Source organism: Danio rerio, chromosome 3 (genome assembly GCF_049306965.1).
Source record: "Danio rerio strain Tuebingen ecotype United States chromosome 3, GRCz12tu, whole genome shotgun sequence".
NCBI classification, from domain to species: Eukaryota; Metazoa; Chordata; class Actinopteri; order Cypriniformes; family Danionidae; genus Danio; species Danio rerio.
In genome coordinates this window covers 62,148,599-62,220,687 of record NC_133178.1, presented here as the reverse complement: position 1 = coordinate 62,220,687, position 72,089 = coordinate 62,148,599, and the positions used below count along the sequence as shown (strand labels likewise).

Genomic DNA, 72,089 nt, shown 5'->3' with positions numbered 1-72,089 from the left:
ATGTAAGATGCGTCGCGGACGCCGCCCTGACTGCTCTGCCACTCTGGTTTATACTTCTGCATCAAGCGCACGTGTATACTATGGCACGGTCTACGCGTGGACGCATTAGCCTGGTTTATACTTGTCCATCAAGTGATCGGCATGACCCACGGCGCAAGCCTTGCGCGTAGCCCTCCATTAATACTTCTGTGTGCGGTTTCTGTTGCTCTGCAATACACTTCCAAAACGCTAGCTGGCAGTAGGTGTTTATGTTCCACTGTTTTGAGTTTCTTCGCTGGTGTTTTGTTTGTTCTAAACGCTTCCTGAATGTACATTTGGCTTAAACTTACACATTTTGAGGCCGGAATCGGCGGACGTGCAACAACTTTATTCATAATAACAGTCTCCATCCGGAGCTCCTTCACGAGAGTCGACACTTGTAAACACCCGCTGCATCACTCTCACGCAGCTCTCACCTCTGCCCATACTCGTTAGCGCTACGCAGCCATCCAAATACAGAGTTGTGCTACATGTACGCGTTACATTTTTTGAGAGGTGCGTGTCAACGACGGCCACAGCAAGGGGCTATGCGTCCACGTAGGCTGCGCCGTAGCATATGCATGCTCTTGACGCTGAAGTATAAATCAGCCTATAGCCCTCACCGTCGCTGACGTACAACTGTCAAAAATTGTAACTATACGTCGCAACGACGCATAGCGCAAGCTCTGTGATTGGTCGGCTTGGTAGTGGTGACGAGTGTGGGCGGGACCGAGAATCGCACGAGCCCGATGGAGCAATTGTTTTACATGTGTGGAGTCCCGTGAAGGAGCTCTGGATGGAAAGTTTTCTTTTGTTTTTACCTCATGGTTAAAGTTGTTGCAGGTCCGCCGGATCCTGCCTCAAAATGAGCGAGTTTGAACCACTTGTACATTAAGGAAGTGTTCAGAAAGAACAAAACACCAGCGAAGAAACTCGACACAGACAGTGGCGTAGTGGACGGGCCTGCAGGGCACGCACCGCGGGGAAGGCCCCGCGTCGTCACGATTTTCAATAATTGAAATTTCGGCCACCGCAATAATCAAACTCTTGGGAACAACTGTGGTCGGAACCAAAGTTCACAGGTCTGTATTCTCTGAACACCTCTCAAGCGATGGAATACTTCATTCTGATTGCTTGCCGCCAAACCGCGTCATAGCTCATACCATAAAGTTGACTTGATTTCAACTCTCCTCAATGCCCACACCGGAGTTTCTCGCCGCCGGTTCTCATTGAAAATGAATGACTTCTGGCTACTTTGACGCTCTCGCCGCTTTCGGTTTGTGATCACTCCTCAGTTTGTGAAGGCTTCAGCGCGTTTTCGCTCCACCTGCCTCCCTTCCCCGATCCTCAATTTGTTATCACTTCCCCGCTAAAAGAAAAAATCTATGTACAGTGACAATTGACAATGCTACACTTTTAAGGCAAACAAAAACCTTAGTTGTGTTGGAATATCAAGCCAATTCCATGCATGTTCAATAAGAAAAGGTCTGGAGAGGTTTTTCTTGAATACCAAAAATATTAGTAATTTATTAGATACAAATGAATAATTTGATGACAGAGCTCTTAGTTACGATACCCCAATGCAATACAATATTACATTCAGGAGGTTCGCAACTCGCATACATTTCCTGACTCCAGCATATATACACCACTGATCTTAACAGGTGGAGTTTTGGTTTAACGTCACTTATCAGTCATTCTGCAGTCCTTTGGCTCTTTGTAACCCCTAGACATACTTCCTCTTTCTGCAACCCTTCTCTGGATACCAGAACTAAACAATTACATGCAAAATACTTTAATATATTTCACAACTTCTACAAAGATCATGTACACTTGTGACATGCCCAAACAGAAATCTGGAACAAATGCTAAATTTATTCTTATTCTGCTTTTTCCTCTGGTCAGCAGTTTTTCTAAAAGTATGCAGCACAGTAAAAAAGAGGAAGTGTGTCTGGTCAAGATGTGTTATAATACAATAGAAAAGATTGATTAATCTGTCGTTAGTCTAAACATTTTTCTAATAAATAAAAACACAAAAGTAATAAAAATAAATTCCTTTTCTCCAACAGTTTTCAGTTCCATCTACATTCTATATGCATGTCTGTGGTTGTATATAGTATGTCTGCCTTTTTTCAGGTAAGGAGATGATGATTTTACCATTTTCTGAAGCAATCAACCTTACTCATGATTCCAAGGATCTATTTCAGGCCCAAGGAGAGTGGGAACTCGTCTTAATAAATTATTTTAAGACTGATGCCCCGATTCTGGATGAAGTTCAAGATCTGCTGGTATATGAGGTAAGGAGCACATTGCTAAGGAGTCCAAGCTAGAATTAAATGTATAAGTACGGGGTGGGCCATTTATATGAATACACCTTAATAAAATTGGAATGGTTGGTGATATATACGTCTTGTTTGTGGCACATTAGTAAATGTAAAGGGGCAAATTTTTCAAGATGGGTGGTGACAAAATGGTGTCCATTTTGAAGCTGGCCATCTTGGATCCAACTTTTGTTTTTCCAATAGGAAGAGGGTCATTTGACCCTGGACAACAGAAATAATGTAAAAGCCACATCATGATACCTTTTAACTTTTTGTTGATTGTGGCCTGGTAAACTTCCACCCCCTACTCTTCCAGCTATAACAACTCCAGTAGGCACTGATTTGGTTTACTTTACTAATCTTTTTTCTGTTTGTACATGTCAGATCACCATCAAGAGGAGACCTTTACTGTACGTCATCAACATTATGCTACCAGTGTTTTCCTTCCTTGTGCTGGACGTGACCTCCTACTTCATGGACGCAGACGGAGCAGACAAGCTGAGCTTTAAAGTGACTTTACTGCTGGCTATTTCTGTGCTACTGCTGATTCTTAATGACATACTGCCCTCTACAGCCGAAAAGCTTCCTCTGATCGGTGAGTGTAACTCCAGTATGTTCATAACATACTAAAGGAATTAGGCACTACCTCCATATTAGAGAATGTACAGACTACCATACAGGTAATAATCAAAATTTAACGAAATATGCATCTGATCATCATGATTATGGACAGCTAATTTGCTTTTTTATTTTTATTTCTGTGGGTTACTGTTGCCCGCTAAATATAGTTTCAGTTATCTAATTACTGATTATGTTCTACTTTGCCTCTATGGTTATACTCTCAGCGGCCATTTTATTAGGTATACCTTCCCTAGTAGCAAAGAATTCTGGCCCAGATTTGGCATAAAGCTGGCACAGCCGGCATTCATCCGGCACTGGCATACAGCATGTGGGCCAAACATGGCCCAGGTTTGGCAGAGGTGGCACCGTCTTTAAGGCGGCACACAAGCTTTGGGCCAGATGAAAAACGTTGTATTTGGCCCAGATTTAAAAATTTGATAAGTGGGCCATGTGAGTTTGGCCAGTCTTGACCCACATTTAAAATACACTAAAATCATTTTTGAGTAAAGAAAAAAAATTCTACCAATCAGGTCACTTTGAGAAAAAGCGTGCCCATAGCGTGCCTAAAGCGCATCACTCCATGGGTTTATCAGTTTCATTGCAATCGTGACACACCAACCCATCTGGCCCAGTTATGAGTTACTAACTTGGCTGAAACTTGGCCCAGATATGGTCCGTGTTTGGCCCTCGTCTGGAAGCCAGATTTGGTCCAGTCATGTACCGTAATTCACTGCGGCATGTGGGCCAAGCAAAACCTGATTGTGTGGGCCAGAGCTGGGCCAGAGAAATTTTGCTATGTGGGTACTAGTACCGAGTTTTGCCTTCAGAACTGCCTTAATCCTTCGTGGCATAGATTTAAAAAGGTACTGGTAATATTCCTCAGAGATTTTGCTCCATATTGACGTGACGGCACTCTCTCCCACCTGCAGTCTAAAAGCAGATCACTCCTCTGCGTACTGACGGCAAATGATTTGGCACGGGCAGTGTGAGGTATTTTCATTGTACAGTCAAACCGATCTGCTTCTCCTTTATTTAAACTATTTGATTTGACCGTTTATGCTTTTCCTGTTCACAATCACAGATATTTTAGTGACAGGATTTATTGACAGTTTCGGAACGTGTCTGAGTGTATTACATCTGGGAGATTACTGCGAATTCACTACACATCTATAATGATATACTGTGTTCAAACAGCAATAAATGAGTTCAATTGACATGCATACATAAAGCGCAGTGCAAATATAAATACCCTTTTATTAACCATAGAATGTTAAACAAACAGAAACAGTAGCTCCTGATGATGTCAGTAATATGCAAATTGACGTATGACGTAATCTAGCGCCTTTTCATTGAAAATAGTTGGCAACACCGGATGTATAGTTCCAATTTTTTCAGAGGTGCGCATCGGTGACTGCAGCGACGAGGGCTATGCGACCATGCGCAAACTGCGGCGGAAGTATAAATCAGCCTTAAGCCGAAGTAAAATGAATGAATGAATATGCAGACTCTTATTTAGTAAAGTTTTATTTTTTATTTTTAGTCAAAAGATCTAATCGTGAGATATAAAATTTAGTTTATATTTAGAAGTTTTCAGAAGTCACCACTGCGGTAAAAAGGGGTGGCTTTACTTGGTCTCTTTGATTCTTTACTAATCATGTTAATTTCTCTCTGTTTGCTAAAGTTCCAATGCAATCTCACAGCAATTCGTAATTTTTTGATTTAGCGGCTAAGTCGTATAAATTCGTACAATCTAATTCGTACAATTTAGTACGATTTTCTCATCATCACCCAGTGACGGTTGGGGTTAGATTGGGTGCCACACCTCCTTTTTAAAATTGAACATTTTCGTAAGACTGAACTCTTACGAATTTGTACGAATTAGCCTTTAAATAGACAAAACATAAAATACGTTTCCTCGTGAGATCAGGCTGGAAGTTCAGTGTTATGACCAGGCAGACTAAAAGCAAAGTGATCGTTGCAACGTCTTTTAGCAGTTTTGATCAACGGATTTTGTCAGTGGTTTTAATCTTGTATTATGATGATAACGTTGTGTTGGTTTCACTGGTTTGAACTGTATTCGGATGTTTTCACAGGGATTTACTGCAGTGTGATTTTCAGTCTCATTGGGATCAGTATACTGGAGACCATCTTTGTGAATTACCTGAAGGCTAAAGGAGCTGAAATTAGATCAGCTGCATTTGTGCAAAGAACAGTTGCTGTTATTGATCAAGATGGTAAGAACAAATCCTGCATATCCAGAAGGGTCCCCACTTGAGAATTACAGTTGACGTCAAAATTATTAGCCCTCCTTTTTGACTTTTTTTTTGTCTTTTACAAAAATTTCCCAACAGATTTTTTTTACTGTATTTTCTATAATATTTTATTTTTGTCTCTTGGAGAATTATTTGTTTTATCTTGGGTAAAATAAAATCAGTTTTTATTTATTTAAACCTATTTTAAGGTCAATATCATTACCCTTTTATGCAATTTTTTTTCCAATCTCTACAAAACAAACCACTGTTATACAATAGCCCATTTCACACAGCCATACCTGTAAATATCCGGAACATTTCAGGAATTACTTTACTGATTAATTTTTTTTTTTTAAAAAGCGCTGTTTACGCAGGCAAGAATGTTCTGGAATTATTCCGGGAAAGATCATTCACACATCTATTTCAAAATACCAGTAAACTCTGACATCATTAAGCAGAAATGAGCTCTGCACTTGTATTTGTAAACACAGAAGTGCTTTTCACTTTTATTTAAAGCTTAATCATGAATGCAGCTGCCCAGAGAAAACCAAAAGGCAGAAGCGCGAACCGCAGCTAAATGTCTACACATTTCACTACATTACAAATTCCGTGGATAAGTATTGTAAACAACTTCAATGAAAACATATGGAGGAATACTTTCACATGTCGAGATGTTCATTTGTGCTTCACATGCACACGCGTCAAGCGACTGAAGCAGAGCTTGAAGGTAAACAAACAGCGGCTTATCGTGAGCATCTTATCGATAATTATTTACACAGTAGGCTTTAAGAAGAAACATAGAAACGTTATCTGACTAACATCGAGCAGCTAAATGTGTCTGGAAAAATATTCAAAGGCTTTAATTTACATAAACAGCGCAGATGTAAATGCGTCTGAGTGTTCTGATTGGCTTGAGTAGACATCTCTTGTCAGCACATTCTAATCATGAACGCACTCTTTCCGGCAATTTTACTTCTGTGTTTACACAGAGCAGCATTCTAGCAAATTACCGGTAATGTTACAACTTCTCTTACCAGGAAAATTGCCATCGCGAATTTAAGGGTATTTTCAAAAAGGGCCTGTTTTACACATAAAGATCTTTCCAGTAAATTCATGGTAATTTTCAGGAAAGGTCTGTACTGTGTTAAAGAGGCTATTGACCTGCCTAATTAACCTATTTAAGCCTTTAAATATCACTTTAAGCTGAATACTAGTGTCTTAAAAAATATATAATCAAATATTATGTACTGTCATCATGGCAAAGATAAAAGAAATCAGTAATTAAAAATATAATGTTCAGAAATAGGTTGGAAAAACAATCTTCTCTCCATTAAACAGAAATTGGAGAAAAATATATAACGGGACTGATAATTCAGGAGGGCTGATCATTCTGACTTGATCTGTACATGATTTAGGCTACAAAAACATTAAGTGTGTCCTGTTTCATTTGTTTTCTGTTCTACTTTAGATGGTGTCAGAGAAGTGCAGATTCCTCCAGACCAGAATGAGATTAAGATTTCACTTTGCTGGATGCGAGTGGCAGAAATGACGGACACCATCTTCTTCATCCTCTACATAGTCACCATTATTGTGTTTCTGTCTGTGCTTGCGTCAATTTGGGTAAATTAACTTGTGATGTGTGATGATAATCTGTGCTTACAACACTAGCTAGGTCAGTCTAACAAATCATACGGTTACTAACACACAAGTAATTCATTGAGTTTATTTATTCATTATAGTTTGGTAAATTCATGGTATTGTAAATGGTTAGCAGAGCAGAGCAGTTAATTGTTTAATCGAGGTTATTTTTTTATTTCTTCAAATGAATTGTTCCTCTGAAGTGCGTGCACTATTCTCTCCATATCTCTATAACACACACAAACACACACACAAACACACACACACATCTGTGTAAATCTACAGAAATTAAAATATTATTGTTTCTTACATTTATATAGCGATATATATATATATATATATATATATATATATATATATATATATATATATATATATATATATATATATATATATATATATATATATATATATATATATATATATGTGTATATATATATATATATATATATATATATATATATATATATATATACATGCATGCATACATGCATACATACATGCATACATACACATATATATATATATATATATATACCTGTCAAAAGTTTCCCTCAAAAAATGTATAAAGCGCTTCGAGTATCCAGAAAATCACTATATAAATGTAAGAAACAATAATATTTTAATTTCTGTAGATTTACACAGATATATATATATATATATATATATATATATATATATATATATATATATATATATATATATATATACATACATATATATATATATATATATATATATATATATATATATATATATATTTATACACACACACACACACACATATATATATGTGTATATAGCATAAGCCTTTTTTCGGCTTGTATTTAACTAAAATATGTTCATGTACGCTTCCCTCATGGAATGCACTTTTAAATGGCAGTGGGGACACCCCCCGAGGGAACAAGGGAAGGGAAAACTGCAAATACACATGTAAAAGTGAAATAATGGTTTCTCTTTTTTTTTCTTCACTCCATTTTATTTAAAAGCATTTTGTTTTCAATAGTCTACAGAACAAACCATCATTATAGAATAACTTGCCTAATTACCCTAACCTGCCTAGTTAACCTAATTAACCTAGTTAAGCCTTTAGATGCCACTTTAAGCTGTATAGACGTGTGTTGGAAAATATCTAGTCAAATATTATTTACTGTGGTAAAAATGAGAATTAGAAATGAGTTATTAAAACTATTATGTTTAGAAATTTGTTGAAAATTTTTTTAAAGAGAAATTGGGGGAAAAATAAATAAACAGCTAATAATAATTCAGGGGGGCTAATAATTCTGAGTTCAACTGTACATGTACACTAGATGAGTGAACATATAAGGGAACTTTATCTACTTGTAATTGCTCATGTATGCATGTTTTATATAGAATGATGTGCGCATAATATAATGTATAAAAATGTTGCAGTAGGATTGGAGGAGGGGGGTGGGGGGGTCTGTTGACTCAAATAAAATGTGTTTAACGTTTGGAAATTTTTGTTTAATTGAGTACAATGTCAATAAAAAGATGTCAATAAAAAGATGTCAATAAAAAGTGGAATGAAAGGCAGCCCCATTTAGATGATCCACCAGAAGTGGACACTTGTGTAACTCGGAGGTATCTTTAACAAAGCATTTCTTTATACTGTACTGTTTCCTTATACTCTTTATAATGTACTGTTATTGTATTTTTAGATTGCTCATATTGGAATGCCTGGAAACAAGTCTGATCTTATAAAAAGTGGATAGATGGACAGTCACACAACACACCACAAGCTGTATTTCTTACAAGTTTACAGGATACTGTAGACAAGGGTGGACTTAGTTATTTAGGGGCCCTAAGAAACTCCAGGTAAGGGGCACTAGCATTTTTGAAAAATAAACTGCATGTTACATATATATATATAAATCATCAGGTTTACATAGGTATATAGAATCAGCATCTGTGTAAAAAAACATTCTGATTGGCTATTCAGTTATACAGTTATCAGTTATATAGTTATCAGTTATATAGTTAATATATCTACAGTTATAGTCAAAGTTATTAGCCTCTGTTTATTCTTTGCCCTAATTTCGGTTTAAGAGAGAGTAGATTTTTTTCATCAGATTTCTAAACATAATAGTTTTAATAACTCATTTCTTATAACTGATTTATTTTATCTTTGTCATGATGACAGTAAATAATATTTTACAAGATATTTTTCAAGACACTTCTATACAGCTTAAAGTGACATTTAAAGGCTTAACTAGGTTAATTAGGTTAACTAGGCAGGTTAGGGTAATTAGGCAAGTTATTCTATAACGATGGTTTGTTCTGTAGACTACCGAAAAAAAAAACTTAAAATGGTGTTTAAAAAAATAGTAACTGATTCTATTCTAGCTGAAATAAAACAAGTAAGACCTTCTCCAGAAGAAAAAATAATATCAGACATACTCTGATAAGTTCCCTGCTCAGTTAAACATAACTTAAATGAAATAAGGAAATATTTAAAACAGAAAAAATAATAAATAAATTGAGGGGGGCTAATAATTCTGACTTCAACTGTGTATATATATATATATATATATATATATATATATATATATATATATATATATATATATATATATATATAAACTATATAACTGATAACTATATAAATATATAACTGAACAGTCAATTAGAATGTTTTCTTACACAGATGCTGATTCTGTATACTGATGTAAACCTGATGAGACATACAAGGCCAGAGAGACATTCACCGATGGCTGACCATCAGTTTGGAGTCTGCCAACCTTAAATCTTATACAATTACGCCATAACAAAACTGACGTGAAAACTACAGACTAGTATAAACTTTGCTCAGAATATATATATATATATATATATATATATATATATATATATATATATATATATATATATATATATATATATATATATATATAGAGATTTAAAAAGAAATTCATCATGATCTTTCTAGATTAGACATGATTTATTAAATACAGTTACAGCGGTTACAGTGTATATCAACAGAAATTATTGCTTAAAGTTGGTCCAAACTAGCGTTAGCTAAAAGCGCAATATAAAATTGTATCTGAGCACAGAATAAAATATATACAGTTGAAACCAGAGGAAATTTACATGCATTGTATAAAAAGGCACATAATCATTTTTTTAAAAGTCAGATATTAATGTGACTAAACTTTTTTTAGCTAGGTTAGGATTACCAAATGTGTTTCTGTTATGCTTAATAGCAGAATAATGAGAGAGATATTTTGAGAAATTGTTATAACTTTTCTTGAAAGTCAAGTTTACATTCAATAAGATTATTCTGCCTCTGAAAAAGCTCAGATGATGGTGTCAAGGGTTTGGAAGTTTCTGATTGGCTAATTGACAACCTCTGAGTTAATTGGAGGCACAACTGTAGAATAGGATTTAAGGAAAACCGCAAGCACACTGCTTCCTTGTGTGACAACATGGGAAAATCAACAAGCCAGAATCAACAAAAAAGGCAGATTACAATTTGCTAAATTACACTGGGAAAAGACTAAATTTTGGAGACATGTCCTGTTATTCTGATTGAACTGTTTGGCCTTAATAACCAGTGTTACATTTGGAGAACAATGGGTAAAGCTTACAAGCCTAGGAACACCATCCCAACTGTGAAGTATGGGGGCGGCAGCATCATGTTGTGGGGCTGTTTTGCTGTAGGAGGGACTGGTCCACTTCACAACATAGATGGCATCATGAGGAAAGAACATTATGTAGAAATACTGAAGCCACATCTCAAGACATCAGCCAAGAAATTAAAACTCGGCCACAAATGGGTCTTCCAAACAGACCATGAACCTAAGCATACTGCCAAATTAGTTCAAATGTGCTTTAAGGACAACAGAGTGAATGTTTTGGAGTGGCCATCACAAAGCCCTGATCTCAATCCTATAGAAAATTTGTGGGCAGAGTTGAAAAAGCTTGTGCAAGCAGTACAGCCTACAAATCTGACTCAGTTACACTAATTCTGTCAAGAGTAATGGGCCAAAATTCCTTCAAACTATTGTGAAAAGCTTGTGGAAGGATTCCCAAAACATTTGACCAAAGTTATACAGTTTAAAAGCAAAGCTAAAAAAAATGTGGAAATGTGTGTCAACTTTTGACCGTCTAGAAATTAATAAAAATTCTCAAAAAAAATTCTGGCATTTAGCAAATGTAAATCATTTACTGTAGGTAATCCTAATGGACCTAAAATAGTAAACATTTAGTATGATTAACCATCAGACTTTTTTTTTTTAATGGTTATGTTTTGTGTATTTAAACTTCTGGTTTCAACTGTGAATCCCACTAACCAGTTCATGAAGACTATTTCAAGTATTTTTGGTTCTATCATCTGATCTGCAAATCTTTGGAGTGGTTTTGTCTATGTGTCAGTTGGTTGTTCTGCTAATTGGGTTCAGCTTTTCTTGTGTTTGGGGTTTGTACTGTTAAAGAGGTTGATTCCTGTCCGGACCCCGACCCCTGCTGCTGTCACCCCCGGCTGCTGGAGCACTTTGTCCAGAGTCGTCTTCTTGATGGCAGCGGGAGAGATCTTCTCTTGATCTGCCAAATACTGAAGCTCCCTGTCAAAAAAAAAGAGAAGAAAGAGAGTGAGCTTGAAATGAGACAAATCTGTTCAAAGATGGAAAACCTAGATCACGTATCAAGTAGGTTTAATTTAGGTTTTAGGGTCTCATACATCGGCCAGATCAATTAGATCTTGTAATCAGTGACAGTGGCGACTGTTCACTTGCTGTGGTAGGAACAAAACGGTGGAATGGTCTTCCTCTGTACATTCAAAAGGCATTGTATTTAGAAGTTATTAGGTCACAGTTGAAGACTGTTAAATTAAGTTAAATGTGACCCATTTCCAATTTTTTGCTCATGTGTGAGACAAATTGGATCTGTTCTATGACCGTGCAAACACAAAGTTATGTGTAATAAAATGAAATTACACAGGAAAAAAGGTATTGAACATATGAAGAAAGAGAGGTGTAGAAAGACAGTGAAAGCCCAGACAGCAGATGAAATCTCTCAGTAGTTCTTCAGCAACCCTCTGATCTTCCTCATTGTAAATGAATATTCGCTGCTTCAGTCTAACATCTACATTAGCAGGAAGAGGAAACCAGGGTGGACATTTCAGCAAGACGATGATCCAAAACACAGCCAAGGAAACTCTCAAATGCTTTCAGAGAAAGAAAATCATGCTGTAGAATGGCCCAGCCAATCACCTGACTTAAATCCAATTTAAAAAAAACTCACACCTTAGCAACTGATGTGACTTAATTCTCCACATGAGAGGCGTATTTAATCTGCCATCATAAAAAAGCCTATTATATAAAGTACTAAAGACATTTCAGTACTTTCTCCTAGTGTCATTTCATTGTTTTTAAACATTTTATTTTCCTTTTTTGTGTTTATGGTTGTATTGTTTGGGTTTTACCAAAATCTGGTTCAATTCTATGTCAACAGCTCCTTTGGAATTATTCTCAGGAAAAAAAAAAAAAAAACATGACGTGTTGAATACTTTCCCCCACTGTAAATGAAGAGATTGAAGATGAAGATAATTAAGTTTTTAAATGGTGTGTTTAGTGATTGAGTGATGAGAGTGTTATTGAAGAGACTTGATAACAAGAAGAAACACTAAGGGACAGAGGAAAAAAAACAACTACAACTTGTGAAATTAATTAAACTGAAACACACTTAATCAACCAACTCAAGATGTTTTTAATCATTATTAAACAACTAACGAAAATTTACCAGCTTCAATTATTAGAAATCCTGTTTGACGTTTAGACACGCATTTCATCCAGAAGTTCTGAGATTTAACAAGGGATTTGAATGTCTTGTTCATTCATTCATTTCCTTTCCGACTTAGTCCTTTATTAATCAGGGGTCACCACAGCAGAATGAACCGCCACCTTTTCCAGCATATGTTTTATGCAGCGGATGCCCTTCCAGCTGCAACCCATCACTGGGAAACACCAATTCACAAACACATACTACGGACAATTTAGCTTACCCAATTCATCTATAGCGCATGTCTTTGGACCGTGGGGGAAACAGAAGCACCCTGAGAAAACCCACAGCAACAAGAGGAGAACAGGCAAACTCCACACAGAAATGCCAATTGCCAAAGTGAGGTGACAGCGATATCCATCTTATATATATATGTCTTATTAATGGTTATTTTCAAGTTGAAAGGTTCTTGTTTTCATTAAAAAAAACAAGTAAATACAGGGAATATAACTGTAGTTATCAATTAGTGAAGAACCTAAAGGCATATTTCACCCAAAAATGAGGTTTTGCTCACTATTTACTCTCCCTCAGATGGTTTCAAAACATTAAGTATTTTGAAAAAAGCTGAAAACCACTAACCACTGACTTATTATGAAAAGTAATGGTTTGAGGTTTCCAGCTATCCTCCAAATATCTTTGTCTGCCCTCAACAGAAGAAAGAAGCTTAAACATGAGTAAATAATGACAAAATCTTTCCTTTTTTTGGTGAACTATCCCTTTATTTCCTATTTATCTCTTAATTCCTTCTGAATTAAGACGGCCAGATTAACACAACTAGCTGAAAAAGTCACTCCACCTGGTTCTAATGCACGAAGCCTCCACAGCATTGATCAGGAGGCTGCGGAAACCGCCACTTTCCATCACATGCAAAGCGTGGATTGTAGCACCTCCAGGCGAAGCCACGTTGTCCTTTAACTGTCCAGGGTGTTGCTCTGACTCAAGGAGCATTTTTGCCGCTCCCTTGCAAAAAAAAACAAAACAAAACATAATTTTATTGTAAATTTCAAGCGCAGATGATCAGATTTTCATTGTGAAAAAGGATTCAGATACTATGAGAGACTAACAAGCAGGGCCTGAGCTCCCAGTCGTACAGCCAGTCTTCTGGGCAATCCCATCTTCACCCCTCCATCAGCAAGAGCATCAACCGCTGTGAATGCCTAAGATTAGGATAAAAGTAGTCTTAAGCAAAACCCACTTTAAAAACACTACAGTCATTCATAGTAAATGATTCTTTACTGTATGGTACAGATAAAAAAAAAACATGATAGTAACTACTACAAATGACTACAGTATGGTGTAAATTTGGGAATCCACCAGGAGGTCAATGTATGATTGCTTGATTGTTGCTTACATAGGCTGGTCCACTGCCACTGAGGCCAGTGACGGCATCAATCAGGTCCTCTTCCACCTCGGTGCAGTAGCCCACACTGGCCATTAGCTGCTCCAGGAGCTTCCCGTCCTCCACCTCCGCATGGGTGCCTGTGGCGTAAACCGTGGCCCCCTCGCGGACCACCACCGGGGTGTTTGTCATGCAGCGAATGACTTTAGGTGCTGAACGGTACTGCAGCAGTTTCTGCAATATCAAAGGTCAGACATCATGAATATTTTCTATAATATAAAACAGAATAATATATTCTGTTTTTAGTAAGCCTTTTTCTGCAAGCATGAGGAAAAACGTGCCACTCTGATTTTAACAGGCAGAACATTTTATAATAAAAGACAGAAAGCAGCAGTCTGACCTTCTCGATGGAGCTGATGGTCACTCCTGCAGCACAGGAGACGATGAGGTGGCGGTCTTCAATGTCTGGGCCGATCTCGTCCAGGACAAAGGGAATGATATGAGGCTTGACCGCCAGGAAAAGGACGTCACTCTTGCTCACGGTCTCTTTATTACTGGTGGTGAAGAACGCTCCCATTTTCTGAGGTACAGAGAATATGTGTTTATAAAGATGCTTGAATCACTGCTTTCAGTTAACTGATGTCTCAAACACTCACTCTCAGGCCAATGACCGTCGGCAGGTCAGTGTCTGGAGAACTCGCTGTTATCCTGTGTGTGGCGATCACACCTGATGGACAGAGGAGACTAATGTAAACCCTGCATTACAGATTTCATGTTAAAGACGACCTGTTATGCAAAAATCATTTTCATAAAGGGTTTATACACCGTTGTGTGGCAACAGTGTGTGAACATAACCAGCCTCTAATGGTAAAAATTAAATAATTTTATTTTTTTATAATCACACTTGATAAAAACAGTCTGCAGAAACTTTGATTTACAGAAACTTAGATTTACAGAGGGGAAAAACCCAGCCATTAGTGACCATCTCTCCCTCGTCAGCCTTGAGTGGAAGCAGCTATCTGCCACTATGCATAGGCATAGGGTTTTTAGCTCCGCCCTCTTTTGAAAATTGCATATTCTCATTTGAATTTAAAGTGACAGTCACCAAAATTTGGATCAAAGCCTAAAAATCGTTTTAATGAGTTATAAAAAAATTGCATTTCATTAATGATGATGTACTATGCTTAAAATTGGACACATATCAATATGAATGTGCCTTATGAATGTGCAATTGGCAACCACTGGAAGTTTTAGAATTTTAAAATTAGAAATATATATATATATATATACACACACACATACACACACACACACACACACACACATATACATATATATACATACTACTCAGTAGGTGCTGCATTTGAATTTAAACGTGCTACTCCTCCATTAGAAAAGTATGTTCTATGCAGTATGAACCTGAAAAGTATGAATGGAATTCAGACGTACTACATCCGCCATTTTGTCATGGTCACATGACCTGCCTGCGTCAGTTGCGTCGCTTTACTCCCATTCATGAATTTGCTCGCGGGGCATTATGGGATAGCGCAGCATGCATGGGATGCGCACTCTAGAATCTCGCCGGAAGTAGTAAGTCATCCGGGTACTTCTCGCATACTGTTTTTCGAATTCTATGAATTCGGACATACTGCTCGGCTCGCATACTGATTTTAGCGTACTATATAGTATGGAAGTATGCGGTTTCGGACGCAGCCTTGGTCTATTCTACGCAAGCTATGATGACTTTCACTTTGATATTTTAGCGAGGAAGTATACCTGAGCGGTGAGCCGTCTGACAAAAAAGTGCCCTTCTGAATCAAATCAGCAGGATGCCGGACTTCAACTGCAGTTCGGAAGTTTCACTTTAACTCATGAACATTTCATTCATCCCCTGTGACAAACTCAGGTATTAGACGCAAATAGGGAGTAAGGGCTGGTGAGAATGTCATGGAATTTAATAATGCACGTCAAATGGAAAGAAAAAACTTCCACATTTTGCGATGTGTGTGTGTGTGCGTCTGTGCGGTTCGGTGTGGATCTTATCGGAAAAAATGGCATGATGGTAATAGTTTAATTGCGGTGTTTACTTCAACAATACCAGTAATATCTGCTTACTCCACGTCTTAATTCCATTTCTGTTTAGCTCAGTTATGACTTTAGGTAATCAAAAATCGCTGTTTGGAGCTTATGTAGGCCTACAGTTCAACATTTATGTTTAACCGAATAAACAGTTAGTAAATATAAGCACATCTTATTGAACATCATTTATTTTCATCTCCAATTATCATAGTAGAACAGTTTCTCAAGTAGTTTGTGATGCATTTTGGAAACAGGAGATGAGCCCCTGGTCTAATGCGCCACCTGGCTTGAGAAACCCGTTCTCAAAGGCTTATTATTTGGGTAGCACACATGTTCTGAATGGCTTCGGCAGAATTCAAATGAGCCATTTTAATCTAGATTCATCTAGATTAATTTCAAGATTATAGTGGGATTAAAGAGCCAGGATAAAATTGTGTTCGTCTGACAAAAAAGCCATATGCCATAAGGATGGTTTGAAGATGAGTAAATGGGGTATATTTAATTTTGGGGGAAACTCCTCCATTTAACAGATAGATGCCCAAATTATGGCCCGTGGACCAAAGTTGAACCATGGATATGTTTGGTTTGGCCCACAATCCCATTTGAGAGGAGAGGAAATATATTGGGGATGGTTTAGAGATTGTAATTTCAAAGCTAATGTAACCTTTTTTGTTTTATTGGTAAAACTGAAACTAATTCTTTAATTTAGTGCAAATGTATATACTGTCACCAACAGACTTTTGGTGAGCAAATCAAGGCAAAGGCAGATTCTGCTTGACTAGTGTATTTAGCATTGAACTACTCCACTGTAAATGCCCACTTATACTGTAAGTGTGACTGTTTATGTTTTTATTGCAATCATTTTAAATGATTTAAATGGTATACTGCATTAGTTAATAGGATTTAAAGTAATGTTTTCTGTTTATTTTAAAACATTATTACATAAATTAGGAAATTACCTATGGCAACTTTAATGTAATACAGTTTGGTATATTTACCTTCGGCCCATGGCTATCAATGATATTTGATTTTTGGCCATTTATACGAAAAAGTTTGGGCGCCCCTGTTCTAACAGGATGCACTTACTGTACAAAACATGGTTAAAAAAATCTGGATATTAAGATAAAATTTAAAAAATAAGAAAAACAATTAAACAAAAACTGCATTGAGGTCAATGTTTGTTGTGTTGTAGACAATTGCAATCATCAGATAATTATTTAACAGAAATTTTTTTATCAAACCATCCAAAGTGTAATATTTAAATCTCTTATAAAGTTATTTGATGTTTCTTATACAGTATCAGTATTTTTTCATGTATTCCTACGAAGTCACACATCAATTGGAAACTTATTTATTTCACTTTCAGATCAAGTATAAATACACATTTTCCAAAAATTGAAGATTAATAATTTCTCAGTGTTGTGTTTTATCGTGTGGCAGTGCGCTTTCTAGTGGTGAGTGTGTGTAAATGTCGCTGTACCTGCGGCTGTGAAGCCCTTGACCAGCGCATGCGCCAGCTGACCAGCTCCGATAAATCCCACACTCATTCTGACCTGTTAATGACCACAATATCAACATTGACCAGCTGAACAAAACACAAGGGTTCACGGTCTAGTCTCTAACAGTAATATACATCCGCTGAGGTAAAGTTAACAGAAGAACAGCGTCTCCTCGATATTTTATCTATTTCCTGATATGACTGAATATACAGTACACAGCAGAAACAACGAGATAAATGCTGAAAACTGAATGTTTAAATGTTATCTAAGAAACGTACCTAAAATACGATGTGCTGAAGAGCTGGTTCACTTATATTTAGTTTATTTCAGGTTTGTTTGTTGTGTTGTTCACGCTGTCTGTGAACTGCCATTAGTGGAGTGTGTGGAGTACGACGCGTTCACCAATCACAGCACAGACGTGCTTGGGCCGCAGCCAATCACTGGAGTTTATGTGTGCGCTGCGCGTCCTGGTTGGCCAGCTCTGCTGTCAGAAAAGCCAGTTGCATCACTCGTTGTGAACACGTGGCCTCGTGTCAACAGAAAGACAGGAAAATCTTGTGAGGGTTTGCTGCTGCTCTGCTCTGTTTTGGTATCTTCACCGTCGTGATATTTTACTGAATTCTGTATTTTTCATGTTTTTTTTATAAATTATTTACACACAGTTATCTTATCATGAGCATATTCTTGCTCTGTTTTAACCAACTAGCTCTCAAACATATTTCTTGAGTAACCTCAAGACAGCACATCGTTATATAGTTCTCTTTTTTCCCTCAAAATGCTCAATAGTAATTTATTGTAAACAATGTAGTGTTTTTGAAGCATACTACAAAGGTCTACTTGAATTAATGTGTGTTCTGCAACTAGGGCAAGGTGAGTTACAGGGGGGTTTGGGGGGATTGACGTCAAAACATACATGACGGGTCAGTACTCTAAATAGTAAGAAATAGTTTGCTTTGATCTGTATATTTAATAATATTCATAATTCAAATCATAGATAATATAAATATACATTTAAGCAGCCCTAAAATGGTTCATACCATTGTGATTTGTAAATGTTAATCAGTCCATGCAAGAAAAAAATCTGAAACCAGCAGGTCACTGATAGACACCGGTAAGACACTTTTCTTGTAAATAGCTGATTGTTTTTACATATAGCCGAAAAGTAGTCTAATTAGTTGCATAGTTTGACCTACAGTAACCTCTAAAATAGCTAATCAGAGAATACTGTAGGTCAGAACACTAAATATCCCACAAAACATGTAAAATATGTTTGATTACTAAATTAGATGCCATTTAAATTAGTGCAGACATTAGATTGACTGAAGCATTACACAAACTAATATAACTGAAAACGTTGACCCCCGTGATAATTTGCATCCTGAACTAGGGTATATTCTACAATACACCACAATTTACTGTAGAAAAAACTAAAGTGTATTATATTATTTACTACAGTTTATAAGTTCACTATTATAAACAGTGTGGTGCAGCATTTATAAAGTGTTGTAAATATAATAATATTTATTTTACAATATGGTTCAAATACACTAAAGTGTTAACTATAATTGGCCTTGGTAATTTTATTCATTCCTTCGGCTTAGTTATTTATTCATCAGGGGTTACCACTGCAGAACGAATCGCCAACTTATCCAGCATTTGTTTCACAAAAAATGGATGCCCTTCCAGCTGCAACCCAGTACTGGAAAACATCCATACACACTTATCCACACACATACACTACGGCCAGTTTAGTTTATTCAATTCAACCATGGTAATTTTTACATTTATTTAATTTATTTTAAAAAATAAGCTGATGGTTTGAGTCATGTATGGTTGATCAGAGAGTATGTAAAAGGTTTGATCTCTACAAAAATGTCATTGGAATTCGATGTTAACCCTCAGCTGACGATTTTTGGTTCACAGAACATTCTTTGTTGGTTAGCTTGGAAATATTTCCTTATGTACACTGTAAAAAAGTTGACTCAACTTAAAATTTTCAGGCAACCAGGTGCAGGACATTTTTGAGTTTACTCAACTTAAATCAAGTCAATAGCAGTACCTGGGTTGAAAGTCAACTCAAAAAAGTTCTGCAGTTACATTATAATTTTGAGTTGAGTCTTTTTTTACAGTGTAAAATAGATCATTCTCTAACCCCAACATTTTTAACTCTAAATAAAACAAACAAACAAAACAACAACGAAAACTACTTTCTGGAAAGATTAGTTTGGTCATAAAAAAAGAGAAAATGAACCCACAGAGAACGCTGCCAGAATGTTTTTATTTAGTTCCACACTCACAAAAAAGACCAAATAGGAACCACATAGGAATGTCAGGATAATAATCTGTTTGTGGCGCTTTTCTTTTAGCATCATTAGGTGTTTATTGCTTTTAATTTGAAGTAAATATTATATATATATATATATATATATATATATATATATATATATATATATATATATATATATATATATATATACATATATATATATATACATATATATATATATATATATATATATATACATATATATATACATATATATATATACATATATATATATATATATATATATATATATATATATATATATATATATATATATATATATATAATTACTTTATTATATTGATATAATAATGTAAATTGATTTAAAATGTGTCCAATTTTGGTATGGGGACATTTTAATGCATTTTTTATTAAAAAAAAAAAGGGTAGGTTATAAATGACCACCATAATCATACAGAAAATGGCTTAATTTGAATAATTTGTATGTTTATATTATTCATCCCTACTTGTGTTTGCAAGTATTCAGTGGTGCTGCGAGAATAAGAAAAATGATTTCAAGTTTGAATTCAAGTTTATTTAACAACATATTTAATTTAATAACAAACAATTAATTTAATTAAATATGTTGAGAGTACATATAACAATGCAAGTTAGTAACAATCTATAAAAAAAAAAACAAGACATACTGAACAACCATTGGGGCCTGAGTAGATTGATAGAGAAGTACAGTATAAAGGGAAGTGCTCGCTAAGCACCATGACAAATAAAACTACAGTATTTTTTTAAAAGAAAAAAACATGGTGTATATATATATATATATAGACAATACCTAAGTGAACAGTTCTGTCAATTCTGATGTGCACTGAATCCAAAAGTACTATTTCATTGGTGATTTGAGCGTAAGTAACAATTTAATGAAGTTACAAACTACTTTATTTTAGATTAAAAAAATAAAAAAACATGGGAGAAAGAGCTTTCTCTGTAGCAGCTCCGAGGTTGTGTAATGCACTTCCTTTGCCTGTTAGAAAGGTCACCACAATTATTATTTAAGTAACAGTTAAAACATGCTATTTAAGATGGTATTTTAGTCTTAGTTATATTTACTGTTGCTGCTGTGGAGGGCTTTTTTTACTGCTTCAGTTGAATGTGTTTTTGTCTGTATTATGCTTAAAGTAGCACTCTGGTGTAGATAAAGTGCAAAATAAATTAAATGCATTGTCGTTGTTGTTATTATTATTATTAAACACACTGATCAACCCATTGAAGCCTTTGTAGATGTATCACAAAATGCATAAAGAGAGGTTCTTTGAGCACCTTAACAATTGGAATAAATGGTCATCTATATTTGTGACCCTGGATCACAAATTACACTAATTTTGGCAGTGACCTAAAATCCATGAAATGGGTCAAAATTATTGATTTTTATTTTTTGCCAAAATCAATAGAATATTAAGTAAATGTTGTGTTCCATAAAAGACATTTAGTAAATTTCCTACTTTGAACAAATATATCAAAACTTCTAATTAGTAATATGGGTTGCCAAGAACTTATTCTGGACAACTTTAAAGACATGGGCTGCACAGTTCTTTCTCACAGCAAGAAGATCGCTGGTTCGAGTCTCAGCTGGTGTTTCTGTGTGGAGTTTGCATGTTCTCCCCATGTTCGTGTGGGTTTCCTCCGGGTGCTCCGTTTTTTTTCCCACAAGTCCAAAAACATGTGCTATAGGTGAAATGGGTAGGCTAAATTGTCCATAGTGTATGTGTGAGTAAGTGTGTATGGATGTTTGCCAGTGATGGGTTGCAGCTGGAAGGACATCCGCTGCGTAAAACATGATGTTCCTAATGTGACCCTGGACAACAAGTTAAAAGTCTTTTTTTTACATCACTTTAAAGATCTTTGATAAACTTCCTACTTTAGATTTATCAGGACTAAATTTCTGATATGCAAAGCTAAATATTAATTCTTGACAACTTTATAGGCGGGTTTTCTTAATATTTCTTATATTTTTATGTTTGTTGCTTTGTAGGATAAGAAAAAAAACATTTTCAGTCAGTTCACCCAAAAATGAAAATTCTGTCATCATTTTCTCAACCTTGACTTGTTCCAAACCTTTATGAGTTTTCTTCTTTCTTCTTTAAATCTTTTAAGAAGATATTTTAAAGAAAGCTTGAAAGACATAACCCATAGTCTTTCATAATACAGTTGATGTCAGAAATATTAGCCCCCTATTTATTTCCCCCCCCCCCAATTTCTGTTTAACAGAGAATTTTTTTTAAACACATTTCTAAACATAATAGTTTTTATAACTCATGAGGAAAAAATATAGCTTGAAGGAGCTAATAATTTTGTCCTTAAAATTGCTTTTAAAAAATTAAAAACATATGCTGAATAAGTTGGCAATTCATTTCGCTGTGGCGACCCCAGATAAGCTAAAAAGAAAATGAATGAATGAACTTTACAGACGTCTTTAAAGATAATCTTAAAAAAAATCTCAATATTTTTAATCTTTTGAAGATTTTAAACCCTCAAATTCTAGATTACCAAATAAATGCATCTCAGACAAATATTGGCTTATCCTACAAAGCAATAAACATAAAAAAGATCAAAATATTAAGAAAACCCACCTGTAAAGTTGTCAAGAATAAATCTTTAGCTTTGCATATCAAAAATTTAGTCCTGATATATCTAAAGTAGGAAGTTTATCAAAGATCTTTAATGTGATGTAAAAAAAAAAAAAAAAAGACTTTTAACTTGTGGTCCAGGGTCACATTTGGAACATCATGAGGTGAGTAAATAATGCTAGAAATTTCCTTTTGTGTCAAAACTGTCAAAGAGGTCCGTTTTATGCAAATGTCATACACAAAATCCAAAATCACTTCTTTAGATTTCATTTTAGTAAGCAAAGTAACAACTTCATTAACGCAACAAAACATAAAAAATGACAACCCTGCTAGAAAGTCCAAAAACGTTTCAATCTAATCAACATGATACCAAAAAAAAAAAAAAATCTTCAGTCAGTTCACCCAAAAATGAAAATTCTGTCATCATTTTCTCAACCTTGACTTGTTCCAAACCTTTTTGAGTTTCCTTCTTTCTTCTTTAAATCTTTTAAGACATTTTAAAGAAAGCTTGGAACACATAACCCATTGTCTGCCATAATACAGTTGAAGTCAGAATTATTAGCCCCCTGTTTATTTTTTCTTCCAATTTCTTTTTAACAGGGAAGATTTTTTCAAAACATATTTTGGTTACACTTTACAATAAGGTTCATTAGTTAATGTTAATTAATGCATTTACTAACATGAACAAACAATGAACAATACATTTACTACAGTATTTATTCATGTTAATAAATTTTAGTTAATGAAAATACAGTTGTTCTTGTTAGTTCATGTTAACTCATGGTGCTTTAACTAATGTTATCAAGCATGGGCTTAAATGTTAATAATGCATTAATAAATGTTAAATTATGATTAATAAATGCTGTACAAGTGTTGTTCATGATAAGTTCATGTTAGTAAACGCATTAACTAATGAACCCTATTATAAAGTGTAACCCAGATTTCTAGTAACTGATTTATTTTATCTTTGTCATGATGACAGTAAATAATACTTGACCAGATATTTTTCAAGACAATTGTATACAGCTTAAAGTGACATTTAAAGGCTTAACTAGGTTAATTAGTTTAACTAGGCAAGTTAAGGTAATTAGGCAAGTTATTGTATAATGATGGTGTTGTGTAGACTTTCAGGAAAAAAAAATATACCTTGAAGGGGCTAATAATTTTGTCCTTAAAATGGCTTTTTAAAAATTAAAAACTGTTTCTATTTCAACCGAAATAAAACAAATAAGACTTTTCCCAGAAAAAAAAAAATTATCAGATATACTGTGAAAATTTCCTTGCTCTTTTAAAAATCATTTAGGTAATATTTAAAAAATAAAATAAAATCGGGGGGGGGGGGGGTGGGGGGGGGGGGGTGGGGGGGGGGGGTCTAATAATTCTGACTTCAACTGTATCTGTTTTTCCTACTACGTAAAGTCAGTAGTTACAGGTTTAAATCTATCATCAAAGTGTCCTCTTTTGTGTTAAACTGAAGAAAGAAACTCAAGGTTTGGAACCACTCAAGGGCGAGTACTCATTTTGGGTTGAACTATACCTACAAATACACTAGCGCGCACACCACTGTATATTTTAGGCTCTCCCTGCCTCATTTCCAGTACTCCAGTAAAAGTCCAACCACATCAAAAACAAGATGGCTTCATGCTGCAGAACTCAACACGAATCGTATTCTTTGCGAGTAGACCAGATCGGTGAAGTACAGCACCAGGTTGGCACAAGTAAACACTGCGATCACCAGCTTGCTGTCCCATGGACACTTTCCTTTAGGACAGTCGTCCGGTCTCCCCGGGGCTCCATACTTCTTATCGAAACTGAAAACCGGCCAGATCACGGCAGCACTCAAATACAGCAGCACCGCCAAGAAGGTGTAGATGACCACAAATCTGTCGAAAGGGAAACGCAGGGAAGACGTTCTGCCTGAGACGGTGAGCGCCACCACCACTACGGTCACGGCGAAGCACAAGCTGTAGACCACCACGCAATACTGCGTAGGGATGTGCCGGTTGTATTGGCTGTCATTGTGGAGAGCACCGAAGATGATGCAGGCGATGAAGGCTTGGACTACCTTAAGCAGGCCTGAAACGGTGGCCATATATCCAACCACATGTCCCGGTTTGGCCCGTGTGATGAACACCTCAGCTCCGTAGGCGAAGCAGCAGACGCTGGAGCAGACGGTGACGGCGATACGGTAGTTTCGCACCTCGCAGCCTTGCGACGGGCAGTCAGACCTCAGGAAGTACACCGGGTACACAACTGAAGCCGTGACGTACATGAGAGTCGCCAGCATGGCGAAGGCCACAGTGAAGTTATCCCAGGAGATAGGCATGCACCCATGTAACCTGGTGACATCCAGGGTAAAGACTAGAAGAGTGACCGCAAAGCAGAAGCACCAGACGAACATGCAGAAAGTGCCATAGGTTGCGCTGAAGCCTGCACTGTGGGCTACTAGAGCCATAGTGGTGCAGCCTAGGAGCAGCTGGCACATTCGGGCAGCGCCAAGGCATGACAGCACCGCCGACTTGTTCAGATAGTGGCCTCCCTGGGGGTCCATGAGCAGCTCTGGGTGGATCTGGATGAAGCGTTCGGAGGAATCCACAAACCTCGCCCTTTGCCAACCTCTTTATTTAGGCAGCCTTAATGACAAATCTCCTTTACTGCTTCCCAGCGCTGCTTTATAATTACTGCAGAGTGTGTGGGATCCGATTACAACCCCAAAAAGCACTCGGGATGTTCTTCCTTTTTCTTTTCTTTGCAGTACTTTCGGCTCTTTTTAAAAAATGGCTAAATCTTTCAAACCAAATGTAGAGAGATTTGAATGAAGTTCAAACCATGGCTGTTGATTATGTTAATCTTCAGTCACCTTGTTTTTGCAGGTCTTGAGTTCTGTGTTGGACGATCGTAATGAAAGTAAGATCCACGCAAGTTGGATGTCACCTTCAAGACAAACAGCTGAAGCAGTGTCTAGTCATGTAAGGTCCGATGGATATCCCACATGTTGAGGGTATCAGTAGACCTCCAGCTTCTTCCTTTGCTAACACTGTTTACTCTCGAACTCTATTGCTGTGTTTCCACTCTCGCGCACGGGAATGGGCTTTAAGCTGATGTGTACTTGGGAAAGTGGTTTTAATGAGTGCGTTCTGCCCAGCTCAGGGCCACGGGCTCCACCAGCTCTATAAATAGAGCCCTATATTCCACTGCGGAATGGGGTGGGAATCCAAATGTCTGCGTCAAGCAACAGTTCAGGGAGTCGTGTTTCATTTGCTGTGTGTGTGTGTTAGGGGAAAAGGTGTAGCCTCTTGTATATCTGTCTGACTCAAAGAAAACGCATGGTAATCACCCCAGACTAAATAAAGCAGATGAACGATTGCTCAACAGTTTTGTTTTACCTGCTATTCAGATCAAAACAGACAAAGAAAAACTCTATACACCTATTAAACTTTAGCTAAGCTGTCTTTATTGTACAGTATGCGAGGTGACGTATGAGAAGAATTGTAGGTACCATTACAGTTTAAGGTACAATGGTTAACAAACTATTGACTGACATTTGCTTTCAATAAACTCCTTATTTGTTGCTTGTTATTAGTTATTATAACGTTGGTTTTAGGTATTGGGTAGGATTAGGGACGTAGAATAAGATCATACTTCATAAGTAGGCTACTAATAAACTGTCAATATCTTAATATATCGGCAGGTAATAAGTAGGCCCACACAGAATTTGTGCGCGCAGAATTCTGCAGATTTTTAGCCCATCAGCGATTCTGTTTATTTACTTGTGTAAATTCATATTTTAAAAATTAATTTCAGTAATATTATTGACTAATATGAAAATATTCATATGATTTAATTACAATACAGTTTGTAAAGTAATATTTTCTGCCTTTTAGTAGATATACTATATAAGACACTTGCTTTGTTTACCAAATTCATTCATTCATTCTCTTGTCAGCTTAGTCCCTTTATTAATTCGGGCTAGCCACAGCGGAATGAACCGCCAACTTATCCAGCAAGTTTTTACGCAGCGGATGCCCTTCCAGCCGCAACCCATCTCTGGGAAACTGTTTACCAAATAACGTGGATCTAATTGCATTTATTACAATAAATACAAGTTAAAAAGGTTTTACTTTTTATTTCATACATTAAGGTTTTAGGGATACTCCCTAAACCATTCCACATAAATCCGCAGATTTTTACCAAAATTCTGTGCAGAAATTGCAAAAAATATCTGCAGATTCCGTCTTTCCCTAGTAATAAGCCACTTCTTAGTAGTGAGAATTGGTACTTACGAACACTGACTGGTTTATCAGTCAGTAGATGCTATATTTAAATTAAAAAAAGATGCTAAATTTAGAGGCTTCATGTGTTCATGTTTAAAAAAACAGCTGTCACGAGGAGAGCATCCTCTAAAACATAATAATGTCGTGGTCTATACACTCAAAATCATTTATATTACATTTCATTGAAGTTATACATTTGATCAGTTTGTGTTTTACCTAGGTATTGAACCCACAGCCTTATCATTTCTAGTGCCATGCGCCCCCATTTGAGCTACACAAAGATGTTGGAAGGCTGGTTTCATCAGTAAAACCTCAATGCACTCCAGTCAATCACAAGTGGCAATCTTGTTTACCAGGTTATAAATGAGTGACTACAAGTGAGTAAAGTAAAAATGCTGACAACGAACAAAGGATAACAATGCACAATAAAGCTAAAGTCATCTCAGAAGTAGCCTTTAGTTTTTAGGGATCCCACTCATTTTGGTCTGTAATAATACTTGAAAGTTTTGCTTTAATGCTTTACATAAGCTAGCTCCATGCTAATCTTGTTGAACCATAATTAGCCGCCATCTGTGAAGAAATATCAAACAATGCATTTTTCTGAAGTTGGGGTTCTTCAATCTGCTCCAAGTTTACGTCAGATGTCTAAAAGTGGCGTTCTTGACATTATTTTCAAGTAGGAAGAAGTAAAAATCCTAATTTTGAATTCATTTAGCAAACATCTTTATCAGCCTTTTATATTTTTATAACTTATGACGTATAAGTGAGGACAAAAGGAGCACTTCAAATCACCTGAGAGTTGCAGTACATAAAACCTCTGATAATTTTAAGTTTTTAATTTTATTTTATATCTTCTCCGAGCATAAGAAGAGTCCTACAGGTGGTTTGTCAAGCCCACTCACCTTTGTGGATGACACTCAGAATTGTGCAATGTTTTCCAAGAAGAATTGGTACTTAAAAGAAGGTGTCTGGAGTCTATGGAGAGGAAAAGAGTATGTCACCTACAGGTGGTTTGTCATAACCACTCACTTGCATGAAAAATACTAAGAACTGCAAGATTTTTTTTTAAAAAACATGATGTGTTGATGTGTTTAAAGTCCATATGAAATCCAAATTTTCTATTTAAGCCTCGCCCCTGCTCAGTTTCAGTTGCAAGTACATTAGCATCCTAAAATAAAAGTCTCAGATTCATGCAGATTTAAAAAAAAAAGACAAAACTATCTAAACCTATCATCATTAAAACGGTAAAGGTATCTTTGCATAAACTCTGTAATTCAGCACTCAACTCCATTCATTCATTTTCTTCTGCTTTTCCGGAAAGAACCTCATACTTCCCTAACCCCAGAAATTTCCTCCAGCTCCTCCGGGGGGATCCCGAGGCGTTCCCAGGCCAGCCACGAGACATAGTCCCTCCAGTGTGTCCTGGGTCTTCCCCGTGGTCTTATCCCAGTGGGACATGCCTGGAACACCTCCCCGTGTAGGTATCCAGGAGTTATCCGAAACAGATGCCCGAGCCACCTCAGCTGGCGTCTCTCGATGTGGAGGAGCAGCAGCTCTACTCCGAGCTTCTCTCGAGTGACGGAGCTCCTCAGCCTATCTACAAAGGTGCGCCCTGCCACCCTTCAAAGAAAACTCATTTCGGCTGTGAGAGTAGGAACATAGATTATACGGTAAATTAAGAGCTTTGCCTTTCAGCTCAGCTCCTACCTTGCCACATAAAACCTGGACATCAATCGCATTAATGCTGCCGCTGCTTTGTTCTCTATTCTTATGCTACATTTATTTTTGCTACTTCATACAAATATATTACTTTAATGAAAATAGCTTTAGCCCCTTCTTGTACCTTAAATAGTAAAAATGGGCACTCACAACGGCAACGTTGGAGGTCAAATAACCATGGAAATCAACAACTAATAAAATGTCTATATTTAATTAAATTGAACATATCAACTAAATGAACACAAGAATACTGAAGAAATCTCACTGTAAAAGAAGAGGGGGCCTCAGAGATGCGCTATGAGTATTATTAGTTTAATTGAGTATTATATTAATTGTCACAGACTAATGACTGGTTACAGATGTTTAACAGCTGGAGCAAACTTTTCCATAAGGTTTGTTTTGACAAGCTTGAGATTTAAACTCAATATTTTATCATATGTATTTTTTGGATTCTGCATGAACTATATTGGGGCCTACTAAACACATTGTACATTTTATTTGTGTAGACATGAGTTTGTGTGTTTGTTTGCAATATGTTTTATCATTTTAATTAGTAGCACCACCATTAAATAGTACGGTTGTCTTTTACATAAAACAAACATTACGATGTGTATTTTAATGTACATATAAAGTATTGTAAAATCAAAAGGTGTAATGTAATCTGTCCAGTCAGAATCTAAATCAATTTACTCCAATGCTCTCGATCTCACGGCAATTCGTAACTTTTTAATTTAGTAGCTAATTCGTATGAATTCGTACGATCTAATTCGTACAATTTAGTACGATTTGCTCATCCCCCAACGACGGTTGGGGTTAGGGGTGGGGTTAGGTGCCACGCCTCCTTTTAAAAATCGTATCATTTCGTACGACTGAAATTGTACAAATTCGTATATTTATATTAGCCACTAAACTGGCAAAACGTAAAATACTTCTGTTTTCTCGTGAGATCAGGCTGGATATGCTGAGGAAGGATACTTCAGCTTTGGAGATTAAACATGTCATAAAATGAAAAGGCAATACCGAACATTTCTTTGGAATAACTGTAATGTGTTCTCTCAGGGACACGTACATGCAATCAACACAAGAAACAGAACTATTTACAATGTACAAAGAATCACTTCTCTGTGAAAACAGCATTATAAATATGATTTACATAACAATAAATATGCAATGTAGACTGAGTTTTCGGTTTTAAAAGTATGTTACAGATGAAAATAGTAATTAGTAATACCTTCACATCTCTGTGGTTTTCTTGTCTTGGTTATTTTTTTATCATTTTTAAAAATATTCATAAAACAGCTTCATACAACTTATATTAAGAAGTCATTTTCTATTAAATATTTGAACAGTCTAGAGTCTTCATCTGACAAAAGTACCCTCAAAAGAGCGAGCTTCTAAACCTAAACATACATGCACACAGTAACCAACTCCCAATCGAGTCTGAATTTGCATTGATAGAATCATCCTTCTTTCAATCCTTGCCTTACTTTCATGTCAGTACAATGGTTTATTACGTGAAGTGGAATTTCACTCATACAGTGTTGCTTATTGTACCATCGTGTTACTAAGAGAAACATGCACCGAGCTTTCTGCACAGTTGAATATGAGTGAATTCCCCCTTTAATACAGAGTTCAACTTAAGGTACACACCAAAATGGTACACCCTAACCTGAGTTGCAGGGTCACATCAGGATATTGTGTGCCTGGAATGTGACTAAGTGGAATTAGCATTTAGCATAGTGTTATAAATGTATACAATTAGTTCTGGCATCACCCTGCTGAAAAATCCAGCTTAAACCAGCCTTGGATGGTTGGCTTGTTTTAGCTGGTCGACCAGTCCAGGTTTTAGAGGGGTTTTGGCCACTTCCTGGCTAGTTTCCAGCCATTTCCAGCCTGGTTTTAGCTGGACAGGCTGGGAGATGACTAGCTAAAACTAGCTTCACCAGCCTAGCCAGGCTGGGAGCCCAGCCAAAACCAGCTATGTCCAGCTTAAACCAGGATGGTCAAACTGGTTTTAGATGGTTTTAGCTGGTCACTTTCCAGCCTGACCAGCTAAGACCAGGCTGGAAATAGCTGGAAACCAGCCTGGAAATGGCCAAACCCCCTCTAAAACCAGGCTGATTGACCAGCTAAAACCACCCAACCATCCTAGGCTGGTTTAAGCTGGATTTTTCAGCAGGGCATTTACTCACCTTCATGTAATTTAACATTCTCAACCCTGTCCAATCATCTGTCTTCCGTCTTGATCAGTCTATGCCAGCGTTTCTCAACCACATTCCTGGAGGACCACCAGGTCTGCACGCTTTTTGTCTCCTAAGCTGAACACACCTGATTCAGATCATTAGCTGAGATTGAAAGAGCTGTAATAGGTGTGACAGACAAAGAAGACATCGAAAAGGTACACTAGGTAAAAGGCCTAGAACAGGACGAAGTGTTGTTGGTCCTTTAGGAACGTAGTTGAGAAACACTGGTCTATGCCAGGGGTGCTTAATGGTGCTGAACCCTTTTCATGCAGCATTTAGCTCCAACTCTGATCAAACACAACTAAACCAACTAAGTAGGTTCTGAAAGAGCGCTTGGTAATTAAAGACAGGTGTGTTTGATAAGGATTCCAGGTGAAATCTGCAGGAAGGTAGATCTCCAGGAACAGGGCTGGGCACCCCTGGCCTTTTTTCTGCATTGTGACTTTAACGTCTTGTTTACACTAAGGAGTGCAGTTCAGTTTAGGACAGTATGGTTCGGTACGGGTCACCCTGATCAGGCTTGCTATTCCACTGCCAATTGTACCCTGTTATGTAGGTCTGTGTTATTTAATTAATCTATTTATTAATTGCCGGTTTGTGCTTGCGATTGAGTTCTAGGAGGAGTGTTTCACCCGGCTTATCCAGGATTGGATGATGCCCGTGACGTCATTGGGGATTCCCACTATATAACGCTGACAACAATGGCGTCTCTGTCTCTCTCTCCTTTTGTCTTGCAGTCTCTCGCCCTACCTCAGCTCGGTGGTGGCTTGGGCTCAGGCGGTCTGGCTGGCGGTCCTCCGCAAGCCCGGCGGTCATTCATCTAGATGCCGCTCCTTTTAGTGTTTTGTTCCTGTTAATCTTTTGATTCTTAATTCATAATGTGTTAACTAGTTTGTTTATTTTGATACTTTGCTTTGTAGCAGGTAGAGGTTTATTTTTCATAGTCACGTTTTGTTATTTATTTAGTTTAGCGAAGGTAAGCAGTGGCCCGGAAGACTCACCTATTTTTATTCCTTTCACGGGAGTTTAGGTAAGATCTGTCCATTTAAAACAGTTTAGTCAGAGACCTGTTTACCTTAGCTGCCCTACCTTTCTACTTGATTTTTGTTAATGTTTTGTCTCTTTTGAAAACTTATGATTTATGGAAAATTAAACATATTGACAGAACATCAATTTAACCATTCAAACGTCTGTGTCTTCCATATATTCGGCTCAAACCTTGAATGTTTTTGTTATTCGAGCCAGTTTTGAGTTTGGGCCGTAGCATACCCATAAGCTTGATTTACACTTCTGCATCAAGTGATCACTGTACTAAGGTAAATACCTTGCACGTAGCCCATAGTTGCCCAAACTCGGTCCTGGAGGCCTGGTGTCCTACAGATTTTTGCTCCAACTTGCCTCAACACACCATCACGAATGTTTTTAGTAAGCTTAAACAGAGCTTGATTAGCTAGCCCAGGTGTGTCTATTTGGGGTGGGAACTAAACTTTGCAGGACACCAGTCCTCTAGAAGTTAGGGCACCCCTGATGTAGCCAATTCTAAGCATACTTCTGCATTCTGTCTGTGTTACACTGCAATCATTCTTTTACAAGTTCAAACCTGCAGATTTAAGGAAAAAAATCTGTTTTGGTGTGCAGTCTCTGAGTCTGGGCTCTGAGTTCGAAAAGACTCAATCAACTACTTTGTCCAAAATAGCGGTTGTCAATTGCGGTTCTCGAGATTCCCCGCCAGGCACATTTTGTATGTCTTTTATTTTACACACAAGAATCCGTTCATGGAACTCTGTTAATGAACTGATGATCTGAATCAGGTCTGGGCGGGGAGTCCCGAGGACTAGAATTGGGTAACACTAGTCAGAAAACTCCCAGAAAAACTCCCAGAAAAGTTCCCCCATTCCTCCCTGGGCAAGAGAAATGATCTGTTAAAGGTGCGGAGTCGGAGTGGTGGAAGGATGATGAATCGAAAATGATTGGACAATCATGTAAACTCAGACTTCTTAAAACCTCAAGCCACCCGCCGTGTTCCACTAGCACCACTCAACCCACCTATAGTTGTTACCACTACAATCACACATCTTGCGCTTTGAATTGTGGCAAATGTGTAGTTACCTTTTTTGAGAGGTTTGTGTCTGGGTATGGCAAAGGATTTACAACTGTGTGAAGGCATACCTATAGCGAGGACTAGAAGCAAAAATATAAGTTGGTCTTTACTTGGTAGGCAGTTTTTATGCCTGAAAGTTGAGATCGACTCCATTTTGGCTTAAATAAGATATTCACATATTATTGGCATGTGGCTGTTTGTCACAAGAAGAGACAAGTTTTGTTTGAGCTCAGGTCGACCATGGTTCATTGCTGCAAGCCATCAACCTTTTGGTACTGTACTGTTGTAGGTAACCTTCCTAAAGGATCTCAAAAAAAGTGGCTGTTTTGGTACTTTTTAAAGAGAAACTGGAAATAAATGCACACTGTAATCTACTGTATTTTACTGAACCATAATGCTCAATGGAAAGGAACCATAATGACGGTTCAGTACAGGTCACCCTGATCAGGCTTGTCTTTTGCTTGTCTTGTTGCATGCACAAGTGACGCTTCTGTTATACAATAGCATTCAGCATTGAGTCTAGCTCCACCTTTTGCTACCGTAATGTTGTTCAAGATACCCTTACAAAAGGTTTTCCAAAAAGAGGTACTTTTAGACAGTGGAAACAGAAAAGCTGCACACTGTACCCTACTAAACTGCAGTGATCAGTGGAAACTAGTCATACTGTAAGTGTCAATAGTTTAAAATTGTTTCATGCATGTCGCTTTATTGTCGCCATTGATTGTTGTGTCCTCAATTGACCACAACTGAGAATGAGAGCTATGGAGTACCAGTAGAGCAACTAAATGTCTCAAAGTAATGTTTACTATCACACCGTTAATTTTTTTTCTGTCTTTTGCAAGTATAAATGACCATACACAAAAACGAAAGCTTGGGCATTCTTCAGAAGTTAGAGTTTACTGATTAAAATAAATAATACGGCATTGTAAAAAGTAGATGATGACAGATTTATTATTATGGTGACACATTTTAGCTTTAAATAAGTTAGAGATACTTCATTAACAAGGATGGGTTTATGTCAGGTTCAGACGACACAATATTATTTTTCTAATTTACAATAGTCACTGTGTCAGAATAAGAGATTTTGACTCCTAAATTCCTTTGAGACACTTTAAGATAGACATTATAATCTCTCAGAAATAAAGGTACTTGTTTTAATGATAACCTATGGACAAAAGGTCAACCAGACAGTTACGATGCAAGGTAATGGGTACATAAATGTACATTTAAGGTATAATAGAATGCTGTTTAAAGGGCTGTAACTACACAGCTTGTCAAAACTAAGTCAAGGCCTAAAATATGTTCTGCATTGTGACAAAGTCGATATGGTCTTGTAAGAGAAACAAAACCACGAATATTCCAAGTAACATGTTTGGCTGGCTGGTCTAAAACATTTTAAAGGCATTTTCTCAGCTTTAGTGTTTCTGCAGTTGCTGCACTTTGACTTTGTAGGGCAATATGAACCATTTCAAGAGTTCACACTTAGATAATGCTTGACTATTTTAGCAAGTTTGGCATGCTGTCCCGGGAGAGAGCCCTCAGCTCGAAGACAGATGAGCCCAATAAGCATTAGGAGGGATACGAGCAGTGGCGTAGCGCAAAATGCGGAGGCCCCCCTGCAGGGATCGCTGACGGGGCCCCCTGATGATTGGGGGGGGGGGGGGGGGGGGGGGAAGAGATGGGGTACGTCATACGTTAATTTGCATATCATTGACGTCATCACGTTCTACCGTTTCTGTTTAACATCCTATGGTTAATAAAGGGGTATTTATAATTGCACTACACTTTATATAAGCATGTTTATTTAACTAAATTTATTGCTGTTTGAATACAGTATATCATTATAGATGTGTAACGTTAGTGAATGTGCAGCAATCTCTCATATGTATTAAACTCAGACAAGTTCAGAAACTGTCACTAAAATATCTGTGATTGTGAACAAGAAAAGAATAAACGGTCCAAATAAATTGTTAAAATAAAGTAGAAGTAGATCGGTTAGACTGTACAAGGGAAATACCTTCACACTGCCTGTGCTAAATCATATGTCGTCGGTACGCAGAGGGGTGATCTGCTCTCGGGCTGCAGGTGGGAGAGGCTGCTGTACGAGGACTGACTGGGCCGCCTGTCAGTGCTGTGAGGCGGGGGAGGGGCCGGCGGCATCACACGCAGCTCGTTGAGAAGAGTAGGGACGGTGCGGTATGGAAAAATGACAGTCTAAAAAAATCTCCAATAACACACAAAAAAGTCGCTAGATTTGTCGCTAGGGGGGTCTGAAAAGTCGCTAAATCTAGTGACAAAGTCGCTAAGTTGGCAACATTGGCGGCAAGCAATCAGAATGAAGTAGTCCACCACTTGAGAGGTGTTCAGAGAACACAGACGTGTGAACTTTGGTTCCGACCACAGTTGTTCCCAACAGTTTATTGAAAATCGCGACGACGCGGGGCCCCCTAATCACGCGGGGCCCCCCCGCGGTGCGTGCCCTGCGGGCCCGTCCGCTACGCCACTGGATACGAGATCAGGTAGTTCTCGATAACTTCCCAAGAATAGACCGCTAACTTTATGTAGTAGGTGCTTTTGACTTTAACTCTTGTTGCATGTATTTTGTGTGGGAGGAAACCGGAGTACCCGGGGAAAACCCACGCAAACATAAGGAGAACATGCAAACTCCGCACAGAGAGTGTCGATTGGCTCAGCTAGCGTTTGAACACGTTGCTGTGGGACAACAGTGATAGCCACTGAGGCACCGTGTCCCAAACTTAGAGGTGAGGAGGAGGGAGAAAGAATGGGGGGGGGGTTCCAAAAACGAAGATGAGGAATGAAGTTTAGTCTGGATATTTATATTAAATTTGGAATGATCCGATTGGCTAGTTAGTGATTAGTGATAGGGATCAGCTGTAGTCAATCCTATCACGGGCTCCTCTCGAAATTAGTTTGTGAAACTTCACTTAGATACAAATACATCTGCTTTAAGTAGAAAAATGTGTGGCTTTTGAAAGGATGCCACCCCAGTGGCAGCTTTTGTACCTTTATTTCTGAAAGAGCACAGGCAGGACAATCATAGCTCCACAAATCTGTGTATATTTCAACCTAGCTGCACCAATATCCTCATCCGTCTTTTGCTTTGGCTGTGTTGGAATTCTATGCTCCAAAGAACTTCTGTGCTCCTATTGATCAAAGTCACAAAGAAACCAAAGCAAACTCAAACACAGTTTGTCTCTCTGTTCGGATGTCTTGATGATTTGATGTTGGTCATTGTCCTATATGACAAACTATATGAGATATTTCCATTCCAATGCCTGTTGTTGTTCATGAATCACAACAATGCTCGATGTGAATCTTGGATTTTGTATTTAGCCAAAATCATGTGTAGTCTGAACCCGGCATTAGCAACACCTCAAGAATGATGTTGGCTTTAGAGCCAGTGATCCAGTGCGTTTCAGATGTGAACCTCCTGTTTATATGATCCAATATAGTCCTGTGTCGATCCATATATTTTTACATGTACTTCATAAACTCTTAAATCCACTCTCTCTCTCTGGATTTCTTTCTCGGAACAGACATAAAAATCTAATAATCTGCAGCTTAATATATTGAATTTAAAAAAAAGATTAGATCAAAAACCACAAAGCAAACAAATACAACAATAACAATGCTGAAGATCCGTAAAACTGGATTACATTCGTGATACTTTTATAACCAAAAGATAATTAAGAGCAAAGATGTAGTTGTACCTTGTCCCGGTTACGTGTTGTTCAGTACTTTCGCCTGTACTGCGTTTGAACAGTCAGCAGCCCATGGTTCAACTGAGGTGGATCTGAGATCGGCTCCGTTCCAAATCTCTATTCAAGGCATCTCAGCGATCTCCAAACTGATAATGATCTGCACGGGTAATACCTATATACACGTTGGAGCAAAATGGATGCCATCTGGACTGTTAAACTGATCATGGATGAGGAGATGGATGCCGGTAGAGAGTTGGACAGAGCATCGACTGAAGGCAGGACTCAGCTTGAGGTCAAAGCTGAGGAGGGTTTAAGGATCGGAGGTATCAAATGGACTGTAGGAAAGCCCCAAATTGGAGCAAGTCCCTCTATGGTGCTTAGCTGCCACTGCTGAGCATGCCCAGGAGTTTACTCGGGTCCATTCCCTGCTGGTGGGCCATCTTCTGGACATCGAAGCCCATGTGCATGAGGAACTGGATGACGTTCATCTCCTGCCCTGTAGACTGATCCCGGATGGTTGGGCATGTGGGGTTGCAGTGAGGCCACGGGCAGCTGTCGATCAAGTGCACGGGACAGCCTTTGGGGGGCGATTTGTTATTTCTGCTGGTGTCTTGTAGACTGCGGTCCCAGCAGTGCAGCGCTCGCGGTAGAGATGTGCCTTTGACTTGAACATCGGTCCAGTAGCTACAGCAAACACAAGAATGCAGAGCTGCTCAGTGAGTGTGCAATTTAGTGCGAAAACACCAGGGGAAATATAATATGATTCAATGAATTTGCAATAATTGTACCAGAAATTGCATTATCAATATACATTGCTATTCTCTCTTGAATCAATTTCGAGTTCAATCAATTGAGGAATAATTACAAACAGCCTTACTCTGCTTGCACCCAGTTCCTTACAAATACCACTTGAACTTAAAATGATTGTTAATAAAGTCAGGAAACGTTTAAGTGGATTACAAGAGCGTTCATAGTGAACTGTGTTTACTTACAACTTGCAAGACTCAGCCAAACACAGAAGCCTTCTTTCTTGTGACTCTTTAAGTGTATGATTTTAAATTCTAGAGTGCCATCTGCTGCTAAAATCTAGCCTAGATCACAATCTGCTGTTAAAAACTAGCCTTGATCACTATCTGCTGTTGAAAACTAGCCTAGATCACAATCTGCGGTTAAAAACTAGCCTACATCACTATCTGCTGTTGAAAACTAGCCTAGATCACTATCTGCTGTTAAAAACTAGCCTTGATCACTATCTGCTGTTGAAAACTAGCCTAGATCACTATCTGCTGTTAAAAACTAGCCTTGATCACTATCTGCTGTTGAAAACTAGCCTAGATCACAATCTGCTGTTAAAAACTAGCCTAGATCACTATCTGCTGTTGAAAACTAGCCTAGATCACTATCTGCTGTTAAAAACTAGCCTTGATCACTATCTGCTGTTGAAAACTAGCCTAGATCACAATCTGCTGTTAAAAACTAGCCTTGATCACTATCTGCTGTTGAAAACTAGCCTAGATCACTATCTGCTGTTGAAAACTAGCCTAGATCACAATCTGCTGTTAAAAACTAGCCTACATCACTATCTGCTGTTGAAAACTAGCCTAGATCACAATCTGCTGTTGAAAACTAGCCTAGATCACAATCTGCTGTTGAAAACTAGCCTACATCACTATCTGCTGTTGAAAACTCGCCTAGATCACTATCTGCTGTTAAAAACTAGCCTAGATCACAATCTGCTGTTAAAAACTAGCCTAGATCACTATCTGCTGTTGAAAACTAGCCTAGATCACAATCTGCTGTTAAAAATTAGCCTTGATCACTATCTGCTGTTGAAAACTAGCCTAGATCACAATCTTCTGTTAAAAACTAGCCTTGATCACTATCTGCTGTTGAAAACTAGCCTAGATCTTAATCTGCTGTTAAAAACTAGCCTAGATCACTATCTGCTGTTGAAAACTAGCCTAGAGTGCCACCTACTGTTAAAAAGTAGCCTAAAGCACAATCTGCAGTTAGAAACTAGCTTAGATCACAATCGAATGTCAAAAACTAGCATAGAGTGTCATCTATTGTTAAAAACTAGCCTAGAGCATTGTCTAATGTTAAAAAACCCACATTGCAGTCTACTGTTAAAATCTAGCCTAGTGTCATCTGTTGTTAAAAACTAGCCTAGATCATCATCTGCTGTTATCTCAAAAACTAGCCTAGAACACCTTCTACTATTAAAACTTGCCTAGAACATCATCTGCTGTTGAAATCTAGCTTAGAGTGCCATCTATGGGCGTACTCACACTATGCTATCCGAACCGTGCCCAGGCCCGTTTCCCGGATCGTTTGAGAAGTGTGAGTGCTCTGAATTGGGCTCAGACACGGTTCAGTTGGCCGAGCTGGCCCGGTTGGAAGAGGTGTGCCAGAACGCGGTTAACTTGGGCTTTGGCGCGGTACACTTGTTTGTGTGAGTGCAAATCGCGCCAGAGCCCAAAAATAAAAGCGAGACGTGACTTTTAAGGGACTGTTTAATATGGATTAATTAATCATTCTTACTGTTCAACGAACGCAAACTGTCATAGTTTATTAAAAACGCAAACTCTTCACTCTTCAAACCTCCTAATTCCTCCAGCACGAGGACTCGATGATTATTTTTGAGTGTCAAAATTAGCGGATCTGTTCGGCGAAATATTTTGACTGCATGTCACTGCATATTAAACGACTAAAACAATATAACTAAAGAAATCTCCACTGTGCTGAGCTCCGCCTACTGAACAGCACATCATCAATGACGTAAGCGTGCCCAGGCCTGAATGTAATGTGAGTGCAGGCCGTCGGGGGAGAAGGGGGGAAGCGTGCTTTGGCCCGGTTCAAGGTAACTGTATATAGTGTGAATACGCCCTATGGTTAAGAACTAGCTTAGAGCATTGTTGTGTTGTTTAATGTTCAGTCCTATTACTACTGTTTGTGACCACTAGATGTCAGGAGAGGTGTGTGTAAGGGAGAGGAGAGAACAGAATAAAGTGAAGTAGTGTGGAGCTAGGCAGAGTTGTCCGGCTGATATTCATTTACAAACCTATACAAAATACCACAAGCATCATCTGCAATTTCTTTTATCATCTTAGGTCTTTTGTGAAGTAAAAAACTTATTTTATTGGTAAAGGACAGTGATTCCAAAGACCTAATATTTTTCTTTAGCTTTTAAATTATTATTATTATTATTACCCACCCTATAATTACAGTTATATTAAATATAGTTTTTACACATACACACAAATAAATAAATGGTTTATCATCATCGCTGCAGAATGTCAGGTAAAGTTAACTGACATTACAAAAACAACAACTTGATGAAAATAAGAAAATGACAGAAATTTACAGAAGTCAAAAATTCAAGCGTTCACTTACTTTCTTGTGATGAATTCGTGTGAGAGACAAGCTGGAGCAAACATTGCACTGAAGGAGAAAACACAGCATTAGAAACCCCGAAAATCACTTCAATCTCACTCCGATAAGAGAGAAAACATAACTTACGGGACGTCCTTCAGAGTGTTCCTCAGCTCAGTCCCCAAATTCTGAATGTAGCGCCACTGTCCCTCCTGCACAGGCTGTCCCGTCAGATGGATGTTGTCCACCGTGAGCTGAGCCTCATCGAACAGCCACTGCACGATAAACACAGGCCCTGTCAGGAAGAAAAAACAGCACACTTTTCAAACAGGTGACCAAACTCATATGTGCATTTTAAAATAGACTGAACATCTGTCCATGGCTGGGGTCTGGTATGGTGTGCACTCACGCTTGATGGTAGGATAAACTTTATATCCAAAGAAGCAGTTCCACTCTTTTCCTTCATAAGCCTGCCTGCATCGCTCAGGAACCACACCACCCCAATATCTGCAGACAAGACCATCAGTTTAGTCCTCAATAGGGGTGTAACGGATCACAGTTGATACAACCAAAATAATAAATGATGATGACTTGCGTATGTTTATTAATCTTTAATGCGCTGCAATCAAATGTGCGTTTGATCAAGGGAGATTCAGTTAACCCTTTTCAGTTAGTTACAAACAGTGCTGTTTCTAGGCATAGTCGGATTAGGCAGTCGCCTCGGGCAGTGTTCCCCAACCTTTAATATCTGTCATAGCCCTACCTTGTCTGTCCTTTCTGTGTTGTCGTCTTTCTATGTATCTATGTTTGTGTTGTGTCTGAACACATGGCTCAGCCTGTTCCGTTCCTCCCTCCTTGTTTCCTACTGCCACGCCCCCTTGTTTAGCCCTCGATTGGCTAGTCCTCGTTTGTCTCAGTGTTTACACCTGGTCCTCTTGTTCTTTCCTCCCATTATAATGTTTTCCCTCCCCTGATGTCTTTGTCGGTTCATTGTTGCTTCTTGCTACCTGCTATTTGCTACCTGCTACCTGCTACTTGCTACTTGCTACTTGCTACCTGCTACCTGTTACCTGCTACTAGTGGTGGGCAAAGTGAGGCTTCATGAAACACTGAAACAGTCGAAGCAAATGTGTCGAAGCTTCGAAACGTTTCGAAACACCACTCTACAGTGACACCTAGCGGTCATTTTTTTATGTATTGCACTGAAACAGCTGCAGCACATAGCAGTTGAGCAAATTGAGGTATTGAAGCCTACTTTGTTGGTGTACACTTCATTCAATGTAGCGGAGCGGTTAAAGTGTCTGATTAGCAATTGGGGATAGTGGGTTCGAAGCCGGGCAATATCAGCTATTTTGAAATGCTTTAATACCAGTTGGTAATGCTTTGCTCTTGAATCGTTTTGTTTCAACATTTGTCTGATATCCGAATAAACAATTTGTTAATAAATATGTCTTGTTTTGGTCTTAAAACAGGGTTGTTGCTAGATCAGAAACTGTGGCCTGAAGTTATCAAGAATTATTTATATTATTCATAAAATTTCCCATTTATTGTATTTTATTAATGTCTACCCAAACCCTAAACCAAACTATCACAGTACTGTAAAATAATTATTATTGTTTTACAGTGTTACAAAAATGATGCTAAATTGATGGCGTAACTGCAGCTGTATCATATTTAGGCTAAATACAGAAACATGATAAAAACTCATAAAACCACAAAAATGTTTTTGGAGTATTTGTAGAAGTCGGGATTCGAACCCAAGAAGTCAATTAATGAATAGCAACATCGTGCACATGCACAGTCCACTAGGCCATATAAAATGAAATTTTTCCTGACCTTGGCAGCCAAATGGAGATTCGCCAGGTCTCAAAACGCTTCTGAGGTGAGCAATGTTTTGAATCGCTTTAGTCACGTGACCAAGTGTTTCGAAACACTTTAGTCACGTGACTTGGGTGCTTCGGATCATGCTTCGGTGCAGTGTTTCGAAACACTTGCGCTTCGGGATCTCGACACTGTGTCGAAACGTCAGTTTCACGTCAGCCATCCCTACCTGCTACCTGTTACCTGCTACCTGTTACCTGCTACTTGCTACCTGCTACTTGCTACCTGCTACTTGCTACCAGTTACTTGCTACCAGTTACTTGCTACCTGTTACTTGCTACCTGTTACTTGCTACCTGTTACTTGCTACCTGTTACTTGCTACCTGTTACTTGCTACCTGTTACTTGCTACCTGTTACTTGCTACCTGTTACTTACTACCTGTTACCTGCTACCTGTTGTTGCCTGACCGTGCTCGTTTACCTGTGCTGTTGTTTGTGTGAGAGTTGTCTTTGTCTAATGTTTGTTTGTGTTTTTCAGTTGGCTTTCAGTATTATCCCCATCTTATTTAGTAGCTATAAGTGTTTAGTTCCTTTTTTTAATTGGTTTTGATTCTTCCAGTTTATTATCAGTAAGTTAAAACTAATTTTATTTCTCTTTTTAGTTTGTCAATAGTTCTTGTGTTTTTGTTGTATTAAATTTATGGTTTTGTTTCTTAGTTTAGTGTTCCCAGTCTGTCTGTGTGCGTGCGTGTGTGTTTGCATTCATCCAGCCCTGTCTGCTGAGAGTCCCCGGTTGCTGGTGTCCTGTCAGGCTGCCGTTGGTGAGACCTACTCAGGATCGCTGGTCAGCAGTGCCTCAAAGGCCTTTACCACTTTTTGTCTGGCTTGAGCATCCCTGCTCAGTCTCCTGTTCCGTGGCTGCTTAATACTCCATCCAGGACTGTCAAGCACTGTCTTCCTTTGTCTGCCTGCTCCACCCAAGACTCCCCTGCTCTACCCTATTCTTCACCGTCGGACCGTTTCACCTTACCCCTACTACATATCACCTTTATTGTCAATAAACACCTCCTGTTCTCATACTGCATTTGGGTCCTCCTTCCTCTAACCGTGACAATATCAATGTAGACCGGTCAATGCTTGGGGAACCCGGGAGGTGCAGTGTACATGGACTACTAGGCTATCATCAACTATTTTCTCAGAGGATGACAAGCTGAAAAAACATTGCTGCAAATCTGATAAGCTGATAAGAAACAGCTTACTTGATTCCTCTCTTGATGACCTCAGTAGGGGCGCAGTTGATGGTGTCCACACAGTCAGTGCATCTGTACTGCTTGTTGTCCAGAAACCAGCCTGAGTCGGACAGACCCCTGACCTGGATGTTGGTGTGGCCCAGTTCTTCCAAAAGCTCTGACACCGAGTCCACATTCAGCAAGACCCCGGTGCCGCCCGCACTGAGGAGCACATACTTACATTAGTCAACATTATCAAAAAGGCCCTGTTTACATCTAGTATTAAGATGTGTTTTCGTCAATCCAATCGCAAGTGGACAAAAGAGACATTGGTCACATACAGTTGAAGTCAGAATTATTAGCCCTGCTGCTTATTTTGTCCCCAATTTCTGTTTAACGGAAAGAAGATTTTTTCAACACATTACAAGATATTTTTCAAGACACTTATATACAGCTTAAAGTGACAGATAAATGCATAACTAGGATAATTAGGTTAACTATGCAGGTTAGGGCAATTAGGCAAGTTATTGTATAACAATGGTTTGTTCTGTAGATCATTGAATAATTTTGACCTTAAAATGGCTTTTAAAAAATTAAAAACTGCTTTTATTCTAGCCAAAATAAAACAAATAGGACTTTCTCCAGAAGAAAAAATATTATCAGACATACTGTAAACAATACCTTATTCTGTTAAACAGAATTTAGGAAATATTAAAAACAATAAAAAATCAAAGGGGGGCTAATAATTATGACTTTACCTGTATATGGGTATTTTTATAAACGGGGTTTTCCCTGCTTTCGTTTTTTCGTCTGTGCAAATGAAAACGTAAGACGCACGCATGTTAAGGGCGATGATGACACTATGCTGGGATCACACCAAATGCGTATCTTGGGTATTTGCATGAGTACATTACATACAAATCAATGCAAAAGTGAGAAAAGAGGCGGATTTCCGTCCCGTGGACGAATGACACCTAATATGTGATGTGTATGCCTCAAACATTCAGAATTTGCCCCATTTGTGTTCTTTATTTAGTGTGAACCCAGCCATGGTGGCCAATCAGAAAGGAGAAAACCGCACGCACGCTAATGTCATGAGGTGAAAACTCCAGTTTTAGTGTCCACATGACTACACTGTACACACAGTCTTGGAAAATCTTCACCCAGACAAGAAGAACAATCACGTTGTGCAACCTCTAATAAAGATCTAAACATTGTTCCATTTGGTCCATGGCAAATATAAAAGCAATGTGGCGTGCTACAGTGGTAAAGGCTGTTTGCTAGATGTTTATGAATTGAAGTTTATTTATGAACTAATTTCGAGAGGATCACATGCTTAAGATGGCTTGCGGCCAGTCCCACATTATTCAGATTATGATTCATCCAATTAGACGATTCCTAAGCGACTATAAATACCCTAAGTTCCACATAACAGCTATCTTCATTTTGAAGAATCCCCCCTTCCACCCCCACTCCTCCTCCTTTTTTAGATGGGTGTCCAAATCGGCACCATAGACGCTCCTAGTAAATGGATATCTCGTAAGAGCAATCACTATCTGTTCATTGGCTACTACAGCAGCGGAGTTCTTGAGATTTACCTGAGCTCAAACTCCCTTCTTGCCTTGCAAACGGGAGGGAGCCCCGGGCTCGAGGATCTTATGAGCTCATGGCTCTCTCCCAGGACAGCATGCCAAACAAGCTTTAATATCAATCATCAGCTAAGTGTGAACTCTTAAAACTGTTATTCTTTCTCAGCCACCATTGTTGTTGTGTTTAGCAGAATGCACACACAAGCTCAAAACATTTCACATCTCTATTTAGCGTTGTCCACTTTTGATCAGATTGATGAATTGCATCTCAATACCAGAGGCGAAAGCAAAGTGTGCGATGCAGACTCACCTGCTTCCAGCTAACAGCAGGATCTTGGCATTATCCAGACCTTTGGAGAGCAGATCCTTCACGACCTCCTTTATGATCAGTGAACCCATGAAAGCGTAGTCATCTGTACACAATAAAACCACAGATAAGTTTACGGCTAATAGTCAAATCTGATTTTTATTTATTTTTTTTTTTTTAGATATTTTTTTATAATAGCAAATGTTTGCAGTCATTTATTTTTTATTCAGAATGAAAATTTATCAAAAGTGACTGTGATCATTGAACTCATGTTACTGGGGATCATATCATATTTTACTGATTTCTAAAGGATCACACAAGGTGACACAAGACTTGAACAGTTATGCTGAAAATCCAGCTTTGAATTCAGCTTTAAAATCACAAGAATGCATTACATTTTAAATTCATTAAATATATATGTTATGGTAATATGTTATACGTAATATATATTGTTTAAATGTAGTGAGCAAAAATGTCTTGGTGAGCAAAAAAGCTTTCTTTTTTATATTAATCAAAGCCCAAAACTGTAGTGTTTTATTTTTGTTTTTTGTTTTTTTTGCTGCTGTTAATTCGCCCAAAAAATGAAATTTATGTTTAAAATTTTTGTTATTTTTTCCACGTTAAATTATCTAATATATTTAATTATGTGTTTTTAATTTAATGCATCCAAAAATGAAAATATAATTTTCTTTTATATTCTTTTTATAGTTTATTTTGCATCAATACACCTTAAATGTTTATTATGTGATTCTTTAATAGAGTTTTTAGTTTTTTTTTATTAATTCACCAAATATTTTATTTCTGTGTTATTCTTTTAGAGTCTTTTTATAGTTTATTTTGTATTAATTTACCCAAAAATTTAAATAAGTTTTTCTTTTAGTGTTTTTTTCTTTTTTCTGTTGATTCACCCAAAAAATAACAATTATGTTATTGTTTTAGTCTTTTTATAGTTTTTTATTTTTGTTTTAATAATTCACCCAAACATTAAAATTACAATATTCTCTTATAGTGTTTTTTTTTTTTTGTAAAAGAGTGTACGAGGCACCATTTAAGACTCTTCCATGTATACACATTCTCAGGTACACTGGGATTCAGCAATTTAGCATACATTCATATTTAGAAAGGTTTCAATGCAAAGTTTATATTAGAGAGTTTGAATGACTTTGGACTGTGGCTGTCTATGAAGGACGAGGGAGCTCTCCAATATTATCTAAAATATCTCAATTTGTGTCTGAGGATGAATGAAGGTCTTAGGGCTTTGGAACAACACGTCGATTGGAAATTAAAAACCGAATTAACATTTTTGAACAAAGTGAAGAAATTATTATTTCTTTCTATAATTTGTGCACAAGAGCAGGGGATGTAACGGAGTCTTACTTTGATCTGTTTTTGGTGAGGCTCCACTCCACACGTCGCTTGAACAATATGGGATGAAGCTGAAAAGGGAAAAACAGAAAGACTTCAGGTTCAAATCTGCACTAACATAGGAGTTATGAAAATCAATGAATAAAAAGATGTAAAGAATGTATTTTCACAAACATTAGCTCTGGGATACTCACACCATGTTGGCGTTCCACCAGTGTGGGTTTTCCTCTGGGAGTGAAGACAGCATTCCTGTGCCTGAAAGTGAAATCAGAACACATCCAATTATCACAAAGGAATGACATGATGGAGTCTTTGCAATTTTGCATATTCATTTTTAAACTTTAGATTATGTTGGCTTCTATTGTGTGATTTAAGACTCAGTGGTGACTGTGTTAGACGGACACGGTTGGCATTTCTGACCTGTCTTGGTTTGTGGCCATTTGGAGGAGCTCATGAGTCTCCTCATAGTCTCGTATCTGCTGTCGCAGTTCTCTTTGTTGAAGCAGTACCAGCCGCCTGCACAGAGAGACATGTCTTACACATATACATGGCAGTTACAGAATATATATATATATATACACACACAGTCATATAAAAAAGTTAGGACACTCTAGCATTTTCTAGATTTGTAGAAAATTTCCCCTGGAGGCAAGAGGGCACTCTTGAGGAAACTCACTAACCTGTCCAAATACATAAAAAAAAAAACAAAAAAAAAAAACACAGGGAACTCTGAGTAAAGAAAGTCAAGAAGGAATACAGCTGCAAGTAGCACAACAATATTTACACTTTGAATGGGTTTAGGTTTAAGGTAGAGGGTTAATAAAATACAATTTAATGTGTAATTTAATAAATAACATGAATAATAACCATATAACCTGGTAATAATAATAGAAATTAAAATAATATAATAATGATAATAATAACAATAATAATAATAATAATAATAATAACCTGATGGCACTAAATAAATCAACCCGGGCTCATTGTGGAAACGTAGCCCCGCGGACGTTTCTGCGGACCGCGATTTACGTCCCGGGAGGCCACTGTGCGCGCTTTTTCACGTCTCGGGCGCCTCTCGGGAGCGCGCGCCGTTCGCCCCCGCGCCGGTCTCGCGCGAAAAGCTGCCGGATCGGCCACCCTCTTCTTCCTCCTCCTCCTCCTCCTTCCCTAAACCCGAGCGACGGTTCGCCGCGTTCTCGCCCTTATTTTTCAGATTTCGTTTTTCATCTTACCTAATTTCCGGAACCGCCGTTCCCCGGACTCGATCCCGGTCATCGTCCACTGCGGCCTGCTCCTCCTCTGGGGCCTCCGCTCCGCCGACGCAACGCTGTGAGCTAGGCGGACAAACTGGTTGCATAGGGAAAGCCCTCCACTCGGAGGCGAGCCGTCGGCCGGCGAGCGCGAAGAGGAGGGGCGGAGCGGCGCCACACCGCCCCGCAGCATTCGCTCGAAAAAAACTGAATGCGGCCTTTACGTACCTCCGGCCACGTAAATCGCGGTCTCCAGAAACTACGTTTCCAGAATGAGCTTGGGTTGAAATAAATAGTCCCTTTATTAATCAGGGGTTGCCTGAGTGGAATGAACTGCCAACTTATCCAGCATATGTTTCAGGCAGTGGATGCCCTTCCAGCTACAACCCATCACTGGGAATCACCCATACACTCTCATTCACACACATACACTACGGACAATTTAGCTTACCCAATTTCACCTATACCGCATGTCTTTGGACTTGTGGGGGCAACCCGGAAGAAACCCACGCCAACACAGGGAGAACAGCGCTACACACTGTGCCACAGCGCGGGCCAAGAATACATTAACAAAATACAATGAATGGGTAATTAAGGCTAGGCAGTGGCGCAGTAGGTAGTGCTGTCTCCTCATAGCTAGAATGTCGCTGGGTTGCTGGTTTGAACCTCGGCTCAGTTGGTGCTTCTGTGTGGAGTTTGCATGTTCTCCCTGCCTTCTTCTGAGTTTCCTCCGGGTGCTCTGGTTTCCCCCACAGTCCAAAGACATGTGGTACAGGTGAATTGGGTAGGCTAAATTGTCTGTAGTTTGTGTGTGGATGTTTCCTAGAGATGGGTTGTGGCTGGAAGGGCATTAGCTGCGTAAAAACTTGCTGGATAAGTTGGTGGTTTATTCTGCTGTTGTGACCCTGGATTAATAAAGGGACTAAGGAGACAAGAAAATGAATGAATGAATGAATGGGTAATTAAATAAATAGTATAATTATTTTTTATGTTAAACTTCTGGCCACAGCTGTATCCCTTCTAGCTACAACTGGAAACCCCCCTAGGGAAAATAGCGATTGCTGAACGTGAACGGTTGGTTCACATGCAGCTTTTACTACAGCCATAGCTGTAAGGGGGGAAGAGAAGCTCATACAGCTCTCATTATCGCAGAACGATTATCTCAATTTCAGTTTAGACTGAGTAAACCAAATTAAAATTTAAACCGTTATTTTGCGTAGGTTATCAGTGTACCATGACTCCTGTATAGTAAACTCTTCTCCATCTAAGTGAAGTTTTATTTATAAACTAATTTCGAAAAGGATCACGTGCCTATGATCGCTTTTCGGCTGGTCCCGCATTATCCAATTTATGATTCACCAATCACGACGATTCTTAAGCCACTATAAATACCCTAAGTTCCACATAACAGCCATCTTCGTTCGCTTTGAAGAATCCCCCCTTCCACCCCAACTCCTCCTCCTTTTTTAGATGGGTGGCACAGTGGCCTAGTTGTTAGCACTGTTGCCTCACAGCAAGAACGTCACTGGTTCTAGTCCTTACTAAGCCAGGCAACATTTCTGTGCAGATTTAACACGTTCTCCCCGTGCTCATGTGGGTTTCTCCCGGGTTCCCCGGTTTCCACCCAACATCCAAAAACATGCAACTTAAGTTAACTGACTAATCCAAATCGGCCCCATAGACGCGCCCTAGTAAGTAGTTATCTCCAAAGAGCAATCACTATCTGTTCATTAGCTACTCATACAGCAGGGGAGTTCTCGAGATCTACCTGAGCTCAAACTCCCCTCTCGCCTTGCAAACAGGAGGGAGCCCCGGGCTCGAGGATCTTATGAGCTCAGGGCTCTCTCCAGGGACAACATGCCAAACTCGCTTTATAATCAATCATTAGCTAGGTGTGAACTCTTGAAACCCCCGTGCTGGAGGTTTACTAGAATGTGCACTCTAGCACCTGTATGTCCCAGACTGCAATTTGATTGTGACGTCACAACAGTGTAGTTCCTAAGTGCTCAAGGGTTTATATAATTATAAACCCGTTCAGATGATCCACCAGTTGTGTGATGTAATCGATGAAGTACATCTGAGGTAAGGAGAATGAGGGAAGGCAGCGAGTGAAGAGCATGGAAAGATGAACTGGAGTGCAGCCTCAGGTAAAACCGTTTGTCAGTTCAGGTATTTGATTAGCACTACCTGACTTATTTCTGTTGATGCTAAATATTGTTCATCATGAGGTTTTAATTTCCACATTTTAAGCCGTGCCAAAGATCAGATAATTCTTAAAGTCCTGATATGAAAAATTGGAATTTAATAGGGTGTGCTAACTTTTTCAAATTACTGTGTATATATTTAAAAAGTAGTCATAAAGCATCACACTTACCCTCAAGAAATATTAACCATCTTTTGCTTCCTTTTGACTCCTTCAGGTAGTACCTACAATAAAGCAAATCCTCATTAAAATCGTTTTATCTTCGTCCCCTTTGTGCATGAAATTGACTTTGGACCAGAATAAATACAGCACGGGTATTTGTTTTGTCAATAGGGAATTAATTGGATGATTGCGTCTTGTTGCTTGTGGGGCTTATGTGACTGACAGATTGATCCCACCCTCACATGAGTAAACACAAACCAATCGGAATAGAGAAGAGATGCCACAAAAGACAGAAGTAAAGTATTTTGATTAAAGGGGACCTTTTATGCCACGCTACGCTGTTTAAATAGCAAATGCATTAGCGCTCATATGTGCACCCATAGGTGTTCTGGTCTAAAAAGGAAGGCGTTCTGAGGCGGACCGCTGGCGCGTTGCTATTTTGAGAAACTATAATAGATTTTTCATTAGACCAAAACTAACCCGGTCTAAACTCCAGTGCAGAGTTGCGCCTCGCTTACGCACTGCTTAATACGCACAAGAGAGCAATAGGCAAATATCTTTACATATGAAAAAATTTAAATATTAAGAATATATATAGGATATAATAAGAATAGATATAGGATATAAATATAAAGGATTAAAATATTACAAAACATTATTTTCTAGCCTACATAAATATGAAAAATCACTGCTTTTATGTCTTCTTCATCTCGGGAGGCTTTTTCAGTTCATTCATAACAATTTGCTTTTGTATAATGTTATTATTATTAGCAGTATTATTTATTATATCCATATTTATATTTGTTTGATTAAAAACAAGCTTAGATTTGTCCACCTGTCAGGTTTTAGACCAGATGGGGCATGGCAGGTGTATTTGGATATAACTCAGGTTTTTGAACACACTTCGTTATTATTGTTCATTTATTCGTTTGCTGGAAATTAGAACTGAATTTAGAAACAGTTTTGAAACAAATCTTTGCTCTTAACAAACTAAATTAATTATTTATAGGCTAATTGATGTCTGTGCGTAAAAGTTTCCCTATCCAAGAGCGAAAGTGAAAGTAGATCCATTATCTCTCATTCTCAAGCAGTAGATGCTCTGTTTAACAGTTTTCTGTTAAAAAAAACTGTGAACTGTTTGCTTGTGAAATGCTCAGTTTTTCCACTTAGACTTACTTTACGTCCTGTAAATAGCAAATGCGCTCTAGGCGCGACGCAGCTGGCACTTAAAGGGAATGGGAGATGAGACTCTGATTGGTTTATTCTCAAAACACATCTATAACTCATTAAGAAAATAAACTCAACCCTTTTAGACCATGCGCCTTGGCGCAAAGCGGATTTTCCCGTCCTTAAATTAGCAAAAACGCGTCCTGACATGTCCTGAAAGCGTTTGCGCCCTGCGTTTTGCGCTCTGCGCATGGACCGTCAAAATAGAGCCCACAATGTTTTACCACTTTCCCTTTTAGGCTTTGATCCTAATTGTGTCATTTTGGTGACTGTCGCTTTAAATTCAAATGAGACTGTGCTCTTTTCAAAAGAGGGTGGAACTACAAATGCCTGTGTGTCAGCTTAGAGGCAGATTTAAAAACAAGACTAACATCCAATGCTAATAGGAGAGATGGTCACTACTGGGCAAGGTTTTTCCTCTCTGATGATGACGTACAAAAGGAGAATGTCAAAGTGTTTTGCAGACTGTTTTTATCAAGTGTGATGACACAAATGTAATTAATACATTTTTTACCATTAGAAGCTGGTTATATTCACAGACTGTTGCCACACAACTTTTTAAACCCGTTACAAAAATGATATTTGCATAATAGGTCCCCTTTAAAGATTACACATAAAAAACATATTGATTTGTTCAAATAGTTAGCATGTATTAGGTCAATAGCAAAACACACTTTTATTATTCTAGTCCTTAAAAAGTGCTTTAAAAATGTCACAGCCCCTGTTAAAAAGACCGGTGATGAATGCACACTCATGGTGTAGGTCAAGCAAAGCTTGTTATTCATTCAATATTTGTAACTGCAGCAAATATTATTGAAAAGCCCATTTATGTTCACTTAGTCTCATATATGACTGCTTAATTCACTTAAGAGTGCACTTCTGTACATCACTTTACACAACAATAACCAGATTTCTACGGGAGTCATATTGATGTTACATATAAAACTGAATGAATGATTTTGTAATCCAGGTTCACAAAGGTAAAATATTTCATATTTTTGAAGTCGACATGAAGTCTGAAAACTTTACAGTCAGCAGCCACCACTTAGATTAGATGACTTTAAAAGCAACTTTATCATCCATTCATTGATTTTTAACCGCTTGTCCGGTGCTGGGTTGCGGGGGCAGCAGTCTTAGGAGAGAACCCCAGAAACTTCCTCCAGCTCCTCTGGGGGGATCACGAGGCGTTCCCAGGCCAGCTGAGAGACATAATCCCTCCTGGGTCTTCCCTGAGGCCTCCTCTATCCTTAATGTGGTGGAGGGGTTTGTGTGCCTGAGTGATCCTAAGAGCTATGTTGTCAGGGTTTAATGCCCCTGGTAGGGTCTTCCAAAACAAAAATGTCTTAGGTGACAGATCAGACTAAGTGCGGTTCAAAAACCCCTTAAAAGTTTCCTAACATCGAGAACTGTGACGTCAACCGGTATGCCAATATTTTAATTTATAGATTTTCAAATATGTTGTATCATAGCAATCACTGTGTATGTATAAATATATATATATATATATATATATATATATATATATATATATATATATATATATATATATATATATATATATATATATATATAAAAATTTATTTATTCATTCATTCATTCATTTACTTTTCAGCTTAGTTCCCTTATCAATCCGGGGTCGCCGCAGCGGAATGAACTGCCATCTTATCCAGCTTACGTTTTACGCAGCAGATGCCCTTCCAGCTGCAACCCATCTCTGGGAAACATCCATACACTCACATTCACACTCATACACTACGGACAATTTAGCCTACCCAATTCACCGGTACCGCATGTCTTTGGACTGTGGGAAAAACCCGGAGGAAACCCACGTGAATGCAGGGAGAACATGCAAACTCCACACAGAAATGCCAACTGGATTTCAGATATGTAGTATCTCAACCAAATATTGTATTTGATCAACTTTCAGATGATGTTTACATCTTAATTTTAAAAGAAAAACAATTAGAAAAAGACACATTTACATATGTAAAATAGCCTATTTTATCTTGCTGAAGTGGATGAGTACTTTTGCACTTTTAATTTTCAAAACTAAAATGTTATTGCCCTCGTCTACTTTCTTTAATATCTGCTTCTTTGTCGTCTGCAATCTTCACAGTTTCCACACGAGGGGGCTGTTGTCCGCTTTACATAAAAACAAACCAGTCCGTCTCAAACGCTTCAGTCGTTCGCCAGTGTGAGGAAAAGCTACAGTTGTGGCTGGCTTTGTTTCTTTGAGGGGCATCACTCCACCATAATTAAAGACAGCTTTAATTTGCTTCCAATTCATGCCACTGTGGGCCACATTTTTGGCGAATGCTGTAAATCTCTCACTATTACCCACCACAACACTGCTTACGAGCTAATGATTTATGTTTCACTACATTACGACCAGTAAAGTTTAGGATGCAGGTCTGCTAGACAGAAGCTTCACTTGTACTTTCATTAAAGATTTTATTTTTAATCTTCATAAAAGCAGAAGAATTAGGATAACTCTGATCCTACACACTTTCCTGTACTGTCTATACATGAATTGGGGTTTCTATGGAACCTGTGAAATGTGAGTGATCCATTCATGTGTCTCAGCTGATCACACGACACCTTTTCTACAAGCCATGACTGCAGATCTTAGGAATGCAACATGCTTCCGTGCATTATAGTATGTGAGGTTGAAACAGTATAATTCTCTGGGAGTAAATCAAGCTAAATAGTTTTTTTTTTTTTTTTTTTTGTATATTCCATGGTGGCACATTGGCTCAGTGGTTAGCATCCCTGCTAAAAAATCCAGCTTAAACCAGCCTAGGCTGGTTGGCTGGTTTTAGCTGGTCGACCAGGCTGGTTTTAGAGGGGTTTTGGTCACATCCAGGCTGGTTTCCAGCCATTTCCAGCCTGGTCTTAGCTGCAGGCTGGAAAATGACCAGCTAAATCCAGCTAAAACCAGCTTGACCAGCCTGGTTTAAGTTAGACATAGCTGGTTTTCGCTGGACTCCCAGTCTGGCTAGGCTGGTCAAGCTGGTTTTAGCTGGTCATCTCCCAGCCTGACCAGCTAAGACCAGGCTGGAAATGGCCAAAACCCCTCTAAAACCAGCCTGGTTGACCAGCTAAAACCAGCCAACCAGCCTAGGCTGATTTAAGCTGGATTTTTCAGCAGGGTGCACTGTCGCCTCACAGCAAGAAGGTCACTGGTTCGAGTCCTGGCTGGGTCAGTTGGTATTTCTGTGTGGAGTTTGCATGTTCTGCCCATGTTCATGTGGATTTCCGGATGCACCGGTTTTCCCAACAGTCCAAAGACATGCGCTATGGGTGAATTGGATGAACTAAATTGGCCATTAGTGTGTAAATGTGAGAGTGTATGGGTGTTTCCCAGTTCTGGGTTGCAGCTGGATGGGGCATCCGCTGTGTGGGTTCATACACATTTTTGCTCCAAAAATACCACGACTTTTCCAGGACTTTCAAGTCAATTTTTATGACCTAATGTTTCATGTTATGTCTACGTGTACATGGTAAATCATAAGAAAAACAATGCACGTTTACATTTATTACAGCATATCATAAAACATGCAACAATCTCTTTAGTTGAAACGTAATTTTATATCTATGTAAAATAGATGTTGCTTACACAGCACTAATAATGTGAGAGCATGTTTTTGGCCAAGAAAATAAAAAAAATAAAAACACTTAACCTCCATTCCAGTATACAGATATTTGTCAAATTAATTTTATATAGTGTTAATAGTTTGTTAAACTAGTAAAAGTACATAAAACTAATATTATAAAGCTGCAATCACACTGCATTTTTCGCTCCACAGACTTCCATTTATAGGCATGCGAATGCGGCAGATCAGAAATGCAAGCACCTGCAACATGTTTCGCATGACACTGCATTCAAATGTTCAAGCTTGGTGAATTTATACCTGCGGGGATTGCTTGAGACCAATAGAAGATTATTTAAAATGAGAAACTCAAAATATAGAGCAATCGCTCACTTTTATTAATGTCTAATCAAACTTTCTAACCCCGCCCCTTTTCACGGCGGCATATGACAAAGCACAAGCTTTAGTGTGCAGCTTAAGTTGCTTTGGACAAAAATGTCTGCTAAAGTGTTAGTGTAATTTCCATGACTTTTCCAAAGCCTTGTGGGTTTTTCTGTTTTTCCAAAACTTTTTCAGGCCTGGAAATAGCCATGATAAAATTACATGACTTTTTCAGGCGTAAAAAACGTGCTGGATAAGTGGGCGGTTCATTGCGCTGTGGCGACCCCGGATTAATAAAGGGATTAAGCCGAAAAGAAAATGAATTAATGAATGAACATAAAACAGGCTTTTCTGAACAATGTTTGGTAATAAACATCCACTGACATTCATAGTAAGATCAAAAATGCTTTATTAGTTATTTAAAAAATACAACAAAAATGTATATAACAGGCTTTTTCTAGCATTATCCAGAATCTCTTTTTTTGCATTCAACAGAAGGAAACTTAAACCGATTTAGAACAACTTATTTTAAAAAGTTAATCAGGATTCCACTACCCTTGTGAAGTGATACAAAGTTTAACTTGATATTTATAGTCTATATATAGTTTATATGTGTATATATATATATATATATATATATATATATATATATATATATATATATATATATATATATATATATATATATATATATATAGTTTTTGATTGAGGTAAGTTGAGATCATTAGAAAAGTTCATTTGATTCAACTAAAAAATTTAAGGCAGCAATATTTTTTTACAGTGAAGTGGAGGATTGATAAATGATGAAAGAATTGTAATTTCGGGGGACAAACTGCCCATTTAATACCATAATTGCTGAGAATGAAGGATCATTTGTAAGCACGTTTGTACGTTGGTCAAGAGAGCGTAACGTGCTGCAATTTAAAACAACACATGCAATCACAAAAAACGCCAGCATTTTCTCACAACGCAAACAATTTACAGAAGCAGTGCCTTTTCATAACACAAAAAGAACGTAACACAACGGTAATGTTCAAGACCCCAAAACATGACAGTCACCACTGTGCCATGACCAGTGCCAGACAGAACCTGCAGACATTTTTTGCTATTTCTGCTGAGAGTTTTGTAAAAAAAATCTGCAGATCGTTACAAAGAACTTAAAATATATGAAATAAACTAATACCTTTTTAACTTTTATTTAATGTTTACAAAGCAAAACCTAGTAGATCCACTTATTAGGTAAAACAAAGCAAGTCTATCATATATCTGCTAAATAACAGAACAGAACATTTTTGTTCCTATTTTTTCTGCTGTACATTTGCATCTTTACAACTTTACATTTTAACCAGAACTAGATTTTCTGTGCTTGTGTTTCCGCTTGTTAAGTGGTGATGTATGGAATAGTGTTTTATATAAAATCATGGTGTACACGACAGTCGCTGGACTTGATGCATCACAAACACTAATATTTTAATAATTTATAAAAAATGAATTACTTTTTGCCCATCAGATAATGGGCATGTATATATACAGTTGACGTCAGAATTATTAGCCCCCTTTGAATTTTTTTCTTTTTAAAAATATTTCCCTCATGGTGTTTAACAGAGCAAGGACATTTTCACAGTATGTCTGATAATATATTTTTTTCTTCTGGAGAAAGTCTTATTTGTTTTATTTTGGCTAGAGTAAAAGCAATTTTACATTTTAAAAAAAAAACAATTCAAGGGCAAAATTATTAGCCCCTTTAAGCTGTATTTTTTGTTTTTTTTATAGTCTACAGAACAAACCATCGTTACACAATAACTTGCCTAATTACCCTAACCTGTCTAGCTAACCTAATTAACCTAGTTAAGCCTTTAAATGTCTTGAAAAATATCTAGTCACATATTATTTACTGTCATCATGCCAAAGATTAAATAAATCAGTTATTAGAAATTAGTTATTAAAACTATTATGCTTAGAAATGTGCTGAAAAAAAATCTCTCCGTTAAACAGAAACTCAGGAAAAAAATAAACAGGGAAGCTAATAATCCAGGAGGGGCTAATAATTCTGACTTCAACTGTACATATATTACAATCATGATTTTCAAATGTATTACAGCGCTTTGTAAACGTTAATCACTACCATTAGTTGAGTCTCCTCATATAGCTTAATAGAGACCTGAAAGCCTCTTTACGTGACTTCATAATAACAAACAGATAATGATTGGAAACTTTGTAAGACAGTACCGCCTTCTTAAAATTAAAAACATTTATTTTATTAAATAATTATTCAAAATGAACAAACACTGAAAGTAAAAAAAAGCCAGATTATGAAGAGAAATATTATTAATTTTATTCCGTAAAAATATATATATATATATTCTTTTTTAAAAAAGACCATAATTTTTTTTATTGTTTAACATTTAAGAAAATTTAAGGAAATTTTTTTACAATTAAAGTCTAAATTACTATCTCTCTTGTAAAGTTATAATATAACTAATTATATACTAATAATCTTAATTTCTACTAAACAAATTTAACTAATCTAATCTGACTACAGAATCGATTCTGTAATTTTGAGAATCAATCCACAGTGGTTAAAGAAAAAAATCTTGCGATCATCAATATTTTTCTCCCACCTCTAACTTTCAGTTTACGTAATAATATTGAACCATCCATATATACCTGTGTGTTCACTGTTCATTGATTATTTCTTCGAAGCAGCTATATAACAATGCATGTATGATGAACGTGTAAACATGCAGTCGTCCTGTAGAGCAGTGGTGTTATAGCATTGCCAGCAGCACTGAATGCAAATTCGATGCTGTAGTTTAAATGCATTGTTATGCTATTTACACCAGACGCGGAGTGCACGAATAAAGCACGATATTTGCGCGTAAATAGAGGTGTGAACATTTTAAGTTTACTAGCTTCACAATAGATGTGGATTCGTGTCATAGGCAGGGCTTCTGTCTGCCCGGTGACTCTAGCTTTGTTGCTAAATGTCTAACATTTATTGGGAATAGCTGAGCTTTATGTGCTTTAAGAATGCTGAAAAACAGCTTATATCTGTTCGGCGCTGTGTCGGAGTCAACTAGATCTTTGCACCAAGCTCTGTTCATCAACTCCTCCAGAAACTACTGGATGATGGAGGCTTTCAGCGGTGCTTCCGACTGAGCCATGTCTGGTTTGATGAACTGTTGTCTGGTGTCAGCTAGTGATGGGTCGTTCATGAACTTGAACTAGGAGTCCTCTCAGGGAGTAATTCGTTCATCAGTGCGTGCGCACATTTGTGCAGGTGGTATCGTTCATTTCAAGTTTTATCACATTGGCAGAAGCAAATCATATGCATTTAGAGCCGGAAAACGAATTGATCCGCTCATCTCTCGAGTCCTCTATCGGGTCTGAGTCACTCGTTCATCACGGGCCAATCATATGCATTTAGAGCCGGAAAAAGAATTGATCCGCTCGTCTCTCGAGTCCTCTATCGGGTCTGAGTCATTCGTTCCTCACGGCCAATCATACGCGTTTAGAGCCGGGAAAAGAATTGATCTGCTCTTCTCTCGAGTCCTCTATCGGGTCTGAGTCATCCGTTCCTCACGGGCCAATCATACGCATTTAGAGCCGGAAAAAGAATTGATCCGCTCGTCTCTCGAGTCCTCTATCGGGTCTGAGTCATTCGTTCCTCACGGCCAATCATAGGCGTTTAGAGCCGGGAAAAGAATTGATCTGCTCGTCTCTCGAGTCCTCTATCGGGTCTGAGTCATCCGTTCCTCACGGGCCAATCATACGCGTTTAGAGCCGGAAAAAGAATTTAACCGTTTATCTCTCGACTCCTCGGGTTTAAGTCGTTCTGTCACGTAAACAACGAACGATCATGGCTCCTATCAGCTTAGACTGTGCATTGATTAAGATTATATGTGACTGTCAGTGTAGAATGAATGAACCCCTGACATTTGAAGACATGAAGAGGTGAGCTGAGCAAAGAGACAACAAAACCTTCATAGACAAAAGAGCAGGTAAACATTCAATTATTATTTTCTCCTTCTTATATTCTATTTATGATTTATTTGTCGTGCAATCAACCTTTTGGGCTAGTTGTAGATGTGTTTGGAAGCAATTCGTAACATTTTAATAATATTTTGGCAAATTGAACCAAATGAACGAAATGACTCGAAAAAAGATTCGTTCATCTTGATGAACGAGACTCAAAGATCCGAGTCAGTAAAATGATCCAAACTTCCCATCACTAGTGTCAGCAGGAGGATTTCCCCTCGGGACACCAACAACAGGCACTATGTCATAATCACACCCCTATAAGAGAAGGATTTTCCAACTTCGTGTTAAACGTGTCATTCGTGCTGCCTCATTCGCGCGTATTGCTACAGGATGTCTATTCACATCTTTGCATTGATCTTACAGGTAAATCACTCATTTACGTCTGGTGTGAATGCAGCATCAGGCTGAAAGCTATTCACCTTATTCTTCGCCGATGAGTGGGCGCAGCCATTTGAATCTTTTAGGCACGAGACTTCCGGTCTCATTCACTTCCATTCATTTTTAGACATTAAAAACTGCTCGTCTCGCTGTTTGATGTTGCAAACTAATATTTCCATGTTATATTATTCTACTTGGTCTGTATAGTCATGCAAACGTTTGTTTGTAGAGCAAGTAGTTTGACCGTTTTTTGCTGTTTATTATTCCTAGTCATTTCTCCCATAGGCGACTGAATCGGAAGTTCTAAGACAATCACGAAAACAGGCGCACTTCCGCATTTTAGAATAAGGTCAATAGAAGCACAACAAGTGAAATGCCGAAGCAATTGCTGTTGAATGTAGAGTGTGATACAGGACGAATGCAGCAGAGCTTTTATTATGCCACAGTCCAACACTTTCGATTCATCCACGCGTGATCACGTGGAGAAGAAGCAGTGATGTTTTATCAGAATAAATACATTTTAGGCTTCTGTTGTAATGCAGCTCTATGCAGTCTAATAAAACAAACTGGATATAGAGGATGTGGACATCATTAGCAGGACCACACAAGACACGAACGAGTTAAACTACACTGAAAAAAGTGTTTGAAAATGTTCAACTTAATTTGTTTGTTTAAATTCAACACAAATAAATTGTTTACAATCACTTAACGTAAAAAAATTGAGTAAATCTAAGGAATCATCTCTGAATAATTTTTTTCAGTGTAGTTAAAAGTGCTTGTTTATGTGGATTTGAACATTTTTACAATCATTTGGTCCAATGTAAAGTACATAAGTTAGCATAAGGATAACATTATTCTAATGATTTTTCAGTATTTTAATGAAAGCAATCTTTCATAGTATGCATTTAAATAATTAAATTATTTTATTATTATTCACAAATATCAGATTGTCATCTTTTAAAAAACATTAAGCAACCTATTTTTGTGTAATTATAATAAAAACTAATTAAGATTTATGAGTTTTAGTTAGGGCTGCACAATTCTGGCTTAATGCAAATTACAATTTGTTTTGCTTAAAATCAAGATCAGAATTTTCTCACAATTCTGTAGATGTAAAATAAGGGTTAACATGAGTAGGCTATTATTATTGCTATTCTCTAACATACAATATTAATATTAAGCCTATGTGTAGGTTATATGTTGTGCTAAAGCAGGGGTGCTCAACCCTGTTCCTGGAGATCTACCTTCCTACAGAGTTTAGCTCCAACCCCGATCCAACACACCTGAACCAATTAATTAGGACCTGAACAGCACTTGATAATTACAAACAGGTGTGTTTGATAAGGGTTGCAACTGAAATCTGCAGGAAGGTAGATCTCCAGGAACAGGGTTGAGCACCCCTGTGCTAAAGGCTTTGAATAGTGGAGTTGAATAGACTTTTAATTTGTCCAGGTCGTTAATGCACAGGAAAGTGAATACATCAGAATATAACTAATGATAATTCTAAAGTTGAATTATTATGTTTGAGACATATTCTTTTCGTTTTTAATGGTAAAATTAAGACATTTATCATTATCGGATTCCCTCTTGCATTATATTCAACATTATAGGCTTAAGTAGTTATACTGACATGGTAAAACATTTATGTTTATGCACATCTCTTTGTGTTCGCTACACTGAAAAAAATTATTCAAAGATGATTCCTTGGATTTACTCAATTTTTTTTACGTTGAGTGGTTGTAAACAATTCATTTGGGCTGAATTTAAACTAAGAAATTAAGTTGAATATTACTCAACCTAATTTGTTTGTTTAAACTCAACACAAATAAATTGTTTGCAACAGTTCTGCATGCAACACTTTTTTCAAGAAAAAAAAAACATCAAATTTGTTGTAATCATAACTTTATAATGTGATATGATCATTTAAAGGATGTGTGTGTGTGTGTGTGTTTGGTTTCACTTTCACTGCCGAGTGCGCTCAAGACCGCCGTTACTTTGAGAAAATAAAACATAAACGCAAAAATCATACTTTCTGCGCGGCTCTCAAACGATCGCTCTGTGCAACAGTCAACGTTATTTACAACTTAAAAAAACAAAAACAAACAAACATTATTTACAACTTTAGTACCTGTAATTAACAGCCTATGCAGGTTCTGTTAACTAAAGTAGACATCATTGGCAGACACATACAGTTGAAGTCAGAATTATTAGCCCCTCCTTTGATTTTTTTTCTATTATTTTAAATATTTTCCAAATGATGTGTAACAGAGCAAGGAAATTTTCACAGTGTGTCTGACATTGTTTTTTCTTCTGGAGAAAGTCTTATTTGTTTTATTTCGGCTACAATAAAAGTTGTTTTAAATTTTTTAAACACCATTTTAGGGTCAATATTATTAGCCCCTTTAAGCTATTTCTTAATATCATCATTTCCTCATCCTTCACTTGTTCCAAACCTGTTAGAGTTTCTTTCTTATGTTGAACGTAAAACAAGGTACTTTGAAGAATGTTGGTGGAAAAAACAGCCGCTGACACCCATAGTATTTTTGTTTCCTCCTATTATAAATTTTCCCATTATTTCCCCATAATATCTTGTCTTGTTTTCAACCAAAGCGATAAAACTCATAAAGGTTTTTACATTTTAGGGTGAACTGTCCTTTTAAGTGTAAACAACCTACCACGGTTAAACCATCGTTATACAATAACTTGCCTAATTACCCTAACCTGTCTAGTTAACCTAATTAACCTAATTAAGCCTTTAAATGTCACTTTAAGCTGAATAGAAGTGTTTTGAAAAATATCCAGTAAAATATTATGCACTGTCATCGTGGCAAAGATAAAATAAATCAGTTACTAGAAATAAGTTATTAAAACTATTATGTTTAGACATATGCTGAAAAAGCTGCTCTCTGTTAAACAGAAATTGGGGAAAAAAATGAACAAGGGGCCAAAAAATCTGGGGGGCTAATAATTCTGACTTCAACTGTGTGTGTCCTCTTGCTAGTTAACAGATTTTGCGGCTGCGAATACATCATTACATAAAGACAGAAATGACATTTGGTGAATTATACCTTATAAATACAGTATGCTGATCATTTGGATATGTCCACGTAGCTGAGCAACATAAAAAATGAAGACTTGTGCACCTGCCTTTATGCTTCTCTCCTAAACTTGAAAATATAATTCGCTGAATTGAGGAGATTCTGGATTAGGATTGTATAGGGGGTTGAATCGAGATCACAATTTCTCGATTAAGCATGCAGCCCTAGTTTTAGTTCTTCTCTGACACTTTCGCACCAGGTTGGTTTGCATTGAAACATTATTAACTATAACCAGACACTATTTTATAACAGCAGAAAAGCAACGCTGTGTTATCTTGAAGTTTGATAACATTTTCTAAAATCACCACAAAATTAGAAAAAAATGAATACTTTTGTATTTTCTGTACACATTTAGGGTACAACGATTGCTCTTCGAGTCAGTTTTGACCCGCCAGCTATAAAACCATTTTTATATTTTGCATGCACTGACACACACACACACACACACACACACACACACACACACACAAACACACACACACAATAATATTCTTTTAAACTTTTATGAATACTCTCTTGCTAAAACAAATTTTTGCATTCGAAATTCAATTCAATTCAGCTTCATTTGTATAGCGCTTTTAAGGCTGATTTATACTTCTGCGTCAAACACCGGCGTATGCTACGGCGCTGACGCATAGCCCTTCGCCGTGGCCATCGGCATCACTGACGTGCACCTCTCAAAAATTGTAACTACACGTCGCAACAGCGCGTAGCGCAAGCTCTGTGATTGGTCAGCTTGGTAGCGTTGACGAGTCTGGGCGGGACCGAGAGCCGCGCGAATGGCGCGAGCGATTGTTTACAAGTGTGGAGTCCCGTGAAGGAGCTCCGGATGGAAAGTTTTGTTTTGTGTTTACCTCATAGTTAAAGTTGTTGCATGTCCCCCGGTTCCTGCCTCAAAATGAGCGAGTTTGAGCCACTTGTACATCCCGGAAGTGTTCAGGAGAAGCAAAAAAGCAGTGAAGAAACTCGACACAGAGGAACATTTACACCTCACTGCCCACTAGCGTTTCGGAAGTGTTAATGCAGACCAACAGAGACAGCGCGCAGAAGTATAAATGCACAGCTACGCGCGTTGCATGCGTCGTGGGTTACGCCGGTCACTTGACGCAGAAGTATAAATCAGGCTTTACAATGCAGATTGTGTCAAAGCAGCTTCACATAAATGGTCATAGTAACTGGATCAGGGTAGTTCAGTTTTTAGTGTTTAAGTTCAGTTCAGTTTAGCTCAGTTCAGTGTGGTTTAAAGTCATTACTTAGAGTCCAAACACTGAAGAGAAAATTCATCGATGCGTAGCTCTACAGATCCAGAAATGATACCCTTTATTTTAGTCACAAATGCGATGGCTATTAACGAATTACTGCACACTGATAAGATAAAACCTACACATTTACAGAGTATGTGATGAAGTTCAGGTTGTTTCTTCATGCAAAATAGATTTGACGATTGAAATTAAATGTAGCTGCTTTATTACAGAGGTTTAGTGCAGGAGGGCCAGTTTTTTGACCCAAAGGGGCAAACGGTGTGTATAGTATTCTAAGACAACAAGAGAGGTTAATTAATCGTGTTAGCAGCCATTACTAAAATTATGACTTATGAGCTTATGTCTAACATAGTTGCACATCATCTCTGGATATTGCACGGCAATGCTATTGTGCCTCATACTGATCATAGCACATCTGTTCACGTGCCACTGTCATACTTTAAACTCTGTGTTTCTGTCACTCTATTCTCCTAGTCACACCGCTCACTCTGACCTTAACATTGTATTACCGATTAACTTTTAACATTGCATACATAATAATTTAATACAGTCCGATATGATCTGAGATCTCTGATAAATAGTGTTAAGTAATGCACTTTCAAAAATAAAGCTGAAAATGCTGTCAGGTGACCACATGCTTTTAAATAATATGTATTAAGGAGTCACTAATATGTGTGGTTTAGGTATAAATCAGATGCACAGGACTGTAGCTTTTGAACTTTTTCTTTCCTGTAACGTTCACTGCAACATAAATGTGTCAAACCATTAACATGAACTAATTTAACATTTCTAATGCAGTCAGTGTGGTGTTGAAGTTAGAGTTATCAAAACTCTGTTGTCTGTTAGTTGAGGTGACTTGCTATGTAAATGGATGCACACAAAATAAACTGTAAACTGCAAACATCCCTGTAGAATTTAAAGGAACAGTTCACTCAAATCTGAAAATTCTGTCATCATTTCCTCATCCTTCACTTGTTCCAAACCTGTGTGAGTTTCTTTCTTACGTTGAACGTAAAACAAGGTACTTTGAAAAATGTTGGGGTTAAAAACAGCCGCTGACATCCATAGTATTTTTATTTCCTCCTATTATAAATTTTCCCATTATTTCCCCATAATATCTTGTTTCGTTTTCAACCAAAGATATAAAACTCATAAAGGATTTTATATTTAAGGGTGAACTGTCCTTTTAAGTGTAAACAACCAACCATGGTTAGCATAATGTGTTAGAAATACTATGAATACCAATACAGCTACTGTTATATTCACAATAATCAACCTGCTGACAATAAACGTATCCAATATTTCATGACTCTGTACATTTGACAGTAGGATTATGCTTTTGTGTGTACATATTTAGGCATCACTTCATTTTGATGGTCCCTTTAACACATTTTGTTGATTAAAATTTACACTGCCTCCCTGTGTTGGCGTGGATTTCCTCCGGTTTCCCCCACAATCCAAAGACATGCAGTATAGGGGAAGTGAATAAACTAAATTGGCTGTAGTGTATGTGTGTGAATGCAAGAGTGTGTGTGTATCCCAATGTTGGGTTGTGGCTGGAAGGGTATTCCCTGTGTAAAACATATGCTGGATAAGTTGGCGGTTCATTCCGCTGTGGCGACGCCTGATTAATAAAGGGACTAAGCGGAAAAGAAAATGAATGAATGAAGTTGCATTGTACATGCCAAGTCATTCTCATTAGTGTATTAGTACACTGCATGTAAGCTTAGGGTTAGTGTACATTGAATTGTTTTTGTGAGGCTTCTAATAATCAATCTGTTCAGGATACAGGTCTTGCTATTAAAAAAAAAACTTTAACTAAGACTTTTAGCTTAGTTAACAACTAATTTGCTGCTTATTTATAGTTAAAATAGATCATACTAGTATAAAAGCCAATATCTTAATAATAGGCAGTAATAAGTCAATAGTTAAGGAGACTGAAAAGGCTGCCATTATTGACACTTGTTTCAAACCTGTTTGAGCTTTCCTGTGTTAAACACAGTGATATATTGTTTTACAAAAAGCTGAAAATCTGTAACCATTGAGATGCACAGTATTTGTTTTTTCGGTCCCACTTTATATTGTGGCCTTAACTAATATGTACTTACAAGCGAACTAATAGTTTGTTACAATGTACTTATTGTGTAAATACATGTATTTACTGTGTACTTATGCTTGATTAAATACATGTATGTAATTACATCTGTAATTACCTTTTATAATTACATTTGTAAATACACTGTTGACCATCCCTTACACCTTAACCTACCCTTAAACCAACCCCTGCCACCAAACCTGTCCATAACCCAACCTCTATTCCAACCCAAAAGCACCACAAGTGTTCTCAAATACATTATAAACACAGTAAGTACATTGTATTTATTTTTTTGATGTAAGTACATAGTAGTTAAATACACTTAATATAAAGTGGGACCGTTTTTTCTACCATAAGTGAATGGTTACCGCTTTTCAGCTCTCTTTAAAATCTCTTCTTTGGTGCAGTATTCAACATGGGAGAAAAATAAAGGGTTAAAACCTCTTGAGGGAGAGTAAATAGTGAGTAATATTTCAATTTTGGGTGAACTATCCACTTGCCATTCAAACTAGAGTTATCCAGTGTTCTAATGAGAACTAGTTGGCATGTTGTGCAATGTAACTCATAGCCAACAAAATGAGACCATCAAAATAAAGCAATACCTTGCGTTCACGCTTACACAGGTGTGTCCCGCAGGGTGCCAAGATGATGAGGCAAAAGGGCCGCTCAAAAAGCTGCTGGCCATAAAGAAACCAGTGCACCGGAAAAGTAACAGTATGTGTGTGTGAAAATGAAGTCTTACCCCGCAGGAGTCCCGTCGTTACAGGTGACCGATGTATTCTCCAGAAAGTGTAACTTCATGTCGTAGTCGAGCTTCTGGGCCGAGCAGGGGTAGAGGGACTGCGCCAGGTTCTTCACCTGAGTCATGAAGTTGTCCATGTTTTCCTCCACGGCTGTGAAATCCAGTGAGAAGCTCTCGGTGGTCTCTCCGCGGTCCCGGTAATGAGCGGAGGGCAGCGCTCGCCGCGGCTGCGGGTTTCGACCTCCGCGGAACCTCCGCGCACCAAGCGCGCCGCACTGAACCAAAGCCAGCATCACCGCCCAGTGGAGGACCTGCATCACCCAGAGGCTCCTCTTCATCGCGCAAAAATCCGGAGGTGATGCTGAGAATCTTCTGAACCACAAGGCAAAATTTAAAAGCAAACAAACACTGAGTCAACACGGCAGAACAGGTGAGCAGAATTCACAAGTCCTCCAAGTTCTCTCCTGCGCTGACCTAAAGCCTCTCCTCGGGCTCTTGTGTTGCGCTGTAGCACCTGTGCATTGAACCGCTCTGGGTTTTAACCCTGCTCTCTTTCCCTTCAGCCAATCGCTGTGGAGGGCAGTGCGGCGGGGCGTGATCCAGTCGCACTACTGATTCCTGTCCTCTTCGTTTATTGAAGAAAAAAAAATGCCCATAGTTTGGTCGTTTTGAACTGCGATATTTTGCTTGATGTGGTAGCTTTTATTGGCATTGAAATGGCTGTTTCCTAATCCACGCGAATTTATAGAGTGAGAATAAGTCTCTTTTGACACTCATACTTTGGAAAAAATAGCTTACATATAAATACATAGAGAGAGAATAGCGTGAGCATCTACAGGCGTCGAGGGAACTTATAATGCACATGACTACTTTATTAATAGTAGCCTATCGTAATTTTGTAAATGCATCTATTATTTGGAATTTATGCTTTAAAATTGGGCTGTTTAATGTCCAATTGTGCTTTTTTTGTATGGAGAATTTAAATGTAAAGACAAAGTTTTTAATGATCTCTTATTTAATGACTATTAAAAGAAAAACACAAGTCATTCAGTGTAAATTGTTTTTAAAATAAATAAAAAAATTTAATAAAAAAATATTGTCAGATATTTAGATCAACAAACATTTCAGGGCTGCGTTTCCCAAAAGCATCGTAAGCCTAAGAAGTTCGTAGAAATGATCGTACGACTGATCTTAATATTACGGTCTGTTTCCCAAAAGCATCGTAACTTAAGTAGCACTTGAAAATCTTCGTGGATCTACGAGTGCTCTGGAGTAATCGTAAAGCCTTAAGTGCATCGTAAGGAGACAGAGTTATGAGGGCACCTGCTGGACAACCGGCAAATTGCACCTACAATTTACTTCTCTTCAAAGTCATTATTCATTTTATTTGTACGTATATCTCTATTCATTTATATTTTCTACACATTACACAATTCAATATACAAATAATAATAATTAATAATTAGGCTAAACTTTTCAAAAATAAATGTAAGAGCTTATTTATTTATTTATTTATTTACTTATTTATTTATTTTGATGTGAGATAAGCAATTTTTGATAAAGAAATTGATAAATAATACTACTTAATTAAGGTTTCATATAAATATCGAAAATGATGCTGATGTCATTTCCGGCAAGGACTGTTAGAATTAGTTTTATGCGAGATTGGAGCAAGACGGTGTTTTTACAGTACGACATTTCCAGTTAATTTATGTTTTTAAACTGGCTCAAAAATATTTTTTTTTATGTTATTCGAGTTGAATATACATTCACACAAGTAGAAGAAGAATTATATGGATTGCTATAACATGTGCAACAATAACGAGCCATTCTATAGCGTGACATTTCAGCACTTAACAAACGGATAGCGACTCCTAAGTTGCACTTAAAGCTGGGCTACGTGCAATTGTGTTAAGTGCATTTTTGGGAAACGCACGTGAAACAATAACGAACGTTCGCAAAATGACTCGTAGAAAACGCTCTTAAGTGCTAAGATCAATCGTTATCGGGAAACGCAGCCCTGATCATTTAAGCTTTTTGATTACCAAAACGTTACTACCAAACGGTTGACCATGTTTTTACTGTTTTAAAAAATGACTATTAAATTAATTTAAAGCTTAATATAAGTTAAACAATAAGTTAAAGTTTAATATAAAGTAAAAGTTTACACGCACTGCATTGTTGCATTTTTTATCCTGTTGCACTACAACACTTGATTTTGGTCTTATTGTAAAAAAGAAGAAAAAAGAATGTTAAATAAAGATCTGAAATATTTCATGAAATAATGGTGATTTAGTATTTAAAAATGCTTTACTTTAATTATATTTTTAAATAAATTGGTGTTTCAAATTTTCATGTGTGTTAAATCCGGTACTTTTACCATAACGACGTATCAACCATTTGGTAGAGGCTGATATTTTAGAAATCATGTGATGTGTTGGGGAAAAGAAATGCATTAACTGTGTTAACTAGTGACATTAGGAGTTAAGATGTTTTTCTTGGTGGGTTAAAGGTTTTATGTATTTTTATTTAATTTTTTACTTTTTACTTTATTTTTATTTTATTGCAATTGTAGAACACAGAACATACAAGGGACAATAACATTAAATTGACATCAAAACAAATACAATATAAGAAGAAAATAAATAAATAAATAAAATTATTCAAAAAGTAAAATTGAAGGCTTTAAAATAATTAACAGTTCTTTTTGCTTTGGCATTTTTTTTTGTTTCTTTTATAGTGCATTGATAATGACCTATTTCTATTTTAAAGTGAGTAAAAGTAGTTTTTTCACTGCCCATTTACATTTATGAATAAAAAATTCTATATATAATGAGCGAATTAACAATATACCTCATTTTAAAGTTGACTGTATTCTCATTTAAAAAAAATATTTTAATAAATTTGTTTGAGCTCCAATGCAATATTCCTACTCTGCTTAACAAAACAAACAAACAAAAAAATAAGATCACACCAAAACAATTGGTTATACATACAATCTATAAAATAATTGAACAATACTCTCTTCTTTATCATTACAGAAAGCACATTTTTAATCAACATCTTTACAACATTTTGTAGTTAATGGGTTAAAGACTTGCCTTTTTTGCCACTCCAAAAAAATATTATAAAATAAGTAAATAAATCAAATCTCATTTGGAGATTTTATAATTTGCCACAATTTTTAAAAAAGTTTGTTTTATATTTTTAAATATAGTAAAATGGTTATGGTTATTTATTCTTTATGGCTGTTTTAACACGCACAAACCAGCTGCTTTTTTCCTACTTTCTATATTTCTTTCTTTTTGATATAAATAGCCAACATCTTACACTGAAATACAATTAAACATTATTGAATCGACATACTGATATTTTAGTTCTAATCAAGAGCTTTTTAAAACAATAAATTTGACATCTCACTTGCATTTAATCCTTAATCACTTTTGTTAGACGCTTCAAAATGTCCTGAATTTCCTACATTCCTCTGTCCAGCACATCAGCTGTAGTCTGCGCGTCTCCAGCGCGCGCGCGGGAAAGCTCCGGGACAGTCGTGCGGGTGTTTTGTCAGCACAAGAGATTCCGCGACTCTTTTTTTGTTTTGTTTTATCTGCGGGAGTCTGCTGACGGGGCCCCTGGAGATCAAAGGAGCCCGTCATCATCACTCCTCCGCCCTCATGAAGCCCCATCCAGACTTTCCCCACTGCTGAAGGTTTGGAGTCGGAAGGGAAACCCGCACCTTACAGGAATGCTTTTTGTGGGTATAAATTTAGCCCTTCCTGAGGTATTTTATGCCGGTATTTTAAACCGGCAAACACACTTTCTGTCCCCTGCTCCTTCATATTGATGTCTTGATTAAGTGCCTTCACACAGCTTCAGCCATTAATCGGCCATTGTGGATTGAGATAGAAGGGCGTCGCGCCACACTTTTCACTTGTTTCAGAGCAGACTCCCTCATGCATGCAGGGCTGTGGAAATGGGGGGATACTCGGCCATTCGCTTCGATTCATCCCGTCGCCTTTTTTGTTCACATGCTAAACACTTGAAGAATGGAGCAGTCATCCCCTATTCAGACAGGCCAATAAACACTCAAGCTCATCCTACTGTAGGTTATCCAAAAAGCAGTTGGACTAGTTTACTTAAAGGGACAGTTCATCCAAAAATTAAAATGTACTCATGTTGGAAAGTGTTTTTCAGCCATTGATAAACCTCCGGTGAAATGTTGATGTATCTATTTGCAATTTCATAAGGTTCATTTTACGGCATCGATAATGTTGCCTATACTTCAGTTAAAATATAGTGCCTTAAATAGACTTCAGCAGTTGTTCTATAGTGGAAAAGACAAGGAAATGCTGCCCGGAGCAGCAGGTAAGTGCTTAAACTCAACTGGAAATAATATGAAAAAAAATCTATTTTCTTTAAGACATAGCACAGAACATTGCTCTGTTCAGTTCAACAGAAGAGAAGCGCTCTTGCTCAGCACAGTGGAAATCACTTTAGTTATATCATTTTGTAATATTTTAGTCATTTCGGATGCAGTGACACGAAGTCAAATACTTTGCCGATCACATGCACCACCTTTGACACATAAATAATCCAACACAATCTCACGGCAGTTCGTAACTTTTTGATTTAGCGGCTAATTCTTACAATTTAGTACGATTTGCTCATCCCCCAATGACAGTTGGGTTTAGGGGTGGGTTTAGGTGCCACACCTCCTTTTTAAAATCGCACAATTTTGTACGATTTTTGTACGAATTTGCCACTAAACTGGCAAAACGTAAAATACTTACTTTTTCTCCTGAGATCAGGCTGAAATAATCTTAAATGTCCTCTTGCTGCACGTATTAGGAGGTTAGGAGCTGCTGTGCAGTGAGGGGTTTGCCTCTTTAATAAACTATGACAGTTTACGTTCATTGAACAGTAAGAATGATTAATAAATCCATATGAAACAGCCCCTTAAAAGTCACGTCTCACTTTCAGTTTTGGGCTTATGTGCGTTTTACACTCACACACAAGCATACCACGCCAAAGCCCAAGTGAACCACGCTCAGGCACACCTCCTCCAACCGGGCCCAGGCACGGTTCACTTGACCGTGAGACTTGATTTAGAGCACTCACACTTTTCAAACAATCCAGGAAACGGGCCTGGGCACGATACGGATGGCATAGTGTGAGTACACCCTTAGTTTCTGTTTGAATTTCAAGAGTGTTCACACAGTAATTTTATGTAATCTAATCTGAGAGTGACGTTTTTAGTTTTGTTTAAATCCTATTATATAAATCACAAACGACTAGGAAAATTGGTAACACTTTATAACAACTACACACTATAAATCTTTCATTAAGCATTAGCAAATAGCGAATTCATTATCTATTAATCATTAACTCTACATTAATAAAACATTAGTAAGCAGTTTACAAATTCTGTATTCTTGACTTACAAACAC

The 72,089-nt window shown here is 37.7% G+C and overlaps 4 protein-coding genes across 13 annotated transcripts in view; 1 reads left to right on the top strand and 3 right to left on the bottom strand.

Annotated features, from left to right (window-relative positions):
• The window catches only part of LOC101883850 (5-hydroxytryptamine receptor 3C), a 26,494-nt gene extending 19,337 nt beyond the window's left edge, over positions 1-7,157 (top strand). Inside the window, exons 6-10 of one of the 2 annotated variants that reach the window (XM_017354838.4) lie at positions 2,088-2,154; positions 2,226-2,315; positions 2,724-2,934; positions 5,054-5,194; positions 6,681-7,157. In XM_017354838.4, coding sequence (XP_017210327.3) covers positions 2,116-2,154; positions 2,226-2,315; positions 2,724-2,934; positions 5,054-5,194; positions 6,681-6,841 — 642 coding nt within the window. In that variant the 5' untranslated portion in view covers positions 2,088-2,115 and the 3' untranslated portion in view covers positions 6,842-7,157. Of the gene's footprint in view, positions 1-2,087; positions 2,316-2,723; positions 2,935-5,053; positions 5,195-6,680 lie in introns of both variants that reach the window. The other variant, XM_073945171.1, reaches the window with a different exon arrangement.
• pycr1a (pyrroline-5-carboxylate reductase 1a) overlaps positions 1-17,954 on the bottom strand; it is a 134,921-nt gene extending 116,967 nt beyond the window's left edge. For 7 of the 9 annotated variants that reach the window (XR_012398192.1, XR_012398175.1, XM_073937811.1 and 4 more), the window contains exons 1-8: positions 17,842-17,954; positions 17,545-17,617; positions 14,642-14,712; positions 14,386-14,565; positions 13,998-14,219; positions 13,711-13,803; positions 13,443-13,606; positions 11,328-11,430 (exon numbers count right to left, since the gene is read on the bottom strand). Coding sequence is in view for 7 of the 9 variants with exons in the window: in XM_073937811.1 (XP_073793912.1) it covers positions 11,328-11,430; positions 13,443-13,606; positions 13,711-13,803; positions 13,998-14,219; positions 14,386-14,565; positions 14,642-14,712; positions 17,545-17,611 (900 nt within the window). In the remaining 2 variants the exon portion in view is untranslated. Of the gene's footprint in view, positions 1-3,105; positions 4,406-9,790; positions 11,431-13,442; positions 13,607-13,710; positions 13,804-13,997; positions 14,220-14,385; positions 14,566-14,641; positions 14,713-17,544; positions 17,618-17,841 lie in introns of those variants that run through there. The other 2 variants (XM_073937831.1, NM_200826.2) reach the window with 2 other exon arrangements.
• A 4,716-nt stretch (positions 17,955-22,670) lies between these two features.
• Positions 22,671-27,405, bottom strand: myadml2 (myeloid associated differentiation marker like 2). Its single transcript, XM_005171651.6, has one exon. The coding sequence runs from the start codon at positions 25,020-25,022 to the stop codon at positions 24,111-24,113; it is 912 nt and encodes a 303-aa protein (XP_005171708.1). The 5' UTR covers positions 25,023-27,405; the 3' UTR covers positions 22,671-24,110.
• A 9,502-nt stretch (positions 27,406-36,907) lies between these two features.
• notum1a (notum, palmitoleoyl-protein carboxylesterase a) lies at positions 36,908-66,980 on the bottom strand. The gene is given in 11 exon segments (NM_001161654.1): positions 36,908-37,214; positions 39,924-39,971; positions 40,050-40,197; positions 40,312-40,409; positions 42,983-43,174; positions 44,852-44,954; positions 46,226-46,284; positions 46,408-46,468; positions 46,634-46,729; positions 49,838-49,890; positions 66,643-66,980. Coding segments are annotated over 11 exon segments (1,503 nt in total).
• Between the last annotated feature and the right edge of the window lie 5,109 nt (positions 66,981-72,089).

Excerpts from the sequence above, each read along its gene's own strand:
- myadml2 (XM_005171651.6), bottom strand. The coding sequence starts at position 25,022 with ATGGACCCCCAGGGAGGCCACTATCTGAACAAGTCGGCGGTGCTGTCA.